Source organism: Anopheles stephensi, chromosome 3 (genome assembly GCF_013141755.1).
Source record: "Anopheles stephensi strain Indian chromosome 3, UCI_ANSTEP_V1.0, whole genome shotgun sequence".
Taxonomy (NCBI): Eukaryota; Metazoa; Arthropoda; class Insecta; order Diptera; family Culicidae; genus Anopheles; species Anopheles stephensi.
Window position 1 is genome coordinate 67151009 of NC_050203.1, and position 65781 is coordinate 67216789.

The window sequence follows — 65781 nt, forward strand, 5'->3', positions numbered from 1 at the left end:
GCTTCGACGTGGGAGCCCCCAGCCGAAGGAGGATGCCCACGACCACGATGGCTTACCGTGTGTGTGTCTGCTTTTTTCCACCCCTAAACCACACTGGAACGAGGATAGACGACGTGTCTTGCGTGGGCTTAATTACTTTATCCGCTGCCCACGGACCCGGGGGGGACTGGCTTACGCTACGGGGCTGGTCACGTGGTAGCGCAGAACAATCGAAATGCTGGCTACATCACCGGAACTGCAGTTCCACCACACCTTTGCCGGGGAAAAATGAATGGAAGAAAATCTTTGGGGGATTAGCAGCAGGGTGGGCTTGCCGTCTTGCGCCCGGTCCGGGTGAACAAAGGTAGATGGCATAACCGGTGCGATACGAGATATGACAGCACCGCATCAACGTCCCTTTGCGGGAGGAGAGTATTCAACATTATGCTCCCCTCAATCAAACCCCAAAAAACAAAAAACGATGATGGCACGTGAAGCATGAAATTTGATACCAACCAATCCAACGCTAACGGGAGTGTACCGGATACAGCAAGGAAAAAACAAAGGTGCAAGCAACGAAAACAGCCAAAAGCAAACAAATTCCTGTAATGGGTGCGCGTTCGGGGGAAAAAGGCCGATAAAGGGAAAATGAGCGGGTGCGGTCGGATACTCCCGGTTGGGGAGTATCGGGAAAATGTCTGCCTACCTTGCGGTGTGTTTGATGCGACGGTGGATAAACAAAGGCCAATTGCCACGTATGAAAAACAATTTCCCTATGAGCAAACAGTAACAAGCGATATGGCTTTAATAAACAAAAGGGAGCAGCAGTAGGGTGCAGCAATTAATTTGCTTAATTGATTTGCTAAAACATTGGAAAAAAAAGAAACGGACAAGTTGTTTTTCTTTCTTTTCTTCTTAATTCTTATATAATAAAATAATAAATAAAGAAGGAAATAAAAAAAGCGAACAACAACAAGCCAATAAAAATATTGAATTAAACTTTAATCCCTGGTGCACCTTCCAGGACAGGTTTTTCTTTCTTGATAAATCTCAGTTTATGGTCCAAGGCGTTCGGTATTTGAATGCTTCAGCCTGCTTGGACAACACCTTCCCCCCCGAATATGCTGTACGGATTTATTTGTCTGTGTGTTTCAGTCAAGCAGCAGATAATCCGATTTTGATTATTATTAGCTACTTCTTGGGCGCTGGTTGTTAAACGTTTAAATGGTTTCTGGCTGCTTAGTGTCGGGTGTTTTTGATACGTAAATTTCGACTGGATGGTTGCTTTTATGGACTCTTTCGGGGAGGGGACATTACGAGTGTTGTTAGCGATTAATAAGCAGATAGGTTGGCTTCGAAATGCGCTTTTGTGTGAGCTTCGGATAATGATAACGTTAGGTGTTTTTAAATACTTCCTAGAGTTTTGTCCATGAGACTGTTATCCTCAGGAGTTGTTGAACAAACAAATTAATTGGTTATTAGTTCTGGAAAGCTACAAAAGCTTTGACATTAATTTCTGTTCCATCTTTTAGCAAAAAACCAATCACAAAATCTCCAGGAAGCTATTTTCTTTCTTTTTTTCCCAGCAGTTCATCACGGTGTAATGCAATTGTCCCTAAAGCAGTCATTGAAAACACGCGAAATGCATTTTGCAAACCTATTTTTGCAATGGTCGCTCTATAAAGCACGAAAATTGGCTCATTTGTCTGATTGTGCAATTGGGGGGGAGGGTTGGAATTTTCGGACCAAAAATCACCCCCAATACACAACAGCAAACGGGAGCGAAATAAAAGATGATTGGCAATCATCACCAACAAAGGGTGGGCAGCGAAATAGGGGGGAGGGCTTGGGCGAAATTGTTTTGCGGTTGTCATGCGCCATTAATCCAGCGTCAATCTAAATTGGAACATTATGTCAAAGGCATACGCATGGCCAGCTTTTTGCGCGTTCGAGCTCTTGCACCACCCCCCTTTAGCCTGCCATTTACGTGCATAATGGTGACAGTGAGCGGTGGCAGTGACATCGCTTCAGCTGCGCTGATTGTTGGCTAGTTTTTTGCTTCTGATCTACTGGGTAAAGATCAGTGTAGAGGTCTTGCGTGGGTTTCCACGCGGGAGTGTGACAGTGAAGTTGCCACCGCCAAGTGCATTCAGATCAAGAACCAAGACATGCTTATGAGGGAGTTTTTTTATAATGTATTCCACGCGACACTGTTTGGTTGGAAGGGTGTCTGTTTGTCCCCAGTCGTACATATAAAACTCCCTGTGACTGTAGAATAACTCCAAGTATGATGAGTGGATCAACAGGCACACGCACACACCGAGACTCAGATCTTAATGGCACTGCAGGCTTCGAGAGTGCAAAGAGACCAGGCCGTTTACAAATATTATTGCTCACCAAGGGGAGAGGTGCACGCAGTTTTTATTTCTGTCACCGTCGTCGTCATACGATGGCTGACATGGAGAGCCGGAAGCTTCACTGGGTGGACAAATTTATGGAGGCAGTAGACCACGATAAACGTCAGGTTCATTATGAAGGTATCAAGAGGAGAAAAAGAAATCTGTCTGCCCAGAATAATTGACTGTTATTATGGTTGTTGGATATTTAAGTTCTCCATCTTAAATCTCCCTTTCAAACTTCGAATTTTAAAAATTTCTATATTTAGTCATGATAATCAATAGGAAATTAGAAGAAATCAATTTAATTTTGAAATTTTCAATTCCCTGAACAGCAAACCTATTTAGAACATTTTTTTTAAACTTTAAACTATTTTAACTATTGTTAAGTAATTCTTTATCTCACTGCTTCCTCAGAATTAAACCAGGTCCGTCGTGAAATATTCTGTCCTCAACTCAAACTATAGTGCATCGCTCGCGTTAAAATCGATGAAACCCTACGCATGTTATAATTGCGCATATAAAATCGAGAGAGAGAGAGAGAGCGCGCGTGAGAGTCAATTAAAAGAATCGATGAAGAGCTGAGCTGCCTGCCTTTCTCTCCCCCCCCTCCCTCTTGCTTCAACCTGCTTCCCGCATAGCACCATCCATGCACGTTAAGCGTTCTATGCTGTGCAACATATTTTTATGTTTAAGCTGCATTCCATTCAACAGCAAGCGAGCACAGAGAGAGCGAGCGAGAGAGTCGATGAAATGCTAGGAATCGCGAGCGAAAGACTCGCACACGCACAGAGAGCGAGAGTGGCAGTCGCTCACAACCAGCACCACATAACCGGGCTAAGCATGCTTCTCCAGCTAAGCCATCTTCATTCCTCTTAAGTCGATTGGAACGCGTGGAACGGTGGCGGAATCGGTGCTGCGCGCGTTCAACCAACGAACGATTTCAACGAGCGAACAAAGTTGTTTATTATTTCTCTACACACCCTTTGCCCGGGATCCAAGTGTGCTGTGCGTGTCATCGTTGGGTACGCGGAACGGAAGTGTACAGTGCAGTGCATGGTGGTGGTTCTATAATTGGAAAAAAAACGGCAAGAGCTGCTATCAGGGCGCCAAACGTGCAACAGACGCCCGATAGTGGTGTGTCGAGGCGCCGCCAAGTGCATTCAGCATATCGTCCGGCTGCACACTTTATCAGTGCAGTTTATGTTTGCCTTCTGACCTCTGTCGCTCGCTGTTACAAACGTCCCCACTGCGTGCGCAATCGACGCGAGGGAGCTGCTGAGCTGTCGGCAGCAAATGTCCTGGAAAGGTTTCAGTGAACAGGAAAAAAAAAGAAAATTGTATGTTCCGTGTGTTCAGCCGGTCGGGTGTGGTTATTGAAAACGAAAATAAAAACCCACAGATAAGGTGCTCCGGTGCTGCGAGAGCTAGTGGCTGGTTGGTTGGATGGCGGTTGCCTTCACGTTCGATTGTGTTCGATGCTTTTGCTATGATTGCTGTGACCGGTTCGGCACTGTTTGCCCGGTCGTTCCGCAAAAGAAGCACCACGAAACATGAAACAAAGTGAGTGAAATTAAAAAGCCAAAGCGTGCCAGCGTGGGCCAGTGTTAAAACAGAAGCAGGAAGGCGAAGAAGAAAAAAACGGGCGGCCCTAAGTGACATCGAGAAGTGTAGCGCACCAAAAGGGCAAAACAAAGTTTGGCATTTATTTGTTTGTACAACAGATGGTGAGAAGATGGTGAAAATCGCAATCGGAAAACCGGCACGGTTGGTTTTGTTTGCCGGAAAATAATAACATATTTGTGGAAGTAGCACTTCTGATGATAGCAACCGAAAGCTAAACAGTGCTAGCAGTGGTAGTGTTGTGTGTCGTTCATTGTTTTCGCAAACGGGAAAAAAAACGCAATCGAAGTGAAACATAACAATCAAACAGTCAACGAGAAGTGGAAAAGGTAACAAAAAGTATAAAATTAGGAAACGGTATCGTGCAATCAACTTTAATCGAGCATAAGCAATAGATGTGTGTGAGAGTGCAAAGAAAATAAATTAAAAAAAGAAAAAACCCCGCACCGAATGAAGGTTATCAGAACGGAAGTGCAAAACAACATAAGCAAAGTGACCAAAGAAAAAAAAAAATCACTCTAATTCGTGCTTTCTGATAAGGAGGATCTGTGCAAAATATTGTGTACGAATCTCGCTTATCGGTGGTGATTAACACGGAGAACAAATTGTTGAAAAATTACATTTAATTTACGAATCTGGTGCACCGTGTGTACTATCAAAAAGTCATCACCGGCATCAGTGATCTTCGGCGGACGCAACGTGCCGTGACTTTGACAAGCCGATAATTAAGCGGTTAGCATCATCTGGAGGAATAGGCAGCTGTCCGATCACAACCATCTAAGGTGAGTCATCTATCGCTATTGCTCCGTCCGTCCATTTTGTGCCATATTTAGCAATGATCAACCCGGTACTTCACACCAAGCGCGGAAGCTGAATCATCTCACTGCTTACCGTGAACTGGCTCGTGTAACGCGTGCCATTCGCGAGTCGCGACAACACCTGCAGCACTTCGCGTTGTCTGCCGATTGAGCGCCACAGTTATGACATCGTCTGCGGTTTTCGTATCGTGGTGGAATGTATTTTTTGTTCGTCTGTTGGATCAGGTTAAAAAAAAACCTCAAAGGTGCTATAATATGCGTTACCGCTGAAGCAGACAGGTCCTAAAACTAAAGAAATCTGAGAAGGTTGAAACAATGTTACCACAGAATGGTTGGGGCGAAGAACCATCGTACGCCTTCACCCGAAAAGGCAGAAAGAATGTGTGTATGCGGTGCGTAATTTATGGGTAATTTATGCGGGGCCAAGAATTCCACCCGACCCCGAACGATCGACGAAGCGCCGAGGTTAGAACCGCTGCGGTGGTAGATTCACCTGGCCGTTTGTGAACCCAACGTTTGCAACACGCGAAGTTTTGATGGTTCTGGCGATTTTATTAGAAGAACTCCCTCACCGGATGTAGCGCTCTCGCTCGTTTTTCCCGGGCAGCCGACAACCGAGCGCAATAAAACACAGGAATCTCTCGATCTGGAGGATGCCTACGGATGGCTTTCCGCTGGAGGTCGATGTCTCTCTTGCGATGTGCTCGTTGTTACTGGAGCGCGTCGGAAACGGTGCTGGACAGCGTGTGTTGATTGAATAAATTACGGTGAAGCATTATGCTCCACTTTCCGAGCGACCCGCAGACCACAAAGCATGGTCTGCGACCAAAGTTTGAAGATTCGATTGCCCTGCTTCGGCATACTTTGTGAATGAATTTTTCCACCAAGTTACTGTCCGACAAGAACAAAGGCTTCGGAATTGTTATTTAAACATGTCGTCCTTTTAGTCGCTTTTGTTCCTGGAGCAATATTTGTAAATCCCCACCACATCTCTCGCCCGGGGGAACGGGCTTACCCGAATCGTATTTCAAAGCAGACACCGTGTTGCTACATGCGTGCCCTGTGTGATCTCCTCCTCAAGAAAGAAGATCCATCAATCCATCAAAGGGATCGTGGTAGCGTGGAAAATGGACGCCCGCAGTGAGGCTGCTGCTGCCGCCTTTTCGGGTGTAAATAAAGCCGTGGCCTTCTTTAATTGGTACCGCGGCCGGCAAGTGTTGAGTGGCAGCTTCTTCAGGGCAATTCCTAACCCCCTTTTTTTGATCGTGCGCTACATACGCCGTACCAGGTGTTACACATCCGCTTCGTCGAGAGTTCTGACTGCATCGGTCCCATGACGTGCTCGAATGCGGTTGAAAGTTACGCAAGACGCGTAATCGGTGCAATCGACCGAACAGTTAACCTTCAACCTTTGTTTGGTGAAGATCGCTCGTAAAACAACAACCCAACAATCGATCGACCCTTAGATGGCAAACTCGCACGCACGCAAATTCGGTGGTCGGTGGCCTTGCAACTGCGCACCACAAAACGCGCGCACACATCGGAGCGACCATTAATGCGCGCGATCAGCGAAGATGGACACCGCAAATGGACAATTCGAACGGGTTGGAATGTCGAAATTGGAACCACCTAAACTCGGCGCGTAATTACGGGACGGTCGGGTGATGATCGGATGCTTATAGTTACAATGCGTTGGAAGTGAAGAAGATTCTGAACAGCTCTTCCGCACTCGGACTGCGTTAATGGTGCGGCTAAACGATTCCATCGGTGGTTACGATTTCTAATTTACATCTCTCTCAGCCCCGTTTCACTGGGAACGTTTTGGAAGATCTCGGGTATTGGGAGTTAACTGTTGAAGGCGCTTGCCGAGAATGAGGTCCGTTTCGGGCCCGGACCTCCTTTCCGGTCATTTGTTTCAACTTCTGACCTGGCGCTTCTACGGATAGGGGTTCCGTGTGGTGTTGCCTTCACTGCAGCATCCAGTTGATGATGATCAAGATCATCATGATGATGGGTCAAAATGGACATTGGAATGTGTTCGGTACGGAGGCCGAAAGGCGGCAAGTACAGTACAGGCGATTTGATATATTGGATTCTTGGCCGAGCGAACAAGGGGCTCTCCCTTCAATTATCGATTCCGATTCCGGGTTCGGGGTAGATGTTGAAGATCGTTGGTTGTTTTTTTATTTTTCTTCTGTTCTACCATTTTCTCTTCGCTGGCTTGGGAGAAAAGCTAAGGTAATTATTAAAAAATTCCTATCCTCTAAGTGGCATGACTTTTCCATTCACTACACGAAAACTCATCCACTTCTGGTTCGAATGGTTGGATTCGATGTGCTGCGTACGAGAAAGTTGGCTCCGGGTGGCCATGATGGTTTGGTTGCGTTCTTGAGGCAACTTGAGTCTTCCGGGTATGCACGTGTGCATATTTTTCGGGCGAAAAAGCGATCGGCGCCTAATGACGGGCGGCAGCGATCATCAGAATCTATCCATTGCCAAAGTGAATCGAATTGGCTCATTATGTTCTCAGGCAAGCGAAAGTAAATGCCTTAAATGGCTTTATCGGGTTTTCGTCTTGTCATCCTCCGTCTTGGGTGATCTATGCCTGAGGTAGGAACTGGATACATTTAGGGCCAAAGTGATTACATTTTGCTAACTTAAGCCCAGTCCTGGAGTTTGCAAATCACTTTCATTCTAACTGGCCGATCTACCGTGCCATAAAGCCAGTTGGACTTTCTATTCCCTGAAAAGTCCAATTCCCGGGAACACCGGAAAACGGCACTTGCTGTCGTAGCAGGTCGCGACTTTCCAGCTCATCGATTGTCGAGCCATTTACTTCCTACTCGATACTTGCTGGTGCGAGAACTAACTTCCAACCAGCAGTCGGGTGACAAGCAGTAGTAATAAAAAGGAATGAAAAGAATTTGAAAATAAAACGTCTAATTCCGAACATCGAAGTGTCCATTGGTGGAAAGCAGCAATGCACCATCGGAACGCACAGTTGGATTGTGCCGGGTGCGCCGGAGAAGTGTAGAAATGTAAATTATAAATTGGAACTTCCTGTCAACCGTTCTCGCCCGTTCGTCGCAGTGAAGTTTGTTTTTATTGTACGGATTTTCATGTCACTCGTGCTGACCCGGCGAACGAAAGGAGCGAAGAGAGACAGAGAGACTTTGGTGTATAGACGCCGTAGGTCGAAGCCCGGTGGACCCGTGGACCGTCTTCTAGACCGGTCGTTGTGATGTCCCATCCGCGCCGGTCGCGTTTCGTTGACGATTTAGACAAAATTTCGAAGGTTTTCCCATCATGCCAGAGGTGACAACGGTGTGATTGTGTGTGTGTTGTGCCCTCTGGTAGTAAAAACAAAAAGTAGGAAGGAATTTCTTCTCAAATTCACCCGAAAAAGTTCGCCTCCAGGGATTCGAAGGCAAGCCGTGGAATCGAATCGAGATAGTTTGAAATTTATCGATTTCGTTTCCGTTCCGATCGTTCGGTGAGGTTCAAAAGTGGGAGAAGGTCGGGTTAAAGCTGGACAAGCAAGCGAGATCAACACCCAAGACAATGTATGGCGTACCAGCGTGAGGGAGACAGAGCACCAGGGGAGGGAATTTTGATATTAAACATCTTTACGATCATAGCTTTTCTTCAATTTCTTGTCGGGACTTTTCTTTGGCTTGTGGGGCGAGCTAGGCGGAAGTCTGTTACACGCACACGAACACAAGCGGAATGGTATTCCATCCACACACACACGCACGTACACTTCTGGAATGCCTACAGAACGTTTCGTGAGTTTTTTTTCGGGTCGGGTGATGATGAGGCTCCAGCACCAGCAAGAATCAGCTGCGGGAGGAAGCGGACAATTCCACTTGATTATGATCGCGAACCACGGTAGAAAGCTGATGAAGATGACGATAATAATGATTGCCCCGTCTCGTTGCGCACGGTGCTAAGGTCGGTCCATACGGGGGGCAACTCCGAACGCTGGTAGCATGAAATGAAGCTCGGCTTTAGTTGGCGAGATGGATTATTAGAGCGGCTGTATTAGCTTCGGAACGATCATCCATCCCGTGCGCGGTTTTCGGTGCGGGAATTATTCTAATGATCGCTCCGATTTGCTGTGTGTGTGTTCGTCTACCATAGTCCACCAAATGCGCCTCCACGCTACCAGAGGTCAAGGAACGCGTGAAGTCCCGTTCGGGGGCACCACATTTTGGCAACCAAAACCCAATCTCGAACCTCACGCAATCAACCCGGGAAAAACGGAAAATTGCTTTCTTTCGGTTAGGTTTAAGGGTGACTGCCAGCGCTTCAAAGGCGGCGAGGTGATCCTACCGTCCACTGGTGAATCTGGTGATGATTTATGAAAATGCTCACATTTCCTTCCCGCCACGATCATTAGCAAGCATCCAGAAGCTCGAAGAAAAAAAGCACAGGAATCCCGGCTAAAAGAGATAAATTTTTGCAACTGCTTCTCCTATTTTCCATCAAGGTTGATGCTCTTGTTTTCGGTTCCATTTGTGTCCGGGTCCGGGGTGGCTCATTTTACTCAAACTTTCCAACTGGAGTGGGCAAAAAAACGATTGCTTCTAGGCGAAAAGTATTTGCTGGTTGAATGTGTGTCTCATTAAGGCTTGCCATTAATCACCGTGGTGGGTGCGAATTTCATGTCGGCTGCATGCATTTTCCGCGGGCCACCATATTTGTACAAGCAGCTTTTCTCAAGGTGAATGGATAGATGTTTTTTGCACACAGTATCTCTCTTTCTCTCTCTCTTCCTCTCTCTAACACACCAAAAAACACATCGCGCTTAGGATGTGATTTATATTATGCTGGTCTGGTCTGCTTACTCTCCGCTCGATCACATTCCCACATATGCTTTCCGGTTGCAGTATTCGAGCAGCAAAAACAAAAAAGAAACAAAAGCGAGCATAAAAGATAATCAGTGAGCATTATGGAGCCCACCAGGAAGAGCGAAAAAAAGCGAGGAACCCACCACTGGAAACGAGAGCAGCGTTACAAATGGAGATGATGAAGGTGCGACGGTATTCCCAATTTCGCTGTCACACATTTATGTGCCGGTAATGTGCCGGAAATGGGCAGAATCCGTAAGCTAAAGAGAGAGAGCGAGCGAGAGAAAGGAGGGTGGAATTTATGTAGATGAACCAGGGAAAGGTATCGCACCACCTAACAAACAACCCCGGAACCTGGAATGGTTTAATCCCGGACACATTTGTCCTCGGGTTTAGGGCTGTACGAGCTCTTCAAGCATTCATGGCGCGAGTGACTTCCGTTCTGCAGACCAACGTGTGTGTTTGTGTGTGTGTGAGTCCATTTCCGAGCCCATTTATCTGAACCGAATGTGACACTCTGCTTAAGGTGCCCGCGCGGATCATCATCATCATTATGGTGATCTTCTTTCATCGTTCTTCACACCGTTCGCAGCATCCGGGACCTCCCGGGATTCTCTTTACACCGTAACACGACACACACACGCTCTCTCTCTCTCTCCGGCCAACCCTAGACTCCTGGATCCTGTAATTAACTGGCAGCGAACAGGCAGAGAAACCACCCGCAGGTTACTTTCGGGGTTTTAGGTGACGCTTCTGGGAGGTATCGCCCCGATCGTTCAAGCTTTCCTGTTCTAAATTTAATCCTTCTTCCTTTGAAAATGGGGGAAAAACAGCTGGCAGGGACGCATCTCTTCATTCACACACTTGCTAGATATAAGCCGAGGAAGATGAGGTACACTCTGCGTACAATGGTCGCCCCTATTCCCGGCCGGATGTTAAAGACAGGAAGTGTGATCAATTTAATTCCCCTCCACATTGTGTTGCTGCGCCATTACATTCCCTTCGGTATTAGTACATTCGATGTGCGATTGACAGCTGATTGGGTTTTTGCATTTCACGTCACCCGGCACTTAGTGGCGCACTCTAGCTCCAGCTGTCAAGCGACGATAACGAGCGATAAGACGATGGTGGGAAGGATAAAAGCACCGGAGCTAATTTGCGTTTCGTGCATCGCTATTTTTACTAATCGAAGTTTGGTTGTCCTCACCAGCCCGGTGAGAGGTGAGCGCGCTTGTGTGTGCCAAAACAGTCGCAAAATAAGCGGGTTCCGTGTTGATCGATGTCATTTTCCGCACATTTTCCGCTATCAGCTGAATTGGGCCATAAGAAAACGCGAACAAAAACGGCCTCGGCGTGGTGCAGTAACAAACATAGCCTGACCCCCCCCCCCCCCCCCCCCCCCCGTCTTTTCGTAATGGTGGAAGTAATTTGAATGGAATTTGTGCCGGTCCATGGCTTGTATGTTTTTCGTCACCGGAAAATAGGTTCACTTAAGCGAAAGTGAAAATGTGAGCATGAAAGAAAACACACATGTGGAGAGACATTGAATTGTCTCCGTTTTTGGGGCTCTTTTTGAAATTGGGGATGATTGAGCAGAAATCGAAGCACAGGGCGCAGGTGAACTGGGTTGGGATTTTACTTTCACTGCCGCTAGAGCTTTGACGGAACTGCCTAAGCCTAACAATGGGCGGTTGAGTTTTGCGAGACTCGATTGATTTGCTTAAAGCACAGTGGGATATCGATCGTAATGGATTACTTGTTACATGTGGAACATTATGTGGGCATAAGGCTAAGTTGATCCAGAATATCGCTGTTTCGGGGGTTTAGGGTTACTGAAAAGCGTCTAAATAAATGGTTGCATCATGGTATATTGAAGTTTTCATAGTATGGGAATTGGAAGATCTCTAGTCTAGCCCAACTTTCATGTAGTACGGAGATGCTTTTCGAATGAGAATTATCAAGCATGCCGTTGAGCTATCCTATTCGTTGGGACATCCTAAACGATAAAGTACTTCTGGAGTGCATCCTTAACGTGACTTCAATCCAGCCAGCTTCCACGTTAGGCCAATGGTTTCAAATGAAACGTTATTCTATTATTTTAATCTAAAAATCCAATTAAACAGTGTCTCTTTAAATTGAGATCGAGTAAAACCGGCGTCTCAATTTATTCAGCCACTTTTCTTGAGCTAACACGCCCTCGTTTTGGCTGCACGCGCCCGTCACGGTGCGGCTGCTGCTCGAACTGGCTTTGGTAAACCCTTACCTTTCCCCCATATAATCGTTGGCGCGGAAATGGAGATGTACATCCATGTCGTTCCAATCAACGTTTCCTCTCCCGCGATTGCCATTGCTTATTTATTCGTATTTATTTTGCTTCCAACCTCGTGTGGATGGCACTCCCAGTGCGGCACAACGCATTTGCAGCAGCAGATGTGCGTGTAGGTGAGCTGCTGTTGTTCTCCCATTTTATGCATTTCGACTTCGATCAAACTCCATCCCACGCGTCCACAAGACTCACCCCCTCAGTTCACCATCGCGCCGTTTCAAATCTTAAGCCGGTACGGGAGCACCCGAGCGTAGAAATTACTTAACAAAACAATAAGAAGCTAAAACGGCAGCGACAGCGTGCGCATATGTTTAGCATGAATTTGCATAGCATTCTGCAGTCGGCAAATGGGGTTGGGTCTGGGATGTTTGTAGGATTGGCGATCGTACCACTGTGGAGCCCTTTGCCCGCGCGGGGAACGAAGGTACATCTGGAAGAAAAGAAGCATAAACACTCACATACACACGTACAAACAAACGTCTCATCCTCGGACGGGTCGGATAGGGTCATAAATCAAATCAATCGCCATAACGGCCCCGCTCGACGGACGAACGTGTTTGCACAACGTGGTCTCCTCGGACTGCTCGGCCCATCCTCCTCACACTCTTGGCAAACCAAGGCAAAAACCAAAAAGGGAGTTTACGTTGCGGTTTTGTGCGTCTTTTTTGCCTCACCACGCTCTGCCCTACGATGTTTGCATTCTCATCGCGAACTTTGTTTGCTAAAAAACCGCCTCGCGGTTGCATTCTAGGAAGGGTTCCTGCCGGTCAAGAAGGAATCATTTTTTGTTGCTGCTGTTGGGCTTTAGTTGGCTGTGCCGTGTTTGTGTGTTGCGTCTGATGTTTGTCTAACCCGATCCCAAAGCGTTTCCCGAAACACTGTAACCCACGGCATAACCCCACTATCGACGGTGGCGACGACCACGACGACTACCGCTTTGGGGCCGCTTTTGTGGAAAAGTATCATTTTTCATGAGTTCGGTTAGGAAGCAGCGTTATTCGCACACACTGAATGGAGTTTGAGCAGTGAGCAGGAAGAAACATTCTTGCAAAATCCATACTCGGTCATCAATCGGGTTTCGGTTTTCGCGACACTCTCTGCGAATATGAAACTCGAATCGTGGCCAATGCGCGCTGACTGTTCTGCTCTCGACCCCAACCAAGCACACGTTAAACGAGAAAGTCATTGCCAAATGAAATTTGAACGGGGGTTTGCGGGTAGCCCGAAGTGCCGGTTTCACAACATACAACTCAACTGGAGCAACAATGCCGACGAGAAGAAACCCTTGGTAGCAAGCGATGGGATCCTTAAGCTTCAGTGTTGTGCTTGGCCTTCAGAGTCAGCAAACTCAGCAGGTTGAAGCGGCGGATACAAAGGGATTTTGGGATAGGGAGTTAATCGTTTCGGAAACTCGCTGTAGCGTGAATCGTTGATTCGAATCCTTTTCGTTTGACGATTGTGGATGAATGAACCCGCTGAATGAACTTACACGATTTGGATGATGAACTCGAGTGCGACGAGTTCAAGGAATTATGGTTATGAAATGGAGAATTGTAGCTGGATTATTGGATCCTATCGCAATCGTATGTACCTTGTGTTCTTACCTCAATCATTCTTCACAATTGTAGAACAAAGAATGCGTCGTTAAACAAACATTCTGAAGCGTTGTTGCCCCTTAACAATGACTTCACCACCTGCATTAATTTAAATTCTTAACCAACGCAAGGGTCTTTGCGCTGTCTGCACTGGTGATGCAATTTTCACCTTCCACCTCACCAAAAAACTGCAACAACCCTCACACAAAAGGCCAGTGTCCAGCCAACCGAAACCGGCTCACACTAAAACCCTTACCTCACATTCCAACACATCGGTACGCCGTGACACCGTGTGGACGTTAAGCATGAACATGCGTTCGTACGTTCGCCCTTGTCCCACCGACTGAAAGCATGGGAAAATTTTTGGCATTGGCAGAAAAAGGGTGTTAAACACCAACTCTTCAGGTGACCCGGTGCACCTTGCTGCGTATATGCACCAGCTGACACCGAACGTGAAGGAAACGAACGCAAAAAGGACACTCGAATTACTCGAATTTGGGTTTTGGGAATGGTAAATGCAGGGTAGGCAACTGTCAAGACTGGTGCACAACGGAAGCGAGTACTCTGGAATGTAATTTAAACTAGCTTTCCTATGTTTGTTTCTGCTCCGAAGCTTCCCATTGGGAGTTGGGAGACATTAGAATTGTCCTCCAGCGATCCCCTGAAGAGCCTGGGAGCATATGCTACCAAAGAAGGGGAAGGGTTTGTGTTTGTTGGTGCTGACAGCTTGAAATTGCATCGTTACGTCCAAGATGTCTCGACCAAGATGTCTCGACTATCAATTGAATGCTGATTTGATCATTCCAATAATGGTCCCTTGAACCCCTTGTCCAGCTACAAAGCCCCCAAAACAAACTCCACGATCCAATCCGGTCGATAACCGAATGCCGAATGGAAACGGATCTTTTCGCTCTCGTCTGTATAAAGATGCGGCGTCAGCGTACATTTGCTGTACCAAACTCCGTCAAGCGCAAATCCTCAATGAAAGACCTCACCCCGGGTAGCATCCAATCTCGCAACGATAGGGCGCCGTTCGTACCATTGTAGAAGATCTAAAATACGATACTTCCGGCTTTTCATTTTTCCATCGAACCTTTTCGTGTGTGTGTGGGCAACTTCCTCTCCAGGAGAACATTATGGGTTCTGCCGGAGTTTATCCATGCCATACATACGTGCGTCAATTTTTCAGTGTCCGCAACGGGATGTAAACATAAACAATGGACTCATCAAAATCGGGTGGGTTCCTCCGCCCTGCTCAGCATTCCGCGTTGGACATTATGGCATTCGGGCTTCCGTGTTTGGGTGTTGTTTTGGTTGTGCATTTTCATATATTCAATAATTCCCTACATGGAGTCGGCACCGCGCACCCCAGGGACTCGCTGGGACCCTAAAGGGAACTTCAGCCACACACACAAAAGAGTTCCGCTCAGAACGTGCGGATGATGATGAAAGTTCTAGTGCCGTATCCGGAGCGAAACTTGCCGAAAAGAACGCCATGACGTTCGGGTGCAAGTTCGGCGCAAGGGTTAACGGGCTGCGTAATGTTTCCGGTTTATTGCGCCCTCGGTCGGTGGGAGCTGCCGGGACCGCATGGGAGGGTACAGGGCACATTTTTATGTTAATTTAATTGTAAACAATCGCGTTCCATCAGTTACTCAGTTCCGCTAGAGCGGGAACAGGGGACGCAACTCTTTCTTTTGGGTGCTCTTTCTCTTTTCGAATCTGTGTGTGTTTTGTTGTTGTTGTTGCGTGCTTTCAATAACTCGCGCCGGAAGCCGACCGGTCGGAATGGGTGGGGATCAAATGGAACTTGACATTTTATGGACAAAACGTGCTGGTAGTAAACAGGAAGAATGAGAATTATGCGCGAGGAAATCATAATTTCACCGGGAAGTCTGCTCTGTCTCTGAGAACGGATAAACGAGCTGCTGGACTTGGGCTGGAAAGAATCCGGTCCCGACCTGAAGGGCAGGACCAATGGAGCTCACCGGAACGGAAGCTGTAATGCCGTCGCCAGTACTCAACCCAGCGGAAAACTGTGAAGCTCAATCAACACACACACACATGCTTTACCGAAGACCACTCCAGTTTCATGTCATCCGAGAAACGAGTCGGCAGGTTGTCTATTTTCAAGCGTCAAATGGTGGTCCCCGGTAGCTCTGAGCGGTTCTATTCGCAGCTTCCGCTTTTTTTTGTCTCCCTCGTTTCTTGCTCTGCATATGACAAGCGCTAATTAAAACAGAAAAGAAAGAACTAACCATACCGACCACTCCGGGACTCCCGAGCAGCCAGCAAACCACAGTCATCATCTTTCGCTCTGATGGCATCCTTCCGGTTGTATGGGGATGCTTTGATATGTGCGTTCTGGGTTTTCCGTTCTGGAACGCACGCTCTGTGTGTGCCGCCGCCTTGTTCACTGGAAGTGACACTCGATTGAACCGGCAGCCTTTGGTGGAACGGGTCGTACGTTTTGGCGGTACTTAGCGCTGCAAGGTCTTGCAGAACAGGCTGAAGCAAAGAGTTCAACAGATCTCACTCGGGTCCACTTGGAGTAGTTGCAGCTCAAACAACCTCATCCAACGGTTTTGCATGCACGCTTTTGTGTTGTTGCGAAATATCTGCGAGGCCTCCACCGAACGGTAGCACGGTGTGGAGCCTCCGGAGCGGATGCAGACGATCGGTTTCATCCGCTCGACAATCCAATCCACGTTGGATTTTGAGTACTTCTCGCAGCCCTATCTCGAGATAGTAAGCTCATCATCATAATCATCCCCATCCAAGTCCCTCGGGGCGGGAGAGCACATCGATGCCCCCCAGTGCAAGGTCGCATACGACGGTGGAATGTTCGCACCCTGAACCGGGATCTTCTGTTACCATTCGCCAAACAAAAAAATCAGCACACAGTTCATCCGCTGAGCTGTAGGAATTCTATGTATCTACCCTACCCGATCTCGATCTCCAGCGATCTTGAGACTCGTGGGGGAAACGGGTTTAAAAATATTTATACATCCACCAAGGTGTTTCTGCTGGGCAGGAAGATGCACACTAGGGTGTCCAGCGATCGGTCCTGCCAGCGAATGCATAATGCGAAGGGACAGGTTAGCACGCACACGATCATCGACACGCGCGAGATATCTTCATCCGTGACTTTGGCGTTGGAAAGTAGGTTAAATGGCTTCCGCTCCCGAGAAGCTGAGCGTGATTAGCGTTCGCATGAGTTATGCATCCTCCCGTGCCTCCGGTGGTATCTGGTGGTATCCGAATCGATCGCAGAACAAAGATCTCGAGGTTCGCCAGGTAGCGCCATTTATCATTAAAACGAAGAGGAGGTTTTTTCAATTAAAAATTTGCCGCTTCATATCGTAACCTCTTTCCAACGTTGTCGCTGGCTGTCTTTTGCCAATCGCGTCAACCTCATCTGCCAATTGGAAATGACCTTGTGATAGGAGGATTGCGGATTAAAAAAGAGCCCAACATAATCTACTTCCCATTGCTTCTCCACCATCGGTGGCAATTATTTTCCGACCATTTCTCATCATGTGACAAATCGTCCTTTTTTTAAATCGTCCCAATACAATGACAATTATTCGTCCGTCCGTGACCTCGATTTCCGCCCGGACCGTCAGGTTCCCATCGGGCAACTCGGGGCACGTCCGGGGCAAACAAATTTATTTGAAAGCAGCAGCAAAAAAGCAGAGAATGTAACCTGCATTCAATTGTGTACGGTAGGGATTCGGGCCTTTTTTGGTTTGGTCGAATAAAAAAACTGTTCCTCTTCTACTTTGCTGAGACATCCTGTTTTTTACGCTCTCCCATCTCTATTGTAGAGGGTTTGTCCGTTTTTGCTTCCTTTATCCCGGGGTTTTGGAAAGGGATCGTGAGTGCATCCAGAACGGGAAAGCATATAAATTCGGTAAGGACACATTCTCCCGGAAGCATGGCTGCAAACCGATTGCATTCGACACAAATGGGCGTTCGTGATCGTACGGAAAGGAAGCTTCTTGATGCACACCCAAAACTAGAGGAAAAAGCTGTGCAAACGAACAAAGTCCAAAGCCTGGACTGGACACGGTACGAACGCTTGGACACAAAGCTTTTGCTATTCGGAGTCGGGTATGTTTGGATATAATATATCCCTGCCTCCTTGCTGGTGCTTTACGGCCAGGCCAGCATCTTCGGGTGCAGTGAAAATCGATAGCAAACATTTTCCCAACCCCTCGGCAATGGGAACTGTCGAAAGCGACCCGGTGAACAAATAGAAGAGCACAAAATCGAAGGCAATAATACCATACTGCTGCTGCTGTCAGCAGCTTTGCACGTTGTCATTTGCTCGCGAGATGAGCGTTGCATTTGCAAGCGATTTTCGATCGTGCCATGGTGCTCCCGGTCCGGTAAAGATGGTAACATCCGGAATTGGATATGATTGGTAAGGGCGGTAAGATGCCATTATGAGGGGATGCGCATCCGCATCTATATTGAACAGGCGGCACCGACCATCATTAGGCCCGGTGATTCGCGGTCTTGGTCGTTGGCGTCTTTGTTCGAGGATCGCGTTTGGGAAAAAGTGGGTGGTGTGGTCACTTTTCCTTTCCTTTCGGTGATGCCGCTCACCGTCCTCGCTTCCCTCCCACTCACCTGAAATCGTGCGAGCTTTTGTTTTGTAGCATTGTTTAATTAGCCGCACTGATGAGGTGGATGTGCCTGAGAGAGGCAATAGTAAAAGTGGTTTCGAACGTTGACTGTGGGAAAGAAATCGTTTGCGGTTGTGGTTTAAAGCTGAGTTGGTTTTTAAATAAAGCAGCTTAAATTAGTAAATAATAATTGAAGAACAATTGGACATAAAATTATTGTTAAAGCAAGGTTTGAAAGCGAGATATAACTTATTCATGGTGGCCAATTAGTAGATTGAAGGATTGTGAGCGAATAAGCAATTGAATTGGTTTGTATATCTCTAGATGATTAGACGAGCACAATAGAGCGGGCTAAACAGTGAGGTCTCTAGCGTTTTAGAACTTGAGCATAGAGTATAAACCTGATTAGCCCATAGACTGTCAGATGAAGTACTCGATCTTCAAATGAACTTTAAACGAGCTTAGTAGATTCTTGGGATCAAGGGAGTAGCACAAGGATTTTCTCTTTCCAAAATAAGGATTAAAACATTGATGAAACGAAGCTCGTTATCGATTTTTAATCAAGGGCAATTTTACCATTTCTGATGCTAGATTTTCACCAAAAAAAATCAAATAAATGTAACAAAAATCCTTTATCTCGCTCCCAAGAAAAGCTTGTTGAAGCACAGTACAATCAAAAATTGATTGGAAACGAACTCAGCTTGTCATGCCAGGTAGCCAGAATCGGTAACGATTCGAATCACATCAGTACGCTTACACCAGCAGTTACAAGATGCAGTTTTAATTGGGAACGGTGCTGCTACAGATTTACGATGTAATCAAAAATGCATCATTTCCGGATGCAGCCCCAGAGATCAACGCGTTTGGCGTTGCATAAATGCGTACCATGTACCATAAATCGCTCCGATTGGAAACGAGGAAGAAGCGAAAATACAGTTTCAGGGGGGGAAAACGCGATTGAGCTGAAATTATTCTGTTTTCACTTTCACCCCGCCATCTCCGAATCGGCAAGCGTGTGTTGCGTCCATGTGCTAAGTATGTGGTCTTATGCTGAAATTAGTAATGGCTGAGGGTTTTGTGGACGAGCGCTGTCTGATGCTCTGTTTCCGAAACTCTAATGAGAATGCCGGTTGGCCGGCTCACCGTTCACTTTCGTGCGGCGCAGATGGATATATGGCACCGGAGCACTAGGGCCAGGAAATTGGACACTAATTTCAATTCATCAACACTCTCTCTCTTCCTCACTGGCACAGACACAATAATGCACAGCTTTTTCGGGGGGAGGTTTTGCCTCGAACTCGGATGAAGTTATCAAGTAAGGTTGCTTATTTTCCTGGCGTGAGATGGAGGGCTCCATGTCGGAGGGGGGTGTAGGTGTGGGAAAACGAGCACCAAGTCAATGCCGACTTTGTGGATCTTTTTGTGCAATGGAAGACAATGTGACTTACCCGCCGCTTTTGCATCATCATGATCGTTGGCTTCTCAGGGAGCAGCGGTGAAACTCCCGCTGTTTGGTGACTGATGAAACAATAGCAGCGAACGTCCACGTCGTCCACTTCCTCGACGAGCACCTTGCGTGACTGGCCAAGGTTTAAGTCAACTCCGGACGTGGTCGTCGCCGGGGACACCATGGCTGGTGACACTTCTAGCCAGCACACGGCAGCACGAACCGTCGAGAAGAGAACGCACCGAACAACACCGATGCTTACCGATTGTTCGCCCAGCAAATGTGTTTTATCTTCCTTTACTGAGCTCGGGTTGGGGGAGACTTTACCAAGCTTGCTCCCATCGTTTGGGCAATGATGTGGCCATTGTAGTGCGCGTTGGTGCGATTGTTGCGTGGCACCGTTGTGTTGCCGACGGAACCGGACAAAGGTAATGGCAAGATTCGTCGGAGATTTCCCAGCGCTTTCAGGGTGGTGCGCGGGTGGCCTTCTTTTCCTTCCAGTTTTTGGCTTCCAGCCGGAGCAGGAGGTCATACGAGGTTGCTGGCACGATATTAATAAATGAGAAATAAGTTTAAAGACACTAAAGGCACTCACACACACACAATGGGCAATGGGTGCGCGCTGCGATCCGAATGCCGAGATGCCGTTTGGGGTTTTCCCAGACCCGGGCGTGCAGATTTCGCGTGTGCGTTTTTATGTGAGCCAAGCGACCGGGGATGGGCTTTGTTTATTTGTCACCATTGTGAGCTTACCTGGGAGTTTGGAACGAGTGGCGGATGGTGCAGGGGAGACAAACACCTGGCACACTATATAGCAATATACTGTGTTGTGAAAATGAGCATTGTGTGCGAGTGTGAGCGGGAATATTGTTCTGAACCGAAAGAGCTTTTTTATGCCCGGTGGTAGATTCAGTTTATAGCAGAGAATTGTAGAGTGACAGCTAAGTGTACATGCTGTCTGTTGGTGATAAAATGCAGTTTTGCTCACCTGCTGCTGCCGTCAAAGGACGTATTTTGATTCCACAACAACGCCATTTTTTTATCTTCAAGGGCGAATAGTGCAATATCAGCGAAAATGTCAGATTCGCTTTTTGATGCACGGCAGCTCTACTAGGGTGCGAAGTGCCTGTATGAGTGCTTTTGACAGTAATATTTAATAGCACGCATTCTCGGTGACAGCGCTTCTGACAGTTATTTGTATGCTTCTGAAAGGCTTTAGGCAGTTAAAAATGAATTTCCCTCTTTTTTCCTCCAACCCTTCCGAAATCTGACCTATCGCGGGCATCGGCGCTGTTTTATCAAAGGTTCTAATTTTTGAACGCGGTTCCCGAGCTTATCTACCTTTATGAAGGCATCTTAACGCCACGCTGCAATGGTCGTTAGTCTTGTCTGAAGATTAGAGAGCCTCAACGCCACTCGGCGCTGCTTAGTGGCCCTCGAGCACGCGTTCTTGAGCAAGCAGTGGCCACCCCGAAAGACTTCTTCACACGATTGGGGCATAAGAGCGACTGACGAGGCCAGTGGTTCTCTGGAGGCCGCAACGTTGAATGAATAATTATTGCCTGCTTAACAAGTTCTTCACCAAGCCTGGACACGGGGCAAGGTGTTGGTGGTGGTTGGAGCGCCGGCTGCTGTAGAACAAGTGAAAAGAGCAAGAATCTACATCTTCAAACTATTCTGCCCGTTAAAAACACACAAACACCACGTTCTCGCCGTGTGCCATTCGGTACGTCCTGTCTGGCTAGTGCATAGCGTTCAAGGGTTTTCGTAGAATGACCGTAAATTAATTTAATTAAGTGAGATGGCTACCAACACCCCCCGCATTGGGGCCTGGACTGTCTTTACGAACCCAAACGCATTGACGTCCCCAGTAATGGGTGGACTCGCCGTGAAGCGAGGGAAATGGAGATGATTTTTCTACCCTGAACAGGTTTGGAATGTGCCCAAGTCTTCCCACTCCAACCAAGAATCGATCCGCTGCTCTCCTCGCGCTGCAGACCATGGATGAGGAAACGATTCCCAAATTTCCCATGAACGCCGGGCCGCGATCTCACCGCAAAAGGGCTTCCGGTTTCCTTTCGTTCCGGATTCCTGACATTACGCCTCCTCCTCCCCGAAATAGGCAAAACAGGAAAAACCCCCACTGAACCGTACACCACCACCACCACCACCACGGCACGGCTTCCGTTCCGGGGCCGTTCTAACATTTTGCCATTCTCCGTTACGGATCCGACGTGGTTCGTTGTTAATCAACCGATAACGCATCCGGTGTTCTATTGGAAAAGGTTTAATTTCACGATTTTCCGGCCCAATGTTTTGGTTGGTTGCGGAGATTACAGCTAGGGGGAATGGGGATGAGTGAAGGTTTTTGCCGTAGTACAGGTGAAAACCGCCAATGCCCCCGAAAACCCTGAAGCCCCGAAGCCTAGAAGGCAAATTTTATCGAAAACCGCACGTCGTCGTTGTGGTTGTTGTTTTTGTGGCCTTCTCCATCCGCTGGACGCTGGCGGCCGGTCTGGAATTCGTCGAATCAAGGCGCATATTTACATATTTGGAAATTTGGGAACCAAACGCCCCTATCGTTCCCGAAGCTCCAGTAGTTTTTTTTTTTGTTGTAGGATGGCCGTCGACTGGAACATAAGGGAAGTGGTTAGTGTGGTGACGATGGGCTCAGCCATCCGGTAAGCGAGTTTAGACCCCCGAACCCGAACCGACCCGAACCGACCATCAACCGGACGACGTTGTTTGGTGGCTTTCCGGTGTGGCTGCGTTGACTAGGGCATCACATTAAAGTAATTGAAACCTGCACCAAAATCTGGCCATATTTCGGGAACCACTACTTCTACTACGTGTGAAGTTCTGTCGAAGGTCACTCCGAAACCCTCCCGTTGCATTCGATAACTAGGTCAGCTAAAGGCAACGCCATTTGGGGGCAGATTTCGGCCATCCTTTCGAACCGATAAACAAATCCACCTGACTTTGCAAACGCTCTCGAACGAGAAAGCTGCCCAGCATCTGTTCGCAAATCTGACGAAAATTAAGCCGGAAACTATCCAAACAGCTTGTGCTGACAAGCCGAGAACTATAAACAGGCCGATGGCGGCCCTTTTGGTTGGTCTGTAGGTTGCATGTGATGACAACACAGAATACCCAGCCAGAGGGAAACTTTGGGTGAGATCGAAAATCTGGATGGAGTTGAAAAATCTTAAACAAAACATTCCCATCCGAACCGAAAAAACAGACATCAGAGGATCAGCAATTCCGAGGAATGCGTGTGGATGGGCTGAACCACTAAACGAGAATTTCGTAATCATGTAGAGCAGCAGCGTAGAGCTGGATGGATACCACACCGACTGCAACGGGATCGTTTCCCGTGCTGCGAGCATCTTTCTAACCGCTTTCCCTAACCACACTTCCTTCGCCTTCCGGTCACCGTCGTCGATTCGCTTAATGAGGATTCCAGCGAGTTGACCGCCCGGCATCGACATTCTTTCTAAGGTCGTTTTCGGAGACGCCAGCCGGAGATGGACACAAACTTAAATAGCAGAGGTGGATGAGGAAACGCTTCCAAATCACCGAGCGGAATCGTGTGAGGATCATGATCATCATTCTCTCAATCGTGAAGATCTTCAAAGACTCATGTTATACTATCGTTGGACTTTATTTTTTTTTTCGTTCATCTCATCTTTTTTGTTGGATCATTGGAAGATCGGAGAGTGGCCTATCTTGCGGCTATCCATTTCCTTTCTGCTTTGTGTCGTTTCGAACTTTTGTCGCCAGTGGATAGAGATCAGTTTTTTTTTTTGGGGCCTTCTTCGCCTCGTGTGTATGTTTGTAAGCCCTCAAGCCCGTATGTTTGGGGCTTGTCTAATTTGGTTGCTGCTTCTCGATCGTCACCAAATAAGAGTGAGAAGAGCGAAGGGAAAAAAAGGAAGCATTTTAATTAACGTAAATCGTCACGTAATGGGTGCTGGCGTACGTAAGTTGCGCAACTTACGCCCGGGAATAGGAAGTGTTGAACGAACACACGACCGGGTGCTTCTCGGCGCGACCTACCACGGTGTCGAGGAGTGGCGATCATGACGATGATGACATCGACCGAGCCGTGCTAACGGTGGCGAAAACAAAGTCGTCACCGGGACCGTGTGGCTGAGCAATGAAGTGAAATTCTTGTGTGATTCGTCTTGGGAGGAGATTTAATGTGTTTCAACTTCCGCGCTCGTCTATCAATCGATTGATCAAACGATCGATCGAGCTGGTGGAGATTCTCTACCCGAGTCCACCTCACCGGTGAGCTTGCATAACTTCGATTGTGATCGTCTTTAGCTATCGTCATCAGACTCTAACGGCAAAGAATGGCAAACGGGATATCGGATAGTTATCAGGCCAGTGTTGCCAGCATCTTGCAGCATATTAGCAGGGATAAGTGGTGGCAGTAGCAGCAGCAGAAAGAAAAAAAAAACCGGGCCAAACGGTGAATGAACGGTGATCGGAAACTTGATCATCACCGTCATGCGCTTGGTGGTGACGTCCGATAATTGATCAATTAGCTTCCGAGACTCACCGGACAGCTGTGTCCGGTTTTGCCAGCAGTGCCGACACACCTGGCGATCTCGTCGACGGCGCACACGCATCGTATAGCTAAGCAAAAATTATCCATCATTACACACACGCCCGGTCGGCGTCCCAGTTTTCAGCGAGCGTTGGTCTAATCGGAATCGATTCTTTCCTTTCTCCGCAGATGCTGAAGCACGTGCAGATCTCACCGATGCGCAGCCGGGCAGATTCACTGTCGATGCGTTCGTCCACATCCTGCGCATCGTCCCTGTGCGGCAGTCCGGAGCCTCCGGGCGATCAGCTCCGAAGCCACTCGAGAGCATCGAGCTATTCCAGCCTCAACGAAACCATTCCGCAGGTAAGCGTTTCGCAGCACGTAACCCTCTAGATGCAAATTCAATTAATCCCAACACGAGATAAAGAGAGAGAGAGAGAGAGAGAGCTCGGACCTCGAACAACCTCTCTGAAAGGAAAAGGCGATATGAAAACGTCAGTCTAATTGCGACACTGCCATCATAAAGCCACGTTTGGCCACGGAAATGCTGCAAATTCTTTAAAAATGGTTCGCTTGATTTGTGGCACACCGCCCGCACTTGGAGGGAATTTGTCCAGCGGTTGTTTTTTTTTTTTCTATTGTTGCTGAGCATTCGGTACTAAACTTCATTATTTGCTCCACCGCTCGGTTCGCCAGGTTCTCCAAATCTCTCCGGACGCTGTCCTTGCCAATCTTCCAATAAGCTTTGCCTGCTCTGCCCCATAAGGCCCTAGTTGCTATAGCTGCTGATGATGATGAGGTGCTCATTAAGATGAAGTGGTTCGGCACCCAATTTTTCGAGGCTGGCTTTGACGGCGCAAAGCTGCCGTTTCCGTGCACTTGCTGGAAAAGCTTACCCCCAGTCCATCTCCCCTTTCTTCTCGCGGTTATAAGTTTAGGGCTTTGGCAAGAGGACTATAATTATTGTCATTACCCGAGCGGTTGTTACACACGCGACACTGACTGTGGGGGTAGTTGTTGGGAGGATTAGGGTGGAAAAATTCTGAACCACAAACAAACCTACACACATACATCTCAACTTCTCCACTGTAACGCAATTTGTCGACAGTGGGTGATGGTGGTGGTGGTGTAGTGGTGGTTAGCAAATCATCTTCATTTTAATGAAGTATTGTGTTAGTTTGGCTAGCGACCTAGCATGCGGGAAATTTTTCACCCTCCCGTTCACCCCCGCTTCTATTATGCCTCCCCCAACACCAAACTCCCACAAAAAGAAAAAAGAAAAACACCCCAGTGAGGGAGATTGTATAGATTGCTTATACATTTAGACTCTCACAAGACGCGCGCGCCACGCGTATGCTTCCTAGCGATTGGTTGCACCATGCGGGATGACCAGATTTTCCACAGAAACAGCGGCGCGTAACCGAAAGCAGCGTTTTCAGTTTTCTTAATAGCAAACGAGCGAGTAGGATTGGAAATCAACCCGGTATGAGAATTTAATGCAAGACGTTTCGCACACAAGACCCGGTGCAGTACGGCTTTTGACGGGTTCTAACTGTGAACGTTTGAACGTTTACTTGGCAACAGCGTTTTCTAGCAGCGTTGGCAGGGTACGGCAACGGTTTAATTAAATTCTGTACGTGCCGCACGCTGTCGGCAGTACGATTGCTCAGGGGTATGCAAAACCACCGTTGTTCTGGGTAAGAATTTTCAACCCCTCACCCCCTCGTGTGTGTGTGTGCGTGAAGTTGCGTGTCGATGTGCAACTATTCAATTCGCAAACACTGCACCAGACCTTGTCGCGCGTTGGTGGGGGATGCTAGAATTCATTACAATAACGAGATGGCCACATATCGGCGACCTTATGGAGGCGCTCATCGTGCAGTTTTATGTGATTCCCCGCCGATATGTGTCATGGTAGTGATTGTGAAGCTTTAAAAATGATTTTCAAAGCTAAATTTAGAAAACTTCAGTTTCAAGAACTCCGAAAGGGCAGAAAGTCTGAGTTAAACAATGTATAATGAGTATAAAGTTTAAATCTCAAGTTCCCTTCGCGAACCAAAGAATGTCTTAATAATGTTAAACATAAGACATCCTGCTCCAGCAGGACGTCCTCTAGCAATTACTTCCGTTCTGCGTTCGGGATGTGTAACCCGAAACCAGAACACATGACTCGCGTAGGCTCGGAAGTACTTAGGAAAGCTCCTTGTGACTCCATATGACTCCTCAATGGGAAGCCTTCTAATTGGTGTGTATGAGCCAAAAGTAACATGAATATGCTCTCTTTCGCTCGTTCTTCACTGCTTGCGGGTTTCTTTGAAGATACATATATAATACGCTTAAGAACGCTCACGAGAACTCCTCCACCATTTAGTTAGGACGCTTGCGATAGGAGAAGGTCGCGAAAATGATTGCTCTGTGTCTGTGTGGGAGATAGCTTTGTCTTACAATCCCTTAGAGATTCCAATATGCCCTTCGATGTTTTTACAAAGGTCTTGTTCTGTATTTCCTTTACTTCCTCAGTACATAGAATTTCTCGCTTTTCTCTGGCTAACCACATTCGGTCTTGGTTATAGCCTTCCGTGTTTCTTTCTCTTCCTAAACCATCAAACCGGAACCGGAACACAAAGTATTCATTCGTGGCCTCTCATTAAGGATTCTCGAGATACCTTTCCCTTTTTCTCGCCGCAAGGATACGCTCCAGCCCGGTACGTCTGGTACGATTGCCCGTGGATAAACATTACTTGCGGTTCATTATATGCTCACTTGTTTTCCGTTTTTAGTGGGCACCGGACCAGATGGACCCAACAAAACCAGCTCCCTTAAATCCTCCCAGCTGGTTTGGATGCTTATTTTAAGGGATTTTATGTTATGGTAGCTAACCGTAGCAATAGAACCCCAAGCCCAAGAGAATTGCGTTTAGTTTCTACTTTAATCATAACCAGCATGTGATGGCTATTGTGGAACTGTAGTTGCCACAGGCCCTCTCTTTCGAGAGGAGTTTTTTTTTGTGGAGCTTCATTAAACAACTATTTTAATCAACAATTCACGCGAGCAGTTCTTGGCAGCTTCAAGAGGAGCCACTAAGCGCTTAAGCACTAGTTTATTCGCAGTGAACATCTCATTTTCTTCACCCAGCAAAAAAAAGGGACAGACTTGGTTTGTGTTACACTAATTTGTTTGTAGGGGGAAAAAAAACAAAAACCCCAATTTGTCAGCACTTTTAACCTACCGAGAGAAGATGTTGTATCTCACGTAGAAAATGTTAACCGAAATCATTTAAAGCCATTTTGTTTTCTCGGAGGGTTCTCGGTGTGTTTGTTTTGTCGGCGAATAATTGTCGGTAACTAATTTATCGGACTGGCAGGTTTTTCCGGTTCTTTACGCCGGTTGGTTGATTAATGTGAAGTAGCTGCCAACGGTCTAGACAGAACCAGACATTAAGAAAAAGGTTCAATAAATAGAGCACCACCACTACGATGGCGGTTTCGGACCTTCGTAATGATAATGCACTACCGGCTTGAGGGTTTTTTGTTCGTCTATTAACCCTATCACATCTCCAAAACTTTGTTCTCTAACGCCTGTCTAATGAAAAGTAAACCCCGGCTAGCCGCCGGTCAAAACACATCAACAAACCTAGCCCGGCTTAGTCCGATCGCAATTCGAACGGTAACGCCCGGGTATCACAACCGGCACTTTGGTATTTAAATTAGTTCGGAAATTGTGTCTGTGCTTTTTTGCGCATTCCTATCGAAAACTGTACACCAGGTACCGTATCCGCCATACGATCGTTTGTTAATTTCGACTTCGAGTTTTTGGGGTGGGGGTTGCAAGAGATTTCGGTTAAGTTTCGATTCGATTGGCTGTCGGAAAATATGACCACCGGAGCTCATTAATTTCGGGTGGCTTTTCAAAAGTGCGTGCGAGTCTGCTTAGCACCGGAAATCGGACTGTTTTCTCTTCTCGCATCCGCCCATCATCATCATGATCGTCGGCCGGCTCTCACTCTCACTATCAATCGGCCGTTTTCGGGCGTTCGAAAATTCATTTCTTATTGCCGGCGGCCATACTACTCGGCCACGAAAAGGGCATTTTAAAATATTGAAGAGAGAGAAAAAAGGGAGCTTCCTAGTGGAAAGTTTTGGGTGTGTGACTTTTTTATAAAACTATTTTTGAAATATAAATTTGTGCCCGGTTTCCAGCTCTAATCATTGATCACGTTGTGACAAACTTGCACCGTATTCCATGCATTTTCCGTTTGCTAGATAAATAGACGTGCTTTAGCGGGATGGGACAAGTGAGAAAAGCTTTTGCGATTGTAAAAGCTACCCCTCATTTTCACGTATGTTTTTTTTTAGGGAAGTTGTGTGAAGACAAACAGTCCACAGCACGGGTTGCCGCGCCCGCGAATATGTGTGGAACGGGGCGCGAAAGATAAACACTGGCCGGTTGAATAAACTCACCAAATGAACTGCCAGCTTCACAGTGACAAAACAAAACTAAAGCACGGAAAAAGACGAACGGTGGCGCTTCCGAAAATGGAAAACAAAAAAGCGCTACCGTTCAAATAAATTGCTGTTTGATAACAACCGTCGTTTTAAGTTTCATTTCACCCCCCTTTTTGCGACTTTTTCCTCGTTCGGAAGCAACACAGCAACATTGGGAAAGGTTTTTAGCAACATTAAAAAGAGAAACAGGAAGAAAAAAAGCAATCCGAGGATTCATTTCTCACCCAACTCGCGAAACTCTTATTCTAGGAAGAGGTAGTAGAGTAGCAGACAGAAATCATTGTAATAGATGTAAAAAAGCAGTGCTTTACAGCACGTTACGTTTTGTCCGAATTTGTTCCGTTTTCTGTTCTTTCATCCTATCCTACTGATCCTTGGGGAGTTTGAGAATTGCTTTGTTTTTCATTTACTCGCTTTTCTGGACTACCTTTTGTTTTTCACTTTTTCCTACAAGTTAGTGATGAAAAGAGCTAGACTTTATGCTTTATTTCTCTCTGACACTTACTATTCTTTCTCCCCCCCATATTAAAAAGGGGATATGTTTTGTAACTTTTATCTTGATCTCATCTGGTTGTACACTCTCACATCCGTGTAACATTTCACCCTCGCAAGATCGATCGAGCCGATCGGGTGCCGATTCGCACCAATAAACCGACCGGCCGTTTTCTGGTGACAGTTTCGAGCTTTACACTTCCAGGCGTCACTTCCTGGGGTGAGTTTAAAATTTATGACCATTGCGTGCGCCTGTGTGAAAGAAAACAAATAAAATAAAAGATCCAAAGGTGAGAGATTTATGTTTAAAGCATTCAAAAAGTCTCACAGGAACACACCCCCGAAGCAGGGCAAGCTGTGAGGTGTAAAATCAATCATGATGCCTCTTGATTTCAATGTGACTGGGCTATGTTTAAAGAGGGAGCTTTCTTCTTCTTCCCTCCCCAACATTGATTCCATATGGGGAAAAAGAGGTTTAAATGTTTTACGGATGGGGTAGTATGAGCAGCGAAAGAGTAACCTTCAGACACCCATTTGTTGTGATACAGCGGATTTTCCAGCGACGCGTTCGGGCACGTTCACAACGCTCGCACAGTGCTCGCAATGAGCTTCGATAAGGGTTTATGTGTCTTGTGTGGCTCCCCGATGTCTCGCGATGGGAAATTTACTCCCCTCCGGTATGGCCCCGGAAAACTCGTTACTTCGAAACACATTACTTTTTACTGTTTTCTCTCTCGCTCTCCGCTTCTCTTACCCGGGGAACTTACTTTAATAGTTGTAAGATTCTCCTTTAATACATATTTTTAACTTTAAAATAAATCTCCAAAAATCGCGATGAATAAAATCGTTTTGCCAAACTAAAACTGCTTAGCGAAGTTTTAACGCAAAATACCCTCCAACAAAACAGGGAATAAGTTCCTCTTTATCTTTATTGGATATTGGATCGAATTCCTTAACGCTTGGCGTCGAAGATGGTTTGCGACGCTATTCGAGGGCTCGAACGATACTTGAAACAATTTTCCTAAACTTCACCTAAAGGAAGGTGGGACGGGGGGGAAGGGGTGGGGGGTGGGGGTGGGAAACACAGAGAGGCTCAAATATGCTTCGCTCGCTATATCTATACGGGTTATCGCTCGTAGGAAAAAATTGGAAGGCAAGACCGAAGCCGCCAGCCGACTGCTCGCCCACGTCCTTATTTACCGTGATTCAATCACGCGCTTCGTAACGCGCTCTTGTCGGCCTCGGTTTATGGGTGCCGAGGTTTCATTCCACCTACCATAAAAAAAATTATTATTTCTTCCACCACAACGACACGAAACGCACGGGACGCACTGGGTCGGAAAATGGAAATTAAATCGAAAAGGATGCGTCGCGTGGAACGGTTTTGTTGGGGGAAGCCGCCGGGAAAAAGCTAAGCGAAGAGCCTTTTGTTGTGGTTTTCCGTTCGGCAGAATTCGATATTTGAGTGCGCGTGTGTGTGTGTGCCTGTTGCTGGATGCTCATTTCGTTGGTATGTTGCTCGTTGGTCGCGAACGATTGTTATGCCATCGTTTGGTGTGATCGCGGTGTGATGAGTGCGAAAGCTTATACTTCTTACAAAAAGCTTTCCACAATCGCCCCCTTCTCCAAGGGTGCCTTTTTTCCCGAATGATGGGCTTGTTGTGTCAAAATAAGGAGCAATAAACAAAAATCCCCACCGCTTACAACAGCTGAAGAAACACACCAATACCGGGCCATTTTCCAGCCCGAGTAGCGACTATTCTCGATGTGCAACGGGGCATGAATTCCTGCTAAATGGCGGGCCAAACCACACGCACTAACTAGGAATGCATGTTTTCCCGGTTTTGGGGAGTTTTTTTTTTATTCGAGTCTAATTGACGAGCCCTTGCTTCTTCGTTTAAATCGGCAACCGACTTTAAGATTCTTGGAACCACGTCACGCGACACAGCATTTGTTTTGACGTGGCGCTCGCATCTCTCGGAAAAACTCGGCACGCGTTTGAAGGATTGGCGTGAGTGTGTTCTACTGCTCTGTCGGGGGAACATCTGGGACGCATTCCCATCGTTCGCCTTACGTAGAAATGGTGCGAAAATTTAAAGTGAATAATGATCCACCGAAGAGATCGTGTGGCGAGAGCGATGCTGACAATTTGCCATTGGCCTTGAAGGGTGAAAGTGTCGAAGCCGAAGGTCTAAAGTGGCAATCCGAGTGTTAGAAATAATTATCTAGCTCCCCATTGCTAACGTTCACCATCCGATCTGCCACCGGGGAAATTTGTCTAATTAAGATCGAGCTTTTCCCTGCAGGCTTCAACCTTCCTAATTTCCCATTTGCTACTGCACTGATGGTGCGCTTTGCTAGCTTGCTGTTGGGGTTGCGCAGGCTCCATTGTTTTTTTTTCTTTCTTGGAAACAAACGCTCACATACACACCCGACCGGATAGGAAACCTTCCAGCCAGGAATGTGATGGGTGCGCGATTATTGTGACAATAAATTACGGAATTGCACCGGAATTGCTTCGACGGTGGCGAACTTCTGCGGCCTGGTTTACGTAAAAAACCCCTCTCGGTGATGTGCGTGTGTGTGTGTGTGCGTGATAGAAAAACAAAACCCCCCTTGGGAAGCGGAGTAGGAAAACACGGCAAGCAAAGCACATTCACTCAGCAACCCCAATCGTTTGGGCGGCACGCACACCGCACCGAAGCGAGCGATGGCACGCGATTCCTTTAGGTCGATGATCGTGCACCGAGCGGGTGGCGTTTTTCCCGCGCTTTCACCCAGTTCAGGGTGGAAATACTATGCATCAGCCCGGGCTGCTGCTGTGTGAGTTTGGTCGCATTTTTCCCCCTTTTGTGATCGTGATCAGCCCGATCAGCTCACGCGGGTTGCGAATGTGTGAAGATTTACGTCGGGTGTGCGCACGCTGGCTGAGCTTATCGGGCGTATAATTCAAAGAGGGTGCTTGCTGTTTTCACAACCAAATGCTTGGAAAGTGAAACAAAAATGGTTTGAAAGATGTTTGAGAAACAGACACTTTTTATCGTTGGTTTGTTTGTTTGGATTTGCTGCTCTCTTTGTCTACTCGCGTATGTGATAAGACCTGCCACGGAATGAACCGTGGGAACTGCTTTCTTCCAACCAGGATATCATTTGAATATGAGTGTCTGTTTGTTGGGGGAAAACTGAGCGGGGAAAAGCTTTGTTAGCGAGATTGCACACAATAAAGACATGGTTGGAAAAGGCTGAAGAATATGATGAGAAGTCGTCATTGTTATCAAAAGTAAAAGAAGCATAAAGATACATCGTGTCTCTATATGATGTGAAATTATTAAAGAAATTGATTCATTTCAAGGGAAAACTAAAGAGGAAACTGAGGAAGAAAAATGTAATAAAAATAACAAAATTCGTCACTGAAAGAACACCAAACACATTAACTAAATTTAAATTGAAACAAGAAACGAAGAATGAAGAAATATTAAAGAAAAACGTAAGAAAAAAAAAAGAAACAGAAAAATGAAAAATAAAAAAACAGAAAACAGACAAATGAGTAGAAAAATAAATAACAAATGAAAGATAAATATAGAACAAAAGAATATAAACAGGAAAACTAGAAAACAAGCTTGAATTGGGTAATATGTGAGAAAAACTAAAAAATAGATAGAAATTAAATTAAAAGAAATACAATTCAATTATATTTCATATACTTTTATTGGTTTGGTAATTTGCAACAATATTTTTTTATATTTTTCTTACTAACGTTATCAAACTGTTATTTATGAAAGTCTGTTTAGATGCCCTGTTAAATAATTTGTAATCAGTTAGCACAGCATCTGCTTTAATTCCATCTGTCGATTCCATCTGCAACACGCTGACCTTGAGAGAATCGCCAGCTTCTTTTTCTTCTTATTCTTTGTGAGGATATATCACGGTTAGTTGAGGAAGTCCAGCTTCCTGGGCCCTTGGACACTACTCCACGATTGTGAGACACGATCCTTTTTGAATATTAAAGCGGCGGCAGTTAAAGGCCATATGTCCTAATCGCCAGCTTGTTCGGATGATCAAATCCGCACAAGCTGTTTTTGAGGAAAACAAGCACCCGCTGTATTTCAACAATATGCTGTTGCTAATGTGATTGTCCCTTTGTTCTGTAACATTCGGTACGATTCGAAATTTTATCATCCTACCGATACCCTTTCCAAGCAACCGTTAACGATTTATTACGTGAATGAAAATGCTTGCCACCGACAAAAAAAAAGGTAGTCTTGTGCAAATTAAATCCTTCGGAACGTCCGCCCGGAAACCGATTCGAAAGGCTCCCCTAACGAAGGTCCGTGCCCCTAACCGTAAGCGGCTCGACGCCCTTTGATGTTGCCCTTTGCCCTTTTTTATTTGAACCGGCCAAAGGGGATTAGGGGTGTACCGGGATTTGCGGTACAGCACAGTGTTTACCTGTGCAAATCGAGATTAATGTCCTTTTTGGTGGTCACATTTGGGGAGAGGATCTATATCGAAAACTTTGCCACAAATACAGTTCAACAAAACAACGGGTCGAATGGCGGTGGAGCATCATTAAAGAAGGGCCGATAAAGCAGGACTCGAAACGCGAACCATTTACAGTCCGAGTAACATCTGTTTCCGTGCTGAGGATACGCTTTGGTGACTTTATCCGAGCGACACGATTTTAACCAGTTTTTTCGTTCACTTCTTCGTTCATTCACAGACGACAATCAAAATCTATACGGCTTGTTTGCGGCAGGACATCGAGTACAAAACGCTCGGGATTTCGTATGATGCTACCAGCAAGAGCGTCGTGCAGCAGGTGCTTCGAAGGTAGGATCCCATTTTTCCAGAACCAGTTCTCTGTTTTCCATGAAATAGTTGACTAATAATGGGCATTGTGTTGGTCCTTTTTCAGATGTAAAATGCGCCATCGAGATCCACGCTTGTTCTATCTCACGATGGAGGTGACTGTGCGTCGACCGGGTGTGAAGTCAGTGCTAGAGCTAGACGATGAAGCACGACCAGCGCTGCTGCAGGCCTGCCATCCCAAAGGTGACTCCAGGTAAGCATCGTGACACGCGCCCAAAATCCAGTAAGCTCCATCTGGCCGTTCTCGTTATTAAACATTCGTCCAATTTTCTCCCCGCTGTCGGCAGGTTTTGTCTCCAGCAGAAACCGGGTGGTCTAATACGGGTACACACGTCAGCGCTACAGCCCAACTCCCAGTACAAGTCGCTACTCATCTCGGAGGACACCACTTCCGACGAGCTCCTGTCGCTGCTACTCTCCTGCTACAACTCAATCGAACCGGTGGAGCAGTTCTCGCTGTACGAAGTTTGTCCGGGTCAGGAGTACCAGCGCAAACTGCACCCGGACGATTTGCCCCTCAAGACCCAGCTACAGCGCCAGCAGAAGGGCGAGATTATGCATTTTCTCGTTCGCCGTAACCCGAACTATCCGCGTCGCCGGCAGCTGCTGGCCACCATCGCCGAATCGAAACACTTCATCCTCAACTCGTCGCTGGATTCGGCGAACGGGCCGCACCCGCCGTCCGGCATTCACCATCTACACCAGCAGCCACACCATCATCACCTTCACCATCACCATCGGTTGTCGCTTCACTCGGGCAGTTTCTCACTCGGCCCGGCCGGTACACCCACCAACACCTTCATCTCGGACATCGTGGATGGGTTGAGCTCGCTGAACGATCTGCCAGCCGAAGCGAAGAGTTTGCGGCTTAAGGAGAGCAATTCCTTCCGACCAGCATCGCTCGACGATTCAGCCACCTCGACCGATTCCACCGACTCGACCGAATCGTCCTCCTCATCCTCCTCCTCCTGCTCGTCCTTTTCCTCCCTTTCGTCGGATTCTTCGTTCGAGGAACCGGACCAACCGACCGGCGAGCCCGACATTAGAACGATCAGCCACCCAGCGCCGCCGGAAGTGAAGTGTAAAAACAGTGCCCAACATCAGCAACCACCACCACGGCCAGCCAAATCGTCCACCATGCTGGCGGCACTGAGCCGACCGCCGCTGCTGCCCGCCTCCACGTTGGCCGCCCCGTCCTACAATCCCGTGTACAACATACGCGAAATTCGTACCGTCAGTCAGTCGTTTTCGGTACTCGGAATCGATAAAAAGTTGGCCGAAATGCGAAACAGCAGTAGCAACAACACCGGCGGCAACACGAACGCCACCGAGAGCAATACGGCGGCGGCCCGAACGAGCGCCCTGCTGAAGGAGATGGTCAACACGGACCCGGCAAAGGGTGTCGGTAACTTTGTCTACATTTAGGCGCACAAGCCTCGGAAGACAAGGGCGCGTTTCGAGCGTGTGCTTTTTTGTTTCCACTTCTCCGGAGTATGTTTGTAATGCTGCTATCATCCTAGTCTTAGCTGTAATCGTAAACACAATGAAGCGTCGTGTGTACATGACAGCGGCAGAACAAATGTGTTGGTTGAGGCTTCCCTCCATTTCGGAACGGAAGCGTTAAAAGTGCAACAGCGCTACGAACGTGTTTTTGAAAGGCCACTTGGAGCAGAATCGAAACAATGTACAGATTACCAGAGGTGTAGAGATGAAGGAGAAGCCAAATCCAGAGTCAGGGAAGGTAACACACTGAACGGGGAAACGCACGAGGAGAAAGGTAGAGGCGAAGGGTTGGAGGGATCGATGTTGTTGTGCTGCTGCATGCCAAAGAGTTTTTAATCAGCCTAGCTACGTAAGGGAATTGTTTTAAGACACGACAACACACACACAGCGTTACAGCCCACAAATCATATGCACCATTAGCCAAAGCCGGCAAGAAACGCGAGGCAGAGAGTAGGAAGCCGTCGAGCCGTGGACAAACTAAATAGAAATACCAAATGAAAATTCTTCTTGCTTTTAATCGAACCGACACAGGTTACGTCGGTGGAGAGTGTTTATGAGAGTTCCGTTTCCATTACTGTCTGCTTGCATTATTACTGTCTCTCGTCTCTTTCCACACCACATGGTACATCTAGATGTAATGGTTAATGTTTAGCGAAACATGTATCCACCGTATTGGAATGTATAATGTTTTACAGCTGCTGCTATATCTACATCTACGAAAAAAAATCTCTATTTGCTATCATTCGCTATTCGATGTATTTTATCACCTATCACCTATCTCTTGGAAAGTGTCTATCAGATTTTTTTTTATTATCTCGTAAGTAAGTTATCAACAGAAATATAAAGTAGAAATATCCTCAAACTGAATTTCGATTGAAAGCGTTTTTATTGAAGTTTTTACAGGAAGAAAGAACATTTATGTTATTATTAGAGTGAATTTTAAATAACAATCGTAAAACATTTGGTTATTGGTACATGGTAATTCCTCAATGATTGTACACTTAATCCTCTTGGACTAAGGGACCGAGCGTTACGTTTTACTGTTAACGGATGATCTGATCATGGATTAATTCGGTTTAAATTCTTAAAAAAAAATTTTGAGCGTGTCTTTCGGAATCGTTTCATTTAATTTGTCAGTCATTGATTTCATTCGGTCTAGTCTGGCCGGTAATCTGCTCGTATATATATCCATTGTGGAAAAACAACAGCTAGTCTCCCATACGGCCATCATTTTGAGGAAGTTTTTCGCAACAACTGGCATCCATATTGTTCCGCAACCACCGTATTTGCCAGATTTGACACCAGCCAAATCTTCTGGTTGTTTAACAAGCTAAAACGGCCGCTTCGGGGACACCGCTATCGGGGAGATACAGGCCGCAGCGACGGCGGAACTAAAGGACATCCCAGCATCCCACCAGGAAAAGAGGTGGAAGAGGTGCATTGCATCGGAAGGGGATTACTTCGAAGGTAATACCCTGCATTTAACCTTATAGAAAAACCGTTTCAGAAAAAAAACGAAAAGTCAGTTTAATTTTAGGACAGAGTAGTACTTCTTCTTCTGTATACTACTTTAGACTATTCTGTTTCTATTATTTGGGCTCATTGACTGAATTTACCAGTGAGCACTGTATAGCCAATGTAGCGATCGTAGGAAAAGATCCCGACTGAATTTTAAGCCAATCGCCGTAATATGAATTGTTTAAACCTCCTCTTTAGATTGATCGTCGATTAATCGATTTGATTGATCTCTTTAGGAAATCGTGAAGCTTTGTAATATTGCCTTTATTGAACATCCACAAAGAATTACCTCATTAATTCAATCCTTAATCCTGAAAAAAGGATAAATAATTAATTTCATCCTGACGACTTCATTATGGTGTAGGTCATTAATTTCTTGAATCCAGGATTAATGACCATAATTTTCTGTCGTAAGTTCAAAACAAGAGCCTACTTGGTGCAACATCAGAAAATCATTTTCAGCGATTATTTTTTTCTCGATTTCGGTTCTGAAAATAGTTTTTTCAACAAGTGTACAAGGTTTAAAAAATAGGGTTTAAAAATGGGCGACAACTTTTTAACAGTAAGTTTTTCTGCGATGTGCGTTCGAGAGTAGGAAGCCAAGATAGAGCAAAGTGTTGCCCTTAAAAATCCATTTTCTACCCATTGATATAAAGCCCGATCATGATGAGCATCCCGAATATGACTATTTTTCGGCTGAAAACATTTTTCAACTGCCGTGGTAGGGAGACTAAGTAACTAGACAACAGTGAACATCTCAAAACAGTAGCACCTCATAATGTCGACTTCCTTAACCATTAACAGCTCTAATATGAAATTGAACTTTTTCATAAACAACATCAAAATATGATCTGAAATGTTGAACCTGGATTCTAAAAGAAGCTCACTGGGTTTATTATATTGCTATATCCAAACTTTGCTTACCAAAACAACGACTGAAACACGTCGAGTTAATGTACGGTTTCTCGTATCAAAGTTTAGTCACTCTTCTCGACCATGTTGAAGATAAACTACCGTGGATGGAGCGTATCTAAATCTCTGCACAAAAAGAGAAACTTTAACGCCTATCACATAGCGTTAGGGGGAAGGCTGAACGGGTATCCTCGGTTCATCTATATCAGCTGGTCAGCCTATAAATCATTCAAAATAGACAGTAAACAAGCCAACACATCCTAAACATCGGCCTCAAAACATAAACTCGCACACACACCCTTACAAGTGGTAGATGTATTCAAAACACCGAAACTCCCTCCAAAAAGAAAAAAAAAACCTCCCGCAACACGTGGCCCATCGATGGCACGCAACATCAACAACGAAAAAGGGTTTTTCGTCCTTTCGCTTTTCCGACGACACTTGTCTCAATTTATGTTGATGAAAAATGGAAACCAGCCCCGGCCGGTACCGAACCCGCCGGTGCGTTCAAGTGGTTTGGCTGCTACCACCACCACCACCGATGGGCTAATTAGTCCGGGCCGGGGTGTTTAAGTAGGACATGGGTTCTGACGTTCGGCTGTACGGTATTTCGGTACACGGTGGCTCTTCAACTTTGAACAACGGTCGCCGATTTTCCCGGCGATTCTCAAGAGCCCCGGGAATACCGTTGAGGGAATAATTATATTCAAATTTACGCCATCAAACCGCGAAAACCGTGCTGGCGTGTAGCTTGGCACCGGAGCCACTGTAAGGATGTGGTGGCACGGCGCATCCGGTGTCTGTTGCCACGATTGACGATCAGATAGTTGGAAGGAGCGTCAAGTTATCAACAGGATTTCGTCCACGAGCTTATAAACTTTGGGGCACGGGATGCATTTACTTGGCCTTGGGAATGTGTGGCAGAGTCGTCTTCTGTTCTCCAAAACTTACCGTAACGAATTACGATCTTAAGGATGGGCGAGCAGCAGGATAGGGGGCACAACTTTCCTTTTGGCAAACCGAAGCAGGTTGGACATTGAATTTGCATTTGCGTCCAACAGCTTGCGGGTCGTTGTTTTGCTCCGGTAAAGCCGTGCAATAAGGCATTTGAAACTTTTCCCGTCCAATTCCTTCACCGGGCGCAAGGACGCGGGCACTGGGTGATGGAAACGACTTGCTTAATGCACCAGTTGGTTCGGTTCGGCTTGAGAGCGGATGTTTGTTTCTTGGCTGCTGCTTTTGGGACGACAGCAACAACAGCAACTATCGGTATGCCGATGCATGGGACAAACTCTTCCCTAGCGACACAAGAACTTCTCCCGTGTGTGCTCTGTGCGCGGTGTAGTAAGGTAAATAATGTAATAAGGGTGGGTGTAAAATGCATTCTGCAAGAGATAACTTGAGTGTGTGACGGAAACACGGTGGGTGATTTAAAGGATGGTAGTGATTGAGATTTTTTGTGTGATAAAATTTTGGCCAAAAATAAGGACATTAAGGATGAGCTTCTTAGAAGAAGCTCTAGGCCGTAAACGACTTGAAATGCTGTAAGACTTTTAATAAATTTTCAATGTTTCATCAAGCTTTTAAGTTTGATCCTAATTTTATTCTCCATTACTTCCAAACTATAGCTGTTGCTATCTATAACTTGGCTGTCTTCCAAGCTATGTCCTCTAAGTTTCATTATGGCCTCGACTTAATCTTGCAAACTTCACGGGTTATTTTTATATTCTCTTGATTAATCTAGACCAGCTCCATAGCGATAAGAGATGTGAAGCATTGAAACAACCTCAATAATCGTGTTCAAGGTTTGTTTAAACAGGGTATAAGAATCAAGTGACTGTTAATTTGAAGAAGTTTATTGTCGATACTTTTAATTTGTCATTATAAAGAAATATATCTTCCTGGTGTCGGTGGATCAGCAGTACAGTAGCTACGGTAGGTAATACATTGAGATAAGGTCAAATTCTATCCAAACCATAGCTTCGTATGCGAAACGGACTCTCTAGCTGAGGGTTCAAAATGTCTTAGAACTAGTGAACAATAAAGTCTTGAATTATAATTTAAATCTAGAGCTCTAGAAGGGAAGAATAAGCATCCACATTCATTTAGCATATTGATTGGCACTCAACATATGATTCTTTCGTACATTTGGGGTTTTTATCGCTTGGCAGGAAAATTTGTTCTAAAGCTTTTAGATTTTGAAGAGGCAAATAACAATCGTCGCATTAACTGAACAGTTCGGTCTTCTGCAATTGCTAGACACAATTGAAATAAAATAAATATTAAGCTGAGACTGTGCCACCCGTTGTGTGAAGTTGACCAGTTGACGCTCAAATTTAACTTGGCATTAATATTTGTGTGTGCCTTAGATACTTGTATTTGGATTTTTGTAGAAGATATTATACCAGAGTTGAAAAAAGCTCTTCAACAGTTTCCTCTTTATCTGCATAAATCCAATGAAAATCCTACAATTTTACGTATTTATATTATCATGTATGCGGGCTTCGACATCAGGGGCACGATTTTCTCCCGGTCTCTCGAATTCCTTGGCTTCAGCGGATGACATTGACATCATCGGACGGATATGTGCGGCGGCACCCGACTGAAACGCGAACCCGATAGGATTGGATTGAGAATCAATGCGACGAAGACAAAGTACCAGCAGGGCGGAGGTTCTGACCGTGATAGAGCACGACTCGGAAGCAGTGTATTAGTTGTCGGTGACGATCTTGAAGGTAGAAGAGGAGTTCTGCTACCTTAGCACGATCGTAACTTCCGTCAGCAACGTAAGCAGCGAAATCCGAAGGCGCATTGTTCAGGGCTCTACAAACTTCTGAGATCCAGAAGACTCCTACAACGCACGAAATGCGCCATATATCGCACACTGATACGGCCGGTAGTTCTCTACGGGCGCGAGTCCTGGACTATGCTGACACCTTCTTTGGCGGTGTGTGCAAGCAGTGCGTGTGGAGAAGAAGGATGAACCACGAGCTAGCAGACCTGTTTGGCGATGCAGACATCCTGCGTTACGCTGGTTAAGGCACAAGATGAGGATGCCGGACTCATACCCTACCAGGAAGGTGCTCGTTAGCGACCCGTTCGGCGCGAGGTGTCCAAGTGGACCAAGTGGAGTCACACCTGAGATAAATCGCCCAGCTATGGATCGAATCTTCTAAAAACAGATTGGACACACCAGGCCTTGTCTCTCAGACGTCTTAAGAGACTCTGTCGTAGAAGTGAAAACATGTGAAATAAATAGATACATTAAAGCCCTTGTTTGTATAAGTTTGTATAAAATAGTTCTATGCCTCCTAAATTATGCTCCTCTGCTAACCACCGAAACGAAGGCTAATAAATGCCACGCCGTAGAATCATGTAAACAGCAAAAACAACATTCTCCAACCGCCCCCGGGTAAAACCCAACGCGCTAGTAATTTTCAATTCCGTCCACATGCTTAACGCAGTGCACAATGCATAAAACCCCCGTCCTGTTAATGCCAAACAAACAAATTCGTGTCCCACCGCCACGTTCTAGGGCATTGTGTAAATAATAAACACAGGCAGTGTGCCGTGATCCTTTTGGGGTGCCAGGACCACCCGTGCAGCGGCCGGGAAAGGATGCCGGCGCATGAGGACCCGGTCCGACTTCATAAACACGATAATTTAATAACAAAACATATAAATGTAAATCCTCAACAAAGCCGTGCGCGAGGGTGTGTAGAAGGAAGCATCAAATGATGCACTCCGGACAGTCAGACTCCGCCAGCCACTGGGAAAGGGAATCCGTGGGCAAGAACCGGAAATGGAAAATAAGGATTAAAAATGTATCACCTTCTTTGTGTGTGTGTGTGTGTGTGTGTGGGCACACTGGAACTGAATGCCACATTTCACGCCATGTTTGTAAGCAAACGGGGAATTATGTAAATCGGTACGATAAAAACAAATATAATCTCCGGTCCGCAGATTGCAGTCGAGGTTCACTGCGGGACAAGCATTTAAAACGGGCGGGATTTCCGTTTTTTTTTCTCTTGGTTTGGTAATTAATTTTCCCCCAGGCACACTGTGCTTGCATTCTCACGATCCTTTACGATTTTCCATTTGTTTTCCCGCTAGAAGAGAGCCGCATTTGTTATTGCACGCCTAGCAGATGAGTCGACGGTTTTGGTTCGATAGGAGCTCAAGGGGTGTTGTGGGTCAAGGGGGAAGAAATGCAGACGTGTGGTCGTGATTGGCAAGCACCGAGATAGCTGTGTGTAGCTAAATATAACGATCAATAGACATTTCCTTTTTTGGTCAGTTTCGCCAATTGAGCCAATATCGATTGCCGATTGTTAGGAAAGGTCGGATCTCTATTGCACAACGTTACTGAGTACACACACCCCTGCTCCCTGAAAGACACAGAGCAATGACACGGGTGTGTGGCGTCACTTGCGACAATTGGGGATGTATGTTGGGGATGGTAAAAAAGTTCCATCCATTTTCAAAATGGATGATCGACCAGGTTGAAGACAAAATCTGCTTTGAGTTATCATAATTTTTTTTGCATACTGGAACGTCTGGTATCAGCTTAAGAATATTCATTAGGATATGTTGTACATAATATTAAGTATTATTAAACTGTTATTTTACTCTTAGCAACTTTTGCAACAACCCACGAACGTCTGTTCCAGTGATGTAGCTGCCGTACAACTCTCAATAGAGAGATAAGATAAACCGCGGACGCACACGCATGTCCCACGGGGAGCATGCTGGAGCATGGAATTTCGCGATTTCTCTCGCTCAAACGCGCCCCATTTTCTCTCGGGGCTTCCCATTACACCACTACCATCAGTGTAAGCCGGCGCTGGTACGAACACAGCTGCTGGAGCTGGACGCGCCGGCCTATTTAAACCGCGCACAGGTCCAATCGTTCTGTCAATTCAGTCATTAAAGATTGCTCCGCAAGGGCAACGCACAATTTCGCGGCAACAGTGACAGAGTGAGGTGAGCTCCGAAACATCCAACCAGCAATGGCCAGCCGGAAGATAACGCCCATGTTCAACGATTACGTGTACGACGCGATCCGTCAGATTGCGGTCGAGCAGGGCTTTACGCCCGATCTGTTTTCGGTCGATTTTGACGAGGAGACGCGGCTCGAGTGTGACGGGTACGTCAGCTTCGTGTTCAAGGCCATCATCAATGGAGACGATCGGGAGTTTACGCTGTGGTGTAAGGTGCCGCCGAACGATGACAAACGATCGTTGGAGCTGTTCAAGCGTGAGTGTTTCTTCTACCGCGAAACCCTGCACGGGTTCTACGAGTTCCAGGCGGAGAAGGGTGTGTCCGAAGAGTCGGGGGAAGGGTTTTACGCGACCCCAAAGTGTTATCTGGCACACTGTAACACCGACAAGCCGGAACCGGAAGCGTTGATCATGCTGGAGTACAACGAAGCGTTCGAGAAGTGGGACTGGGATAAGCTGGAACCGATCAATCTGGAACATACGCGGCTCGTGATGCAGCAGCTCGGTCGTTTGCATGCGTTGTCGTTTGCGATGAAGGACCAGCGGCCGGACGCGTTCGAGCAGTACAAGCAGGCCGGTGTGGTGCAGGCCAGTGGATTGATCACGTTGATGAAGGAATCGTACGATCGTGCACTTACCACGATGAAAACGCGGTTCGAGTCGGAACAGGACCGGATCGGGGCCGTGAAGGATGCTGTGTTCGAGAGTCTGAAGGGATGTTGCGATCCGGCCACCGCCGAACCGTACTGTGTCGTTACGCACGGTGACTGCTGGATCAATAATCTTATCTACTCGCATAATGAGGTAAGTAATGTGGGGCGTATTAGCCTTGTTTCGATTCCGGAACGATAACGATATCGAACACTTTGTTTTTGCAGAACAACGTGGCAACGGGGGTCATTTTGACGGACTGGCAATCGTCCCGGTACGCGTCGCCCATCCTCGATCTGTGCTACTTCTTCTTCATCTCGGCCGGTGAACAGTTCCGGCGGGATCATATGGACAGCTTGCTGCACCATTACCACGCCTCTTTGGCCGACTTTCTCACCCGGCTCGGTGGGGATGCGTCGCGTCAATTCCCGCTCACCACCTTGCTGAGGCTGATGAAGCCGTACCGTGATTTGCTCGGTAGCTAGTCGCTTGCTTATCCCGCGCGCGTGTTGCGAATCGTTAACCCGTGTTCGTGCTTCTAATGGAGGATGCATCCGGATACGATCGGAAGTGGCGGAGTAACCGATCCGATGCGATGCGCGGGACCATCGTTAGGCACCAGCTGTGCAATGTTGGCGAGGAGGGTGTCGTGCCTACGGAGGGAGGACCAGTGAGAAGGATCCCTGCACGAAAGCAACGAGTGTACACGGAGACATGGCCCCAAAGATTGCGGGCTCAGATGGATGGAGTACGCTCGTACTAAATATAAAGTTAGATAAGATACCTATCGTTTGAGTGATCGTGGTTGTTGCAAGGGGTATTCTCATGATGACTCGCTAGAAAAGGGTGACTTCTCTGCGTAGCATTGACAGCGGCACGTATTGGGGACAATCAAGCGCAGCTGATATGAATGTGCTGCCGACCTTATCAAAGTTTTTGTCAATTTGAATATTTGTGTCCGTAAGAATGAACTGGTGGCATTTTTTAATGGTTAGGTTTAGTTCCGGATGAATTAAAATGCACTCAATTCCCCAAGAAAGTTTGACCTTTTTAAGACAAATTTTTGGAACTTAAGACAATATCAGAATAGCATCAGAGTACTGTCCATCTTCCTATAAATCTTCTGCTAAACGAATCCAACATTGCACTGTATAATAGGTGTGGGAATTAGAATAATTATATAATCTTGCCTGCATTTGAACTACAGGATTTAATATTACAATTTTCGAGCATGCATTTAAATTTCACGAATTAAACAGTAGACAATTAAGGATTAAGATTAGGACTACTCGACTGTTATACACTTACACGAACTACTCGAATTACATGTAAATCATTATGGACAAACGAATACACAGTTGCAAACCGACCAGCGATACGAGTGCACACAGTCTCACTTCAATCCTCAAAATATATCACAACCACCCCCTTTCGTGAACATTTTCACATTTGTTGGTCCTTCGAACCGGATCGTGATATACGGAGAGGAAGTTTCATTCTGCAACCAAGAGTGGAACTCGGTATACGGAAATTGTGCAAGTCATTACGTGACAAATTCGCCATCGCATTCGGCCCCGCGTCAAGGGCAACGGTCGGTTACACTCCACCATTTCGAATTTCGCGCCAACGAGTTGTTCGTTACCGTCGTGTGATATTTCGTGTGATATTTTCGAGAAGCAATGGATAAGAAAATCAAGGCAGTGCAGTTGAAGAAAAGGATTGCTGTGGAAAGCATTAAATCCATGGAGCGGTTCCAGACGGATTTCCAACCCAACGACGCCCAACAGATTCCGGAGGTGTTAGAGAATTTGGAATCGCATCAGGCAGGGTTCTTCGCCGCTATTTCTAAACTGGAGGAACTCGACGAAAGTGATGCAACAATCGAAGCGTGCATTATGGAGAGAATCCACTTCGAGGAACGTTGCAGGAAGCTGAAATCATTTTTACGTGCAAATCAACCCAAGGAAGAAGGAGCGGTCAACGATACGACAGGTTTGGCTTCGTCGACACTCGCTTTTGGTCGACCGCACGCACCAAACCTACGCTTACCCAAAATCGAGCTTCCAACGTTCGATGGAGATCATACGAAATGGCTGTCGTTCCGCGATCGCTTCCTTGCTATGATCGACGCTTCGCCTGAGCTTCCGTCCATCGCAAAACTGCAGTACTTACTTTCATCGCTAAAAGGAGAGGCTGCACTACCCTTCGAGCACACACCTCTAACGGAAGACAATTACGCAATCACATGGGCTGCTCTGCTTAAACGGTACGACAACTCGCGTCTACTAATCCGTGAGTATTATCGGAAAATGCACTATCTCCCCGGAGTGCATTCGGTGTGCGTGGATAAGCTTTCCCACTTGGTGGATGAATTCACGCGCTTCGTGAACGGATTAGTGAAGTTAAAGGAACCGGTAGATTCGTGGGATACACCGCTGTCGAATATGCTGCTTATGAAGTTAGATCGGGAAACGCTGTTGGCTTGGGAAAAGCATTCGGTACACTTCACGCGGGACAAATACAAGGATGTGATCGAGTTTGTTCAAGATCGGATCCAAATCTTGAAATCGACCAACACTTTCGTGATGGATCAAAGCGCTGGTGGTACCAAGGTGGCCGGCAACAGTCGGCAGCCAGTGCAACGACGGTTCATCGCGTATGCAGCTACTTCTCGCCCGGCTCCTGTTCCTTCGTCTGCCCTCATCCAACCGCCAAAGTGTCCACTGGAGTGTTCCGAAGGTCACACTTTGCGCAACTGCCCAGTGTTCACAGGTAAAGAAGTTCAGCAACGACGAGACATTGTTGCAACGAATCGACTGTGCTGGAATTGTTTGAGCAGCAATCATCAGGTGAGGGAGTGTAAATCGGAATTTTCGTGTCGCATATGTCGGGAGCGTCATCACAGCTTATTGCATCACACTCCACGCTACACTCCTCCCACAACGGTTACAATGTCTGCTCAAACGGATGACGACAATGTGTTCCTTGCAACGGCAAACATCCAAATCAAGGATGACTACGGCAACATCCACGAAGCAAGGGCTTTATTGGATTCGGGTTCCACATCGAATTTCATCGCGGAAGACCTAGCTCGAAGGCTGTTGACCAGTCGCAAAAGGGTCAACGTCGCTGTTTCGGGCATCGGCAATTCGGTACAGCTGGTCAAGGGTTCGATCGTCGCCACCGTTCACTCCAAGACACAACCCTTCTCAACGGAAATGGCGTTCCTGGTTCTGGACACGCCATGTACAAACATTCCTACTTCACCAACGGACATCTCTTCATGGGAAATGCCGGATGTGGCATTGGCGGACAGCACCTTTAATCATCCGGGGCAAGTCGATATCGTCATCGGAGGCGATACGTTCTGGGAGCTGCACACCGGTCGCAAGCGCTCTATTGGCAGAGGCAAGCCGTGGCTGATTGAAACCCGTTTCGGTTGGGTTGTCAGCGGCATCTCTCATCATATATCAGCCGGTCCGCGGCTGTGTCATCTTTCTGCACACGATGCCACATTGGAGGAGATCCTGCATCGATTCTGGGAGAGCGAAACCATAGCCGAGGATCCTGTGCTATCGGTCGAGGAGAATGCTTGCGAAAAGCATTTCGCTGCAACAACTGTTCGCACTACAAGTGGAAGGTATGTCGTTCGTTTGCCTTTTAACCCCAATCCTAATGTCGTTTTAGGAGAGTCGAAACAAATAGCTGATCGTAGATTGCGTAGTATGGAACGGCGGTTGAACAGTAATCCTACAATGAAAAAGGAGTATGCCAAATTCATGAGAGAATACGAACAGTTGGGGCATATGAAACGACTTACCAGTCCTGCAGATGATTCGATAGATCACTATTACCTTCCACACCATGCCGTTGTTAAAGAGTCGAGCACAACCACGAAGGTTCGCGTCGTGTTCGATGCATCGTGCAAAACGTCGAGTGGTTACTCGTTGAACGACAAACTCATGGTGGGACCAGTCGTTCAAGAAGATCTCCTATCGATCATCCTTCGGTTCCGTTCTCGTGCCATCGCATTGTCTGCCGACGTAGAGAAGATGTATCGGCAAATTTTACACAGTCCCGATGATTGTAGATATCTGCGCATCCGGTACAGAGAAGATCCTGCTGAACCCATCTCAACCTTTGAACTACAGACGGTTACGTACGGCACAGCATCAGCTCCTTTTCTAGCTACAAGGACCTTGAAACAAGCTGCTATTGACAACAAGGAAGAGTACCCGCTGGCAGTGAACGCTGTCCTAAACGACTTCTACGTTGATGATTTGTTAACGGGTACCGATGATATCTATGAAGCGATTGAAATGCAGAAGCAGATATCAGGCATGTTAAATTCAGCTGGTTTCACACTGAAGAAATGGGCTTCAAACCGCACCGAAGCATTGCAAACCGTGCCGTCTGAAGATGTAGCAGTTCAACTAACGCATGAATGGAAGGATTCGAAGCAGGTTTCCACGTTAGGTATCATGTGGGAACCAGCTGCTGACACTCTACGTTTTCGGATCGATATACCACCTACACCATCCCGCATGACAAAAAGGCTAGTTTTGTCATACATAGCTAAAATATTCGATCCCCTCGGGTTGCTGGGTCCAACGATCATCATCGCCAAAATGTTCATGCAGCAACTGTGGGCTCTAAAGCAGAACGGAAGATCGTGGGATTGGGACAGCGAGCTACCATCGCACCTACAGCAAGAATGGTTGAACTTCCACTCTACCTTATCCTCACTGCGCAACCTGAGAATACCACGGTACATAGCTCAACGCACGGCCACAAGTCTGCAAATACACATCTTTGCTGACGCATCACAACTAGCATACGGCGCTTGTTGTTACATCCGCGCTGAAGGCTTGGAAGGAGTCACCGTACAGCTGCTAACAGCCAAGTCGAAAGTCGTCGCATTATCTAACTCCCACTCTATAGCTAGGTTGGAATTATGTGCAGCGCGATTGGCCACACTCCTACACGAGAAGGTGATTAATTCACTGAAGGTTTCTGCTACTACAATCTGTTGGACCGACTCAATGACTGTACTTCACTGGTTGAACTCCGTACCAAATCGCTGGAAGCCGTTCGTAGCCAACAGGGTGGCTAAAATCCAGCAAACTTCCGGCATACAGTGCTGGAAGCATGTTCCAGGCACCGACAATCCAGCAGACGACATCTCGCGTGGCTTAACACCAGAGAAACTATTGGCATGTGAACGCTGGTGGCACGGGCCACATTGGTTAGCACGCAACGCTGAAGATTGGCCACAAAACACTTCACCACCAAACGAGGCTGAGAGCGCAGAGGAGGAGAGGTTAACTTCACCACGGGTTGCAACAACATCTACAATCTGCGAATTTCGGAACAGGTTGTTTTCCCGAATTTCGGCTTACCACACACTGCAAAGGGTTGTTGCATACGGCTTGCGCTTTATTCATAACGCGAAGCTTCACAAGGGAAATACGGCACATTCAAAACACATACCACCTCTCACTACGGACGAACTCAAGGCGGCAGAACTCAAACTGTGTTACCTATCACAACGAGACACTTTCTTCGAGGAGATACAAGCCCTACAGAAGGGCAAAGAGATTCCAAAGAACTCCAAACTGAAGTGGATCTCACCCTTCATCGACATCGACGGGATCCTGCGCATCGGTGGCCGGCTCACTAACGCACAACTAACAGAAGCAGAAAAACACCCGGTCATCTTATCTTCAAAGCACCCACTTGCCGCACTACTAGCTGTTTCGATTCACTTGCAAAGGTTGCATGCTGCACCACAATTGCTGCTATCTACTCTGCGCCAAAGATTTTGGATTATTGGTGGTCGCAATTTGTGCAAATCCGTGTACCACACTTGCCACGCGTGTTTTAAGGTAAAACCAACACTCATCAAACAAACTATCGCCGATCTGCCAACATCACGCGTCACACCAACAAGGCCATTCTCGGTATGCGGAGTGGATTACTGCGGGCCAATCTACCTAAAACCAACCATCCGCAACAGAAGTCCGATCAAAGCATACATCGCTATTTTTGTATGTTTTTCAACACGAGCGGTACACATCGAACTGGTTGGCGATTTAACCTCAACAGCATTCATAAATGCACTTCGTCGTTTGGTTGCACGCCGCGGTCAAATCAGGGAACTTCACTCCGACAATGCAACCACATTCAAGGGAGCCGCGCACGAGCTGAATCGCATCTACAAGATGCTTAAATGCGACGAACACGATCGAGCTGCAATATTTGATTGGTGCGCGACGAATCAGATGAAGTGGAAATTCATCCCACCGAGAGCGCCGCATTTTGGAGGTTTATGGGAGGCAGCGGTGAAAGCAGCTAAAAAACACATCATTAGAACCATCGGCACTACAAGCATCACGCAGGAGAACATGCTTACCTTGCTTGCCCAGGTAGAGCAATGTTTAAATTCACGGCCAATAACACCTTTATCCGATGAGCCGTGTGATTTAGAACCACTGACACCGGGCCACTTCCTTGTCGGTGGCAATATGCAAGCGGTACCAGACATCGATTACACCAATACGCCGAGCAATCACCTGAAGGAATACCAATTGGTACAAAAACATCTCCAATCGATTTGGGCCCGATGGTATCCGGAGTATCTGCAACAGTTACAAGCCCGGGCCAAATATTGTTCCGGTAAAGCAGCCGTCCTACAACAAAATCAATTGGTGATTATTAAGGAAGACAATGTTCATCCTACCTCTTGGCCCATGGGGCGCATCGTTGCAGTACATCCAGGAAAGGACGGGGTAGTTCGCGTTGTTACACTGCGCACTGCTTCAGGGAAGCATATCGTCCGCGCAGCTAATCGTCTAGCTGTTCTACCAAATCCAGACCCGCTAAGTCATCTTGAAACCACGGAAACCACATGCACTGATTAATGCGCACCTGTAAACCACGCTACATTGTTTACATTCACAAGTGTCAATCACGGATCAAGATAAACAAACACACGCCCACACGCACCCACATATACACACACACACATGATAACAGGCAGATAGGAGATAAGCATTGCGTCAGGAGTACACGATTAGTTTTGAATTCACATTTGCATGAAATTTAAAGAAGTTCCTTCTTTGGTGGCCGGGAATGTGGGAATTAGAATAATTATATAATCTTGCCTGCATTTGAACTACAGGATTTAATATTACAATTTTCGAGCATGCATTTAAATTTCACGAATTAAACAGTAGACAATTAAGGATTAAGATTAGGACTACTCGACTGTTATACACTTACACGAACTACTCGAATTACATGTAAATCATTATGGACAAACGAATACACAGTTGCAAACCGACCAGCGATACGAGTGCACACAGTCTCACTTCAATCCTCAAAATATATCACAACCACCCCCTTTCGTGAACATTTTCACAATAGGTTTATTTTAACACCTAATACATAGTCAATGATTCCCGTAGAAGTCCCAGATCGAGGGCCTAGTAGCTATTGTTTTGTGGAAATGGACAAGGTATCAGAGATTCCCAGTGGTAAGATATTTGAAGGCCCTGAAAGGAATGGCAGTAAAGGCTTATTGTGATATTAGAGGAAAACAACAGGATTTCCTTCGCGCGGCGAGCCCCCGACCAAGCCCCGAGCGGCCACTGCTTCCGCTCCTAGGTTGATCTGCCACTAGAGATACCGTGAATTTAGCGATGAAGACCCTAGAATGTACATCGCCACTTAATCCCGAGCAGTAGACAATCGTCCAGAACGACCTGATGACGTTGGGATACAAATTGTCCGCTTGTAGGCTGGTCAGATTGGTGATAACGACCAAAAAATATCTTCCAAGAAGGACGACACCATCTGATTTGTTCTCGGGAATCTTCTCAAAGTCTCTGAGTAGCTGTCAAATGATAGTTTCGGGTAATTCCGAATCAGTTATTTGGCCTTAATAGATTTTAATAGGTTGGGCAGCTTCTTTTTTGGGGCGGTCCTGTGGCCGAGGCTATTACGGCGCCGGTCTTCACACGGCAGGGCCGGGGTTCAACTCCCATCCAGACAGCCTCCCCGTACGCAGGGCTGACTACCTTGCTACGAGTAAAATCAAGTCACAGAAAGCCAGATGTGACAGGACGAGACCTTTCGAAGTTGCAGTGCCAAGGAAGAAGAAGGAGAACAGCCTCTTTTATGGACATGACTGTTCTTGGGACCGTGTAGAAAAATTGCCAAAATTTAAATGCCTTCCCAAACAAGTCTTCTTATTATTCGTACTTAAAGCAGAATAATAAATTTAAATTAAAAAAAAAACCCAAATGAGCAACCATTAGAGTGCTTTAAATTTCTATCCGATTACACCTTCAACTTCCTGCTTCTGGACTTTACCAGCACAACCACCACCGATCGATATCCTTAAAGTCGGCACCAACTTCACCCGTTGGCATTGCATTGCACAAGCGTAGGGCAAGAGACCGAAGGCTTAAGCCTTTTAAATAAAGATGAGATGCACTAACGATACCCGATACCCCCCGGGTGTCTTTTTCTTGGAAGTGTAAGAGCTTGGTGTCGGATGAACGGCACGAACGATTAAGCAACAAATCGGTGCCATACGGAGCAAGGATTAGGTAACTGCAAAAACTTGTTATTCTTGCGTGTCACTAAGCACAATTACATGTAAAAACAATTTCGAAATGTTTTTCAAACACTAAATGAACTGCTTTAAAGACAAAACAACCCCACTAGTCTAGATGATGGTGCACAGCTGCGATTTGCTGTGCTGCATGAAGAATGAGCCGCCTGGTAGCGTTATTGTCTTTGATGCCGTTTTCCACCGAACACTTTATTGCTTTCCGTCAGACAATGTTCGTACAATTTTCGTTTTGTCCCAGCTACCGGAGCAGTAGTGGCCATGTGGCGTGTCATGTCTGTCTGTTTTGTAAGGGTATTTTCTTGTTGCTTTCAAGTTGCTCTGCGTCTGAGTCGAAAGGATGCAACACACAGCACAGGCTATGCAGATTAAGTCAGGAACTGCCGCGCTTGTTTGCGTACACTTTAGTTTCCCGGCCTCATAGTAGTTTCCATAATCGTCGATTAAGTGCCGTGACGTGCATTTTTTCTTCTTACTTTGCCTTCTACGCCCCGCAGCAAAGGCGCGCTGAGGACATACAAACAACAAGGTTATCCTTACTCACTTGAACGGATTCCGGGAACTGATTCCCCTAATGTGATGCAGTTCAGTGCGTGTGTGTGTTTTTTTTTTGTTACTGCGTCCGCATTATTCTTCAATCCTTCTTTCATCCCAAGCTGTCGTTGGACCCAGTTTGTGAGCACGTGCTCAGATGTCCGTACGCGATCGGAGCTGTCGTTTGAGCACTTCCTGTGCTGTCATGTGTTTTATTCTGCTTTAGAACGGGCTCTATTTTTCTAGTCAACCGTTTTTTTCTGATCTCCTTTGCTCTGTTGTTGTTGATGGTTCACAAAAAAAAGAAGGATGAATGAAGAAACTACAACGGCACATGCTAGTTTGATGTTCCGAGCTGTCACTGCGCTGACAGGAAACGGCGTCGTCGGCGATCAAGAGGAGCGTACAGTTCTTTGTCCATAATCTTCACTATCCGGGAGCAAGGTGTACAGTTTCCTTAAGGAACCATCCATCCATCCATTCGGCGGTCAAATCAAAACAAACTCACTCGACTTTGGGCAGGATTTTGGAAGTAGTGCCCGAAACCCGTCAGCAATTGATTCCTATCAAGTGTTGGATGGAAGAAAAAGGGACGAACGGAGTAAGATTATTATGCAGTAGCACACATTCCATCCGGAAGCCACAAAAACCCCTACAAATAACCCTATTTTCTGTAGCAATGTGTTGAATGTGCTTTAAAGAGGTTCGAGCGAAGAAAAGGGTTACCATCCTTGATAACTCGATCTGTTTCCTATCATTGGAAGAAGATTCTAAAGGACTTTGAGTTTTTTTGTGTGTGTGCGTGTGTCCAGCTCCACATGAAGTAGCTTGTGGGTTGCCGACCATTGATGAGGGTCTGTTTGATGTGATTGTATGAAATTTGTATCTTCTCGTGCACATGAGAATCCATGCTGGGGAAGCTGGTCAATCGGTTTTTGATGTTATGAATATTTAGTTAACAGCACTGGGACCTTAGCCTTAGCCATCAAGAATGTAAAACAAGCAAAGGAAAACCCCCAATAAATGTGCCTGTCTAATTAACATATTGATAAGCTTTGTTACTGCTTCAGCTCAAAAACAGCTCCAAACACTAATTAATAGGAAATTATTTTAACAGTCAGATTGCCGTGTGAAAAAAGGACATTTCAGCATGGGTTGGAAATGTAAAAGCTTCTTTCATAATTGGTACATGACAGCAATAGTAAATATAGCCTCTCGTCGTCGGTTTTCAAGTTTATCAACCTAGTGAAGCTAGTGTGATGATGGATTCCACAAAACACACACAGACTGTCTGTGCAGGACGATGTTTAAAATATATAGTTTATGTTGATTTAATTATGTTGGCTAGATTAGAAGCAGAGAGCGCGAAAACCCGGGAGAGGATGCTTGCTGAGAAAGCTTTACGCTGGAGCGTGCTGCGGTTTGCATACTTTTAGGCGGTTATGTCGTTCAAGCTTAGCAGCAAAACGCTTCGGGAGAGGGTAATTCAAAAGGACGGTTAAAATTTGTAAAATAAATTCAAAATTGCCCAACTTTTTTAATGATTCAATTAATAACACGGTAAAAGACTCGAGAAGGCCCCCCCTAGAATCTTTTGTGTGCAGAACTGTGGCCTGTCATTTTTGTTGTACAGTGGGCTTTCTGTATGGTCAAAACCCATTTCATGTAAACATTGTGCATTGTTCCTTAATACTGTTAATAGACAGCGAGTAGAACTTGATATAATACATTGTAACAAGTGGTTTGAGATTATGTTATTCTTATGTTTCCTCCTTTGCTGAATATCAATTCGAGGTAATAAGTATTCATCGAATTACTGTTCCGTTACCGTCCGAGATTGCCGTGGATGTTTTAGGCCCGATTGTTCACCCCTAGTGCGACTAAAAACTAGTACGAAGCCCCTGTAACCCAAAATGAATGGTAGGGTTAGCGGAGAGGGGATTTTAATCAAATAATAACAATATTTTATTCGACTTTCTTCAACCAATTTTGACCACACTGAAAGCACACTGAAAGCTCACTGTGAAGCTCTCGCAACGTGTACTGCGGATTGCATACCTTTAGGCGTAAATCCTACAGCGCTCAACAAATTTTGTCAGGGGGGGGCCTTCTCGAGTCTTTTACCAATAACACTTTTCTTTTTCTTTTTAACCATATTTTGACAGTATTTCATCAATTTTTGCTGTATTCTTAGAACATATTTATCACACTTTTCCCCGTATCAACACGTCCCTGTATAGCTAACTTCCGCTAGCGTCCTCACACCGACACACATCATCAACGTACTAAGAAGAAGCAAACGTCCCTCGCACACAACCGCCAAAACCAAAAACCTATCAAAACTGTCACACTTGCTCAGCGCGAAAGTAAAACAGTTTTGACAAAATTAAACACCAGACGAAGTGACACCCTCGAATCACTTCATCGTTCTGCCGTTTCGTGACACGGAACAAAACCGCAACCGAACACGGTGTGCCGGAACACACACACGCACGCGTCTGCTACGTGCCACATTAACCGGTGCCACGCAATCAAGCGCCACTGATTCATCTGCGCTAAATCGAGCAGAAGTTTGATTATTTTTAGCACCGGCCAGGCTTCGCGAGCATTGTTAGCTTTTGCCATCGGTTGTGGCCGTACCCCGATCGGTTTGTGGTAGGCACGCAGGTGCCGGAGAGAAATACTTTTCCCATCGTTTTTTTTTTCCCCCGAGTCAAGGGCAGGTGTGTCTGGTGGTGTTCGAAAAAGGAAAAGAGAAAAACTTGTGGCCGGGAAATAACATCTTTTAACTTTGATCAACTTTCTTCCCCGGGATTCGACAGGGATACAGAAATAACTGCGCGTAGCAGAGATTTGCTTTCGCACGTTTTTCCTGCTAAATGGAAATCAGCCGAAGAAGCTTCCCCTGCATATATATTCATCAATAGCGAAGTGGTTGGTTTAGGGAGCGAGCGGGAAAGAAGGGAAACCTCTTGAAGAAAGGAAAAATTTGATAAATTGCAACGCGAGCTAAGTTCATCAAAATGGAGCACATTGAGGCGGAACCGAGCCACGGTACGGTTGGGTTGTTTTGTTGAAGTTTTAAGGTTCCAAACTCCGTTTTGTGGGAGTTGCTCAACGCTTAAGAAAGGATATAAACGGGTGCTTGTCCGGGGTTCGGTGAACCACAGTGGTCACAGGAAGTAAGCTGCCAATTAGCTGTTGCTTTGCTTTAATCAAAGTTAGGCTTTACTTTAACGCTTTGCTGCTTTTGTTGCTGATTGAAGCTTTCTTCCCCAACGCGAAATGAAGTGTAATAAGTTGTCTATTCCGAGCAGCGGCGAATAATGAAAAATAAATTAAATGGCACGTTTTGGGTGCGTTAAATTGGATCAAAGGACAGTTTGAGGCATTTGAATGCCTACCTTCGAATTCAATTAGGTTCAATTAATTTACAACTTAAATTTAACTAACAGAAATATTATAATTTAAATTGAATTTTAGCCATAAAATAGAATGGGAAAGTTACCAGGAAAATATGTTCAATAAAATCGGTGAGATACACAATTTTGGCAGCATAAACACTTCGAACCGACCAAACTCTAGCAGGTCAAACATTCCATAAATCCAACCAAACCCGCAAAAGGTTAACCAACCGTCTAGACGCTGGAGCGCCCCCGGGCACCCCCAAACTTGCACACTGCGAGCAAAGTGCGATCTTAATTTTTCGCCCGAATGAACTTATCATTTATTACCACCGACCGGTTCCGGAGTTCCAGCGGGCTCTCGCTCAGGCCTACCAGTGTCTCGATTAATTGGTTAAGCGTGGGATGCTCGTCCGCGGGTGCGCTGGTGAACCGTTGCTTGATCGATGAGACCATTATTCGGGGTGACATAGACGAACTGCTGTATCCGTTGGCAAACCACATCGATATTGTTAGACGCATCGGCCGTACACGCATACACCATGGAAAGGTTAGAAAGGAATCGTTCTATAAATCAACGGTTCGTGGCATAATATGTTGGAGGGGTTTTTTGTTTTGTTTTGTACAACAGTGTGCTGACGCGTTTGTGAGCGCTTTGTTACAATTTATTGCTTTATTTTCATGATCGAGGTTTTCTATTGCAGCAGTTGGATTTAAGTATTTTTCTTCGGAAAATATAATAACGGGAATACTGTTGTTCAGGAATGAAAAAAAGTAAATTAATGTTAAATGCAATTCAATCGATTTAAGAAAATAAAAAATTTAAATTCCTTTGAACGGTGGGAAAGGAAGCATTTTTGTTAAATTTTTAGTTGAATAAGAAATCCTATTAAGAAATAAATATGCCTATTTTAAAGATTTTCCGTGCGATATTTCCAGGTCCTAGCGATTCACCTTAATATATTAAGGAGGGAGCATTAGGAGGAGTTCCAGGTTTTAATGAGCAATTTATGAATTTTAACTCTGACTGAGAGTTTTTGAAAGCTGGGACATTCCATCCTCCGGTTCTGACCATCTTGAGTTTTACAGCAACTTTTCCAATCCAATAGGGGAAGCATTCTGTCAGAATAGAGTTTCGTGAGACCAAACTGACGAGGAAAACCAAGAATTTATCATCTAATGGCTTTATTTTTGTTACACTTTGAACCAGCGGTCAGATTAAAATTTAAGATTGACTGATTGTAACTTAATACTCGCAGTCAAGGTCCGAGAGGAAGCCCCGATTAAACGAAGAATCCCTTAACATGAGTGGCATATCGTCGATCACCGTAAAACAATTCCAACTGATTCCAGCAGCAACAAATAAAAATTTGTTTTTTTACAAATCCCTATCGTAAGACTTTACGAGCTTTCCCAAAGAGCTTAAAAACTGAGAAATGTTTTTAAGTTAGACATAGACTAGACTAGACTAAGACTAGACAGCTCTGGATAAGTTTCAACAAGACATTTAATATTCAAGGAACAATCATGAGCTTTTTATTCACAATACTCGAGTTTAGTCATTTTTTTACAACGTTAATAAAAACTTCAGATAGCAATGCGACCTTTCTAATAGAGTAAAAAGTTTTAAGACCATACTTAAGCCCAAGTTCACTCCTTGATTCCTCTCGGGTTACCCTAATATAACACTTCCCTCTCATCCTTTTTGCTGTCGCTTATTAGGCATTGAAACCCTGTAAACCCGTCGTTCTTATTCCCAATCCTCCTTAATGGTTGGACTCCTGTGCCACAACATCACTACTCCTTTCCTTCGTTCCTGTATTTCTTTATGCGATCCGTTCTCGTCACCTGCGCGTATGACCTCCTCTCCAAGCTTCGTTCCCATCTTCGAGCTTTCTATTCCGAATCATTTTCTTAGTGTTTATCTAACGATATATAATTACGTGGGCGACAGACAAGAGTTGATAAAAAATTAAATGTTTATTCTCCTGTACATCACCACTGTATTTGAGATCTTAAAAGAGACTGCTTGTTCTAGCTTGTTTTTCCCTAACCGAGGCCTAACTCAAGGGAACGCTATTGGTAGGAGTGAAAGGTAAAACGAATATTCCCTTTCTCTACATCGCCCTCTTCTCCGAAATCGCCATCCCCTATGGTGTTGGGGGAGTAGCGATGACACTTCCAGTTGCTGGTGGATGGAGGACACGTTGTGCATCGTCTTGTTGGAAGATCACGCGGTATACCCGAATGAGGTGTGGCGAACCCTATTTCGACTAATGGGGGGTAAGGGGCCTACACCAGACTAAACGGGCTGGTGCTTCGAAGCTTTGAAGATCAAACTTCCGACTACTGCTGGTGCTGCGTCGGTGCGTGTAAGGTAACTTTATTTTTAAGCCTTTTAGTTAGACATTTGTTATGAATAAATAAATAAATAAATAATTCAATGAAACAGTTTTTTAACAAAATTCACAATATGATTATGGAATTTAAGGAAGATATCTCTACAAACAAAACCTAAAAACTGTCTGTCATATATAAGGTCACTACATAAATACTTTTTTTTGTGGGGAATTTGGTAAACGTGAATGAACATTAATTCATGTTTAACAAGTTAATCAACCATTAAACGAGTTTCAAATAATTTTATTTTGCATTTCGGGAAGCTTCAAACTTCGAATGATGATCATGGTTTAATTCATATCTGGCGTTACGAAGCACTAGATAATTCTGTCAATAAAGTAGTTTTCTAGTGTTACATTCACCACCACACACCCAATGGCGATCCTTTCCTCGAAGGTTCTATTCAGAACTTAGGATTACATAAATGAAGTGCCTCACCTGCGTACAATGATTAGAATGTATCTTCCCATCGCAACTTGTAATCTCCTACGCTCTCGCTCACATTGCACAACAGTTCGGCTTCTCGACCAAACACATTCCCATAATTTCGCACCGAAAAGTGGCGTTTGACAGCGCACCGTACAGAGCACCGCATTTCCATCTCAAGAATGACGCCTCCACCGCCTGCGTAACACGATCCGGGTGGCATTCGGTAACGCGACGTAACGCGAGAGCGCATTCTCATGCAGGCAGCATCGAGCCATGTCCCGGGAAGGGTGAATTTATTCTTAGATTCAAAATTACAACCATCCGTGGTGTTGTAATGCTTTCGGATGAGCTTGTTAAATTCGCCGCGTTTGACGCCCTGCAAGGCTCCACCGTACGTACTATTGCTCGAGTGTGCGGTGCCGGTATCGAGACTAAACGGATCGAACCACCGATGGTGGCAAACTTCTGTGGAGTGCACTTTTACCGATCATATCAATGCAAATGGGCCAATCGAACTTTGGGGTGAACTGCAATCCAGTTACACCATCCGAGATGATGCTTCCTATTTGCTTGTGCTTCGAGCTAACTTCACGCCGTTTACCATTTTGCATAAGAACGGTGGGTGGGTGAGCACGGACAAGGATATGTGCCAACTACTGCTGCACCGGGCAAGATCAAATACTTCACATTCAAGTTCACTTTTCAATAAAGCCAATGCCGATGTACCATTCCACACAGTTCGCAAGCGTTTCTTGGCCCAACTGGCTAGATGGGAAACCTCCTAGAATCGATGCAGGTTTTCATAAAAAAGTTCCTTCTTTCTGGGGGAAAAGATAAAGTTTCACAGTATCGCTGGCCCAGTTGCAAAGAAACCCCTCCACACGTGGTTGAATGCCGTAAGTGGAGTGTAATATGAATGTCAAGTTCGCGATTGTTCAACTCAAAGTGCTCGATCCGCCTAGACTGGAGCTTCAAAGTGCGCTCGCTTCTTCACGTACGGACGCATATGAAAACGGCCAAATAGTTGTGGGAGTTCATAATTTCGTCTCGTGTCTTTTACTTTGATTTTTTCTTTCTCGTTCACCAAAATTGCTGTGCGCGCTGCCAGGCGAAGTGTGTTTTCCGCTCACGGGTGATCCAATCGAGCCGTAAAGCCACGGATCGAGCATAAAAAGTGGTATCCGGCAGGTGAATAAAAATGGAAACAAGCCAAGCGGTCCTTAACATCCTAAGCGAATATGCAGAATGAAGTGGAGAAGAAGATGGAGAAGAAGACTTCTCCTTCGTACCACACCGTGGTACAACAATTTATATGATAATTTTCCCCAAAACCCCATCACGGGTTTTCCGACCTTTTCGAGGCCGCTCGAAATTCAAGGTTAAGGATCGGTCCTGTCCCATTGGTTGCTGGGGCGGGGTTGTTTTTTTACTTTCCCGCTTCACCGATGAATAGAGGCACGAAAAATGTACATATTGTAATATGCTTTATGCAACACCCAACCCCGGTTTCCCATCCATCAAATTACACGGGCTATTTTTAGCATCGGAAAGCCTTCTGTGATCATTTTGGCCAGCAAATTCCAACCCATGGTGTGTTTTTTTTTGAAGGGTTGTATCCACTTGAAACAATTTCGATTTTGGCGGCCGAAAAACGTCCCATCCCAGATCGTTCAGGTCTCTTAGCAAATGAAATCGGGTCGGGTCGGGTTAAAGCGGGCAGTGATTGAAGGCCGACAGCAGAAAAATCTCGATCATCAAACGTCATCATTGAAGTCAATCTCAGTTTCTGGGGGGGAATAATATAGGGTTGGAGGCAGGAGAAGGATTAGGTTGAGAGTTGGGCAGGAATATCGTCGATGTGGTCTATTTATGGAGAGCTAAAAATTGTGTCAAGTTTGCCCTTAATAAATTAATAAGCATAAAAGGAGGTCTGTTTGTGCTAGAAGCTTAGTTTAAAATAATTTGTGACTACGAAAACGAACAATGAATACTGTTTAATTCGCTTAATTTGCTGATTTAATTAACATTTACTTAAGTGGTTTATACCAATGTAGACTAAGAAGGACTAAAACACGAACAGCATTGAGCAAAAACACCTTGAGACCTTTAGGGCTTTGTCAAGAGTCAAGAGAAGAACATGAGATCACGAAAAGCTTTATTGAACAGTAAGGACCCTTTAGAGGACTAAGATTCTTAGCAGATGAGCTCTGTTGTGCGATGAGGTCTTTTGGTAGACCTGTGGTAGTATTTTGACGAAGCCTCTTAGTATACGAGTTCCCTGCGACTATCAGTGAAGTCTTTTTTCAGTTAAAAACACTTCGAACTTCGAAGTCACTCATAATGAAGTCTTAGTAGATGAGATTTCTTAGACCAAGTAGATCGAGTAGACAAAGAAGTTGTTTGGAAGATAAAACACCTGTGGGTGACAAGAGTTCTTGGAGCACTCAGCGCACTGTTAAACCTACCACTGGCCTATTGTAAAACTGCGGGTCATAAGTACGGTTCCGCCGAAGGATTTATCCCTGCGAAAACTGGTCAAACCTCAACCTTACTCGGGTCGGACGTTAGGTTTCTTCCTAAATCAACCAGGACTAGTTCCTAACGGTGGACCTTCTGCTTGGGTACGCTTGTTCGGGAGATGGCTTCCCAAAATCGCTCGAGTTAGACTGAAGGCGCTTTTTGCTGGGCGCCAGGACAAGTTTCCAACTGTGAACTCTTACGGTATTGCTGGTCAGAACCTTGGCAAGAAAACTTTCGAGACCCTCGACTCTACCGATTATGGTTTAAAATGCAAGAGGTTTATTAACAATTTCTAAAGTCCTTATGCACTAAAGTAATGTGAGACAAGGTACATGAAATAGCATTACATCGATTTCATTCCTTCTTATTCGGGTATGCTGATACGCTTGATTTTTGCCTAATCTGTTGGCCGTTGTGGGAGGTTTGGTTGGAGGATAGAGATGGAAAGTATGAGGTCTATCTACGAGTTTACTTATGAGAATTTATCCTAAGCGAAAGATGTTTAGTTGATTTAGGATTGTTTCTGTAAGTCTTGCATGCCCATTTATTTAAGCTCTATTTAATTTTGTCGCGTTCGTAACACCTATGATTTGTAAAAAAATTCCAATCCCTGAATTATTCGTCTTTAATTCAGTGCTAACTACAGTACATGTTTGAAAAATTTATGCACAATGTAAAATAAACCTTTTATTTAAATTTAGCACTTCCAACCTTTCTATCTACGATCTCTTACACCCAGCGGTGTGAGCTATGCTAATATATAAACAATTTCATCTTATGCACACTTTTCCAGCACGAAAAACACACGACCAATTGTTTTACCGGCGTTATGAAGAATAATTTCATTAGCATAACATGCAACCAGTTACGATAGTCCAGCTAGTTAGCATCAAGGCTAGCACTGCTGCATCACTTCTGGCATGCATCCATTAGGGCTCATCATCAGCATCATCACCAACAAAATCAACAGCCAAGCCATCCAGGGCAAAGTTGGCAAACCTGCTCGACACGGCAAACTATTTCACTCATGTAAATTGCCGCCCATCCCGGGGCGGTAACGTATTGCTGCAAAACTATCAGCCATCACACTACTACGCATTTGTTTTGCTGCTGCTGCTCAATGGAAGGATCTACTCGCAATCATCAACGTGAGTGAGGCAAAATGAAGTAATCGTATGCTCCGGTGTACAGCTTTAACATGAAGCATCCATTTTAATGCAAAGCATCTGCATTAATGCTTCCTGAGTTAGCTGCTGCTGCTGCTTAACTTTATTTTGTATTTAATTTCCGTCCTAAAGTCAGCTCGTTTACATAAAATCGATAAACTCGCAGGAGCGCATCGTACCACCATCAGGACAGGTGACTGGGAGGTGCAATATTTTCACGAGCGCTTCATGACAAGCGCAAACATAATCGCACCGGAAAAGACTCCTGTTGCGTTGGGATTTGAATCTATTAGCGAAGTCTATTGACACACCAGCCACCCACCCGACGAAGGGTGCAAAAGGGCGCCCACGGGGAAAGGTGTGTTCTTGAAGGTAAATATGGCAGTAAAAATGGTTACCATTAGATCGAACAACACCCTATCAATAGCGATCCGGCGGCTGTACGGCTGTTCGGAGGGCAGACAAGCTTTCACTCAATGTGTTGGCTACGATAATCAATAATGGTAGCCCTTTTCCCTTTTGGCCTGTCAGTCTTGCTTTATAGGGGTGTTGTGCTGTGCTTTGCAATTCTGAAACTAGGCCCTTTGGCGACATTCGATCGTTTGCTCGCCTTTTGCCATGGTTTCTGAATGCAAATAGCATCGATTCGACTGTTTGTAAAGGAGCTGACAGAATCTTAATATGCTAATAAATTATGCTTGCTGAATGCGTTTCGGTAATAAATAAGGAGACATGGATTTTGACATCATTTTCTTCTAGAAAAGGATTAATCAAATCAATATATATAAAAGGGTCCACACAGTATAATAACAACATTGTAGCAAAAAAATATTTTAAACTATTATAAGTAAATCTACAACAACATTTGTATTATTCACTGGGCTTTTCATTCCCATCTTCTCCTTCTATAACAAAGCTTTCACTTTCCATTGAACAAAATCAACAAAACGGCTAGACGCCCCGGTTAAGTCACATCCATCGCTCACCATAACAGCTCATAACTGATGCAGGAGCCACCGTTGTGAAAAGGTAAATCATGACGCTGGTGGTTTGCTGGCGGCATAAATGAAACATCAAGCTTTATCAAGCAACGCACAAATCGTTACAAATTATGAATGACGGCTATCCACTGAGCCGTATTGCTCTATTACGGTCACCCCAAAAAACGGAACAGAACAAATTGGACGTCACCACGTACACAATCCATCGTTCAGCGTGCTTATAGCAATAGAAATAATATTCACGCCACCCAAACCAATTATCGATCAACCAAAATTAACTTCTACAAATGCTTTCTCTGGTGTTTTTGGGCAATTCCCTTTTTTATTATAATGATAGCATAAACCTCTTACAGCGCCACCAATACGTACGTTTCACATCCATCAATACCTTTTAGAGGAACTTTCCTCTACAAAGAAAATCGAAAGCCCACCACGACCGTCCGTTGGCGGCTTTCGGTGCGATAGGTCGTGGGACGTTGACCATGACCATACGTTTCAATCGTCCCATTCAATCGTACCTCGGTTTGTCACTGGGGCAACTGACTCATTCATGAAAACGCTAGCACCCAACCGAATGGCGTCGACACGTGCTGTGCTATGTTTATAACTTTTTCCTTTCTACACTTCCGCCCCAAACCTCAGGCCGAATGAGGCCCCCTTTCCCGGGGGTTTCCCTCCACTCCCTACTAGGTGAAGGTTGTTTCGGTATAAGTGCTCTAGCGTCGGTGGAAAGTCCGTCACCGGATGTAATGAGGGAGCTGCCAACTCGTCCATTCTATCGAACAAAGATTCATCTACATCTCGGGGTCGTATTTGCGATGGTCGTTGGCCTTTTCGGGCAAGCTTCCATCCCTACTGCCGGTGCCAAAGGTGTCGGCGATAATTAAAAACACTCGTTTTTCGCAAACCACCTTTCCACGCTAGTACTTGCTTTAGCTGAATCATTTTCATTCTGCATCGGGTGGGGTTTGGTTTTGCATATGATTTTACAGAAGCAGCTGCTTCAAATGAGGTGCTCAATTTTTTGTGGAGGAATATTCATTGAAAACACTGTTGCATATGAAATATTGCATTTTTTATGCATTGCATGTGCATTTCTAAAATTGGAAATATATTTAAAACTGAAATAAAGTTTTTTTTTTCTTAAAGCGAAAACTGCTTCTGTGTCTGAAAACCAACACTTTAGGCGGCAATTGATTGTCGGCGTTGCATGAATCGCTTACTACAAATAAAGAATGTTGCGCGACAGACCCATTGTCGGGAAATGAATGAAACGAGCACGGCTGTAATGTTCATTCATTGTCGTTGCTGTAACTGAGGCATGATATACACAAGACACTCACTGTGATGTATCTTTTTTTTAAATTGCATCAAAATACACATTTTTTTTATTCATAAAGAAAGGACAAAACAATCTGTATCTTTTTGTCTGTGTTAAAGTTTCATGTTAAAAATCCGGATCGCCCTCACGCATGGGGGATGGGGTCTGGCCCTTACAACGGGCGTTGACACTCGGACCCTTAGTTCCGCTCCTAGCCATTCCTGGAGTCGCTGGAGGAGACGATGCTACTCTGTTGGGTTACCTGAACCGCGCTGTGATCTGACGAAGCAACTCTATCGTCCGGATGTTGAAGCTGCAGTGACGGCAGTATCCTCGTCATTGAACGGCGTCGCGACTCGTCGCTGCTGCTTTCGGCGCTCTAGAAAAGAAGTGCGGTAGCGAAGAGGCCACCTGCTCTTGCTGCTCTCCTTGCTGGTGATCTGTGACGATGACCTGTCGAGCTAGAACTACCAACGCTGTAGGCGATTGAAGTCAACACGGCCCAACGTGCAGTCGGACTATCGGATACATTAGCTGGATAGTGAGCCTTGCGTACTACGGTAAGGTGTTCCAGATGGAATTCGTACTCCTGTCCCGCCGTGTGAAGATCGGCGCCACTGTCGCCTCTGCCATGTTTTGGACAGAGTCCATGTCTCAGAGGCGTTTGTGAGTACTGGGACTATAAATGTTCTCTACAATCCCAG

The 65781-nt window shown here is 45.8% G+C and overlaps 2 protein-coding genes across 2 annotated transcripts; both read left to right on the top strand.

The window, feature by feature from the left end:
* Nucleotides 1-3230: 3230 nt before the first annotated feature.
* Nucleotides 3231-36453, top strand: LOC118511778. The gene is made up of 5 exons (XM_036055284.1): nt 3231-4780; nt 24407-24580; nt 33935-34044; nt 34130-34276; nt 34371-36453. The coding sequence occupies exons 2-5, from the start codon at nt 24407-24409 to the stop codon at nt 35506-35508; spliced, it is 1569 nt and encodes a 522-aa protein (XP_035911177.1). The 5' UTR covers nt 3231-4780; the 3' UTR covers nt 35509-36453.
* A 6261-nt stretch (nt 36454-42714) lies between these two features.
* LOC118511779 lies at nt 42715-44454 on the top strand. Its single transcript, XM_036055285.1, has 2 exons — nt 42715-43820; nt 43895-44454. Exons 1-2 carry the CDS (start codon nt 43026-43028, stop codon nt 44150-44152), a joined length of 1053 nt encoding a protein of 350 aa, XP_035911178.1. The 5' UTR covers nt 42715-43025; the 3' UTR covers nt 44153-44454.
* Nucleotides 44455-65781: the final 21327 nt, after the last annotated feature.

Bases quoted from the DNA above. Each gene is read 5' to 3' on its own strand.
- LOC118511778 (XM_036055284.1), top strand. From the start codon at position 24,407: ATGCTGAAGCACGTGCAGATCTCACCGATGCGCAGCCGGGCAGATTCA. The intron at 24,581-33,934 runs GTAAGCGTTTCG...GTTCATTCACAG, and splicing joins TCAACGAAACCATTCCGCAG to ACGACAATCAAAATCTATAC. The intron at 34,045-34,129 runs GTAGGATCCCAT...GTCCTTTTTCAG, and splicing joins GTGCAGCAGGTGCTTCGAAG to ATGTAAAATGCGCCATCGAG.
- LOC118511779 (XM_036055285.1), top strand. From the start codon at position 43,026: ATGGCCAGCCGGAAGATAACGCCCATGTTCAACGATTACGTGTACGAC. The intron at 43,821-43,894 runs GTAAGTAATGTG...TTGTTTTTGCAG, and splicing joins TTATCTACTCGCATAATGAG to AACAACGTGGCAACGGGGGT.